Here is a 72,089-nt window from a genome sequence, read left to right as displayed (position 1 = left end):
CAAAACTCCCATGAAAAACCATTATGCCAGAGAAAGGACAAACAAGGAAAAGAGAAAATATACACAGAAGTGCAGCTATGAATGGCAAATGTTTAAAGAAGAATCACTACCAAGTGTGGAATTATGGAAGCATATCTGACTAGTCCCTTTAGGGTTCAGTAACTGCGATATTACCTCTGACTTGAGTGCAAAGGAATAACAAAACTTCTGTTTTCCCTTTTTAATATAATTTACTAACTATAAGCCTGTTTGTATCTCCATTCTGAATATTATCCACAAAATTCTATATAGAAGACAGCATGGCTTTTACATAATTTATCCCAGTGACAGAATCTTAGAAAAAAGACTTCCTGAAGTGTATTTAGGCTATATAATTGTTGACTGATCTTTCATTCTTATGGGCATCTACTTCTATGTCATATGGCAAGCTAGTCATGTTCATTTATTAAGCTAATGTTTATGGTGTGACAGTAAATTAGACACCTTATGTGACTGAAAAGAACAAAAGTATCACATATTTTGCATGTGAAGAGATGGGCAAATGTGTTTATTCTTCTAACTTCCAGCTAGAAGGAGAAAACTAGAGGAGAAAAAAAGGATGCAAATAACTCATCCTGCTGTTCTGTAATCACTTCTAATTAAGGGTGGACCTGCCTGCACAGTCACCCGTGTGGGACAGACTCTTGTCCTTCCCCTGCAGTGGGAGGAAGATACAGTGATAAGTCTTGGTTTTCTAGACACTGGCAAAAGTATGACAGCATACAGGATAGCTGATGAGCTACCAGCAAGCGAGCAGACTTGCTGACATTTGTGCCTGGGAATATTCAGGTCAGTTTTGATCAATCCAGCAGAAGTTGGTGGAACTATTCAAGAACTGCTTTCACTTGGAACCATGGTCAGGGACTGCAAATGATCCAGGAAACAAAACTGCTGCAACAAAGCCTTGTCTACTCCAAGAAATTATTCATACTGCTACCTCAGTATTGATTTTCTGTTTAACTCTCCACTCTCTAGGCAAGTAAGAAATAAACTAAAATTTAATTCACACACTTTCCACCAGAGTCCCTGCACTGGATCCCCTTCTGCTCATCTGAGATCGGCTCCTTCAGCTTTCATTTCAGCAGTTCCCACACCAATGCAAAGTGCAGAGTTTAACAGCCTGATTTAAATAGTCTTCTACCAAACACCCCATTTAAAATTAATGGAAATGAAATGGAAATATTTTTATATCCTAAGGGAGAGTACCCAGACAGATTGATAATCTGCAAGGCAAAACTGTACCTCAAAAATTATTACTGTGGCACACACACCCGAGACATAACACAGATTACTATGCACTGCTAACTTTGGTGGCCTACTTGGGTAAGCATATGTTCCTCATCTATTACAAAAGCACATATGCACACACACACATATGTACATAGAAAGAAGAAAATGTAGATATACATGTATGTATCTCTTGTTAGGACACACATGGCAAAAGAAAAAAAAATATATCTTGAGAAGAGATTGTACAAATCAAGTAACTGCTACAGACAGCTATAAGCTGTTGGTTTTTGTACCTTTAGCCCAAAAGAGTAACCTGTTACCAAATAGTTACAGGGTCAAACATTACCAGGCTGGAACTAAAACTAGGAGACAGAAAGTCACTGCTTAAAGTTGTAACAAACCCTGTGTCTTTCCGACACATGAAGGTAACGGGGATTAAGTTGCTGCCGTTTCAGAATTTTAAGCAACTGTGCCTGAAATAATTTGTTAGAGTAAGTTTTGTTTCACTTATAAAGAAAATAATTTCAGAGAGCCACTGTATCATTAAAGTTGCCTGTTTTCATCACTGTGTTGATCTGTATTCATTCATGCTCAAAGGCAGCAAAGCACTTAAACATATACATAATTTAAAACATGTCTCCAAGATGCCTAGTATCTTAATTCAAAATTAAAACTGGAAGTGGTTCAATTAATCAGTGTTTCCAACAAGAGACAGCTCCTTTCTTCCTCCCAACCTTTTAAGAAGGAAACAAGGCCACCCCTCTTACACTTCAGAAGGACATTAAAGTAAGTGACAATCAAATAAGAGGCAAAAAACAGCTTCAGTTAAAAAACCTGCCAAGCAAAGATAAAGTCACTTGGACTTAATGAAACAGCAGAAAGGAATCCCAAAGTCCATAAAGGAAGATTGATTTTGCAGAAAACAGTGATTATAAGTGAGTGTTGAGGCAAATAGTCCATGACACAAGATTATATAGAGCAATAAGAATTAGAGATTCTCTTTTAAATTTCAGGGATTATTTTAAGAGATCAGGAAACACCAGAGCTGTTATAAATCAGTGTTGCTAAAGTGTGAGATAAAGCATATCAGGAGAAATAACATGCAGGAATTGCTGAGTTCCTATAGCCATCTAGAAGACGAGCAGGTTGTTCACACTAGTCCAGTTTCCAGTGAAACTGGAATTATTAAAATTTCTTTTTAAAAATGTATTATCAAATATTTTCAAATTTTATCTCATAATTCATTGAAAGTTATCATGCCTAGTGCCTCCAGTGTCCAGTCCTGTTTTCCTCAATACAAGAGAGATGTGGACATACTAAAGAGAGCTCCATAAAAAGCCAAGATGATGGAGGTTGTGGAGCATCTCACATACGGGAAGACAATGGGAAAGTTGGGACCGCTCAAACAGGAGTGGAGAACACTCAAAGTGGGATCTCACTGATGCATTTAAATACCTGAAGGGAGGGTGCAAAGAAGAGAGAGCCAGGCCTTTTCCTGTGGTACCCAAAGACAGAAGCAGGGCCAATGGGCACAAAGTGAAACTCGGCAGGTTCCCTCTGAACAGCAGGAAAGAGTTTTCACTGTGAGGGTGACCAAGCCCTGTCACAGGTTTCTCTGAGAGGCTGTGGAGCCTCCATCCTTGGAGATACTCAAAAACCTAATCATGGTCCTGGGTAGCCTCCTGTAGACAAACCTGACTGATCTGGGGGTTGGACCAGATGATGTCCAGAGATCCCTTCCAACCTCAATTATTCTGTTATTTATATCATTAAATGAATGGTAGTGATTGAGTTTGACCTGAACTTGTCTGTATATACTGTAACCAAAGAGATTTTCATTCAGACTTCTGGATGCATTTGCCAAGTGACAAACCACTAGATTGAAAAAGCAGGCACTGAAAATTTCCAAGTCACAGACCAAGAAGTCTGAAATCACATTTTACCTGAAACCATTTTCTATTATGTTTTGCATCTTCTAGCTGTCGAAATTTTGTCAAACTTAATCTTCATCTCTATCTCTGTATATAGATAAAACCACTGTTCAGTAAAGGTATTGGATCAAAAGCAAAACTAAGATTTTGAACTTTCGTGTTGCTTTTCACAAACTCAAAGAAAGAAATCATGTATCTCTGCACCTTTCAAAATCAGACGCTCTTCCTCTGTGTTCATAAAAGGTTCTGTGTAACCTTCTCCTGTGGACAGGAATGTCTAGTCTTGCTGCCGGTTGAACTTGGTTACTCACATTCCTGGCCAGATTTACAGTTCCTAAATACTGGGGAAAATTGTAACACAGCTCCTACTTTCAACTTACAATTTAAGGAGTGTCTTCAACAATGTTATTTTTAGTAAATGATCAAAAATTAGATAGGCAAGCACAAAAATAATTCATGAAAAAATGACTCTAATATGTTTTTACATAATATATTTTAAAGCTTATCTTATTAAATTCAAAAAAAAAAAAAAAGAAAACAAAACAAAACCTCCAAATCTTTATTTTTAGGCACATTGTTAAAACAATAAGGGAATGTATGAGGGGTAATATTTTTTCCTGAGCTTATTCAGTTACAGAAACCATTTGGTTTCTGACAGTTTTTTTTAAAATTATTTTTAATCTCACAGTGCTTTACTGAACTATTACACTTTTTGTAAACGATCTTCAGGTCTCATCACTGATTTTAAAAATAATTGTAATTCAGATAAATGCCTAAGCCTAGTACTTCCCATTGGCATGAACCCAAGTCCTGCTTGTTCCAGGTATTAAAACTGAGATGGCAGAAAGGTTTCCCTCTCTGGGAACCTTTCCCTCTCTTGCTCACCCTCTCTGGGGGGAACAAGCAACACGGCTGCCCCAGATGGGCAGTGGTGGCACTGGGGACAGCGATGCATGTCCCATGCCTGGTGGTTACGGCTTCCCAGCAGGAGCTGTTCCCTGCCTCTGTAGGGAGCAGGTGTAGACGAAGCCCAGACCTCAGCATGTTTGGCTTCAAACATTCTGAGTATTGCCACAGGAAAGGTGTGACCAGAGGAGAGGGGACCCTCAGAGGTGGGCCAGCACTTCTCTGAGCCAAATTGTTGCTCTGTCTTGAGTCTTGTGCTCACTCCACCCTCCAACTCATCTCCTAGAGGAGGTCTGTGCAAAAAACCATGCAAAAATCCTTGTTTACATTAGAGGTGGGCACCAAGCTCTCACTCTCCTCTCTTTCTTATTGTCTCACAGCCCCAGCTCCTGACCATCCACATGACAAGACCAGCCACTGGGATCTAAGGAATGGAGATATTCTTTGCTTTCTTCCTTTGCTTTGCCCAGGCAAAGCACAGCTATCATATTCTGCTCTGTGAGCAGAGAATATTGATGCACTGTGGTGGCAGTGACAGACTCTCTGTCATCCAGTCCCTCTAGGACCCCTGAGGTTTCCCTCTGATCCCCTTAACACCATGGAACTCTACTTGGAAACACTTCCAAATTCATCATGGTGAAGAAAGGTGACAATACAGCAACAGCAGACACCTCATTGAATGCCTGGAGACCCATGGGAATGCTGGAGCTGGGGTCATTCTTTCTGTGCCCTATCTTCATTGTGTGGTGGGGACTTTTTCCGGGTGGGAACAAATGCAGCTTCTCCTGCGAGAACCCTCAGCAAGGTGTCAGTTTCTCAAATAAGCCTGGTGCCAACACATGCTGAAGGGAAAGTCATCCCACAGGCAGTGGGACAGGCCAAGCAGGACAGTCTACTCAGGATGCTGCACATCTGAAGGACACCATTGGTTTGGGGCCAATTGTTCTGACTTTATGAAATCACAGCTACCCTCCTGGTTCCAGGCACCAGCAGCACAATGTTCGCACGATGAATCCTTGTTTTCGCTGAACCTTTCGACCCCTCAGGTTGCAGGTCATCCAAACTGCCAGGCTAGAGACAGAGGGATCGCTGTCTCTCTGCAGGGGCTGAAGGACTGTGACCAAAAGGAACAGAACCGAGATGAACTTCTGTGTTTGCAGAGATCTCCAGACATCCCCTCCCATCCACCCTCCCCACTCACCACTGCAGATCTCATCCAGCTTCTCCACGCTTTGGAGGTGCCTTGCAGCCAGCCCTAGGCACAAAGCTCCATCAGCTCCTGCTCCTTAGCATGTTTCCAGCAGCCTGGCCCCTGGCCCTGCCTTCTCCCTTAACAGGGATGGCCCCCGGAACTATCAGCAGTCCAGGGGAGTGGAACTGAGCCAAGTGGCCCCCAAGCCCAGCTACAGTGGTGGCACAGGGAGGGCTGAGACCCTGCACACAGCAGGGACAGGGCAGTGCAGCAGCAGGAACAGGGGCCAGGCTGCCCAAAGGGGATGGCCAGGGGCTGGGGCTCACCGATGAACCTGACAGCCACCTCTCGCACAGTGGCCTGAGGGTCCTTGAGGTATGGCAGGCTCTGATGCAGGTACTCTTCAGCCCTGCTCTTGTCCTTCAGCAGCTGGAGAGAGGACAAGGGGTTGGGCATGTCACACAGCCCCCCAGTGGGCTGGGACAGTCCCTCCTGCCAGGACTCATCATTACCGAGAGCCCTCCCTCTCAATGGGTGCAGGGAAGGGAAGAGGAAGACCCCTTGGGGCTCTGTTCCTGAGGATAGGGACAAGGGTGCAGCTCCAGGCTGTGGGCTTGGGCTGCAGCAGGGCTGGTCGGGGCTTTGGGTGGAGGGCAACTCTCACCCAGCCTGCACCCTGAGGCTTGTCCTTACCAAGCACTTGCCAATCCTACGTGTCTGCTGCGTCTCCAGGAGGTGCTTGAGCTCCTTCCACTTGAGGAGCTTGGCAGCAGCAAGGAGAGCTTCCCCAGAGGCCTGCACAACAGCTAAAGCTGTGACATAGCACCGTGGCTGCCAAAGGAGACCTCTTGGCTTTGTTCCTGAGGTGATCCTGCCTTTAGGAAGCTGGGATATGCCCTCACCAAAGCATCTAGGGGTCGCTTGAGGACAGCTCTGAGGTACAGGGATGGAGGCTCAAAGCCCTGGCCTCTGACACATGCCAGGGACAGCAAAGAAATGTGTGGGGACACACCTATTCAGACTTTGGTGGCCGTGGGTTGCTGCCAAGCCCTGCTGGAGCAGGTAGGACAGGTGCTGGAAATGGCCATGCCAGCTTCTCCACCCCTGCTCACACCGGTTCTGCAGGCACCTTTCCCACAGGCTGTGCTGGAGGAGCACTGCTCACTGCCAGCAGCCCACCCCTGTCTGTGTCACTGCTCATCCTTGAAACTTGTACCTTGGCCACACCGGGGCTCTGGTCACTCATGCGAAAGAGGAGTGGGATCAGCACACTCCTTAAGTAGATGTTCCTCCTCTTCTTGCTCCCCACCACTGACTCCAGCTGGTCTCTGAAGATGCAGATGGAGAGCTCTCGCAGCTGGCTGCACTCCTGGTAGGAAAGAAGAAAGATAAGCTTTGGAAACAGCAGCTCCCTGCCCACTGTGATGGGGTGGCTGAGGTGAGGGGATATTGCTCTAGGGTCAGATTCCACAGTGGGGAGAAGTAGTGCTGGGCTGCAAGGCCCAGAAGCCACAAGAGCCCAGGGGAGCAGAGCCTGCTCTGAGTACTGCTCACACAGCTGGGCTGCAGGACTGCTCTCTCTGCCCAGTGCCTGGCTCAGGGTCCCACATCAGCCTTACCGAGTCAAAGAGGAGCAGGAGGTTTTCCATCAGCTGCCCAGTGATGGGGCTGCCCACATCCTCCTCTAACTTTTGCAATGTGGTGGTTTTGCCCATCACATTTTTAAAGAACATTAGGGTCTTTATCTTGAGGTCTGCACTGCCAACCTGCAGGACCCCCATCATATCTGGCAGGAGGACCTGCATTTCTCTTGCCTGTGTGAAAGACAGTTTAATTTTTGTGAGAAGATTCACACCTGCAAAACTCCTCAGGCAACCACCAAGCCCCACCATGGCAGATGGGGTGTCTGGAGCAGCCACCTCCCTGCCTGACACCCAGACCAGGCCAAGCCAAGCCAAGCCATCATGCTACCCACAGCCCCAGAGTTCCCAACACCACCCTGCTCACCATATCACAAGTTTCTGACAGCATGTGGAGGCGTCCCACCAGCAAGGAGGCTGTCACCAGTCTAGGATGCCTCTGATTGCTCTCAGTGTCAGGCTTGTCACCCAAATCCTTGGATGGAAACTGTCTGGAGGATGGCTGCAGGAGTAAGCACAGCAGTGAGATACACCAGCAGAGCCTGCAGGCTCGTGGCAGGGGATCAAGGCCTTTTCTGGTAACTCACAGCCAAGTCAGGGATGCAGGTGCCTTCTGCAGTAGAGCTGGGAATGTTGTTCATCCAGAGGAACCGAAGCAAGTCAACGAATACCATTAATATCTTCTCCTGGATCTGGGGCTTGTAGAAGATCTGACCCCACAGCTGCAGGGCTGTGCTGCAAGGCAGAGCACTCTGTCAGCAGGGCTGCCTTGGCCACAGCATGGCCTGGGCCAGCCCCACGGGGCTTGGCATGCCTGGGGGCCCTGCCCAGGCAGGCAGGAGGGGGCTGAGGTGGTGTTCCCCAGGAGCAGCATGCTGGCTCTGGGCTGGCTCAGTCAGCTTTGGCTGCTGCAAGCCCTGACAACACAACAGGGCTGGAAATCTTGGTGGGATGGAGAACCCCGCTCCTTGTAGGTGTCCTGCAGCATTCCTTTGGTCTGGAAGTCAGAGAGTCTCAAGGTCTCTCTCCCCACAGCAAGCAAGCCCTCTGGATTGTCAGGGCCAGTACCTGTCTCCTTGTGGAGCAATGTTCAACAGTGACGTGACTACCTCCTCAGGGTAGCTGTCAGCCATCTTCACAAGCAGGGAGTCGAAGCAGTGCCGAGTTGCTGGTTTCTGGATGTCTTGCAGGCTGACATAGATGCAGCTCACAATCTTTTGAACCTGGAGGGAACACAGGTGAAAGTGGTGTTGCCACTGAAGTGCAGCTACATCCTCAGCTGCCCTTTCCATCCCTCTCTGCTGCCTTAAGGTGGCTTCAGGTGCCTGAGACACCCGGGTTTGGGAGGGAGGGATGGAGAGGGGAGCAAGGCCTGACAGGGCTGAAGGGCAGGGCAATCCAGCCACAGGCCACTTACATCTATCAGCCAGAAGTCCGGGTCTCCCATGGCTACTTCCAGAATGTGTTCTGCCACCGTCTTGTCGAAGACAGTGGTTCCTGTCATTACCTCCATGGCCGCAAGGATGATGTGTGTCCTCTCAGAAGGTGTGAGGTACCTTTCAAAGGGCTATGCCAGGAAGGAAAGGAGCAAAGACAGGTCACACCAAACACCCTGATGATGCTGCTTAGCTGGGTAGAGTGAGCTATCACAGGGTGCTGACCCTACAGAGAACCAGGGTTAGCTGGTGGACAGGAGGGCTGGAGCTGCTGCTGGGACACCAGAGTGCCACTCTCAGATAGTCCCTGCTTGGGGGACAGCAAAAGCTTTCTCATCAGTGAGGCCACATCAGCCCCTGTGATTCTGGGTCCCTTTGCTCACGCAAGTGCCCTGCCCATGGCACAAACAGGAGTGCCAACAAAGGAGGACAAAGGAGGAGTTCATTACCTTGGTATTGCACAGGTTGACACAACGCAGCAAGGAAGTGGTGTCACCTTCTCCATGGAGCTGTGTGTTACCCTTTATCCTTGACCTGCCTAAGAGCGGAGCAGATGCAGAAGTCAGTAAGACAGAGCAGCTTTGCTGGAGGGTGTCATGCTGGGGCTCACAGACCAGCAGGGCTGAGGATGGTGAGAAGAGGGAGGAAGGAGAGCAGCAGAGAAAAGATCCTGGATGTGAAAAGAGCATTTGAGTTCAGTGGCAAGTGACTGCTAGATGATAGCATCCAGAGGGGCAGTGATGGTCAAGCAGAGAGGAGGCAGAGCTTTGAGGAGATGTGGATGGGAATGGGTGGAGGGGAATGGATGGAGGGGAATGCAGTCCACCACAATGTCCCTTATAATTTTGCTCACAGATGAATTCACTGAGGTAATGAAGAGTGCTCAAAACTGTTTTCTTTTCTCTGGAGGAAGTTTGTAAAAGTAGAAGACGTCCCAGCAGCTGTCCAAGGATTGAGATCTGGATGTCTTCATAGCAGACAGCGCAGTCCTTTCTAATAAAGATGTTCCAGTCCTGTGTGAGGGAGGCAGAAGAGCAGCAGGCTGACAGCAGGCAGTTGGTGCTGAAGCCCCGCACCCCAGAGTGTGTCCAAGGCTGGATCCCTGATGAGTCCAGGATTTACGGAGCGATCATCCCAGAGCAGTCAGCTAGGCAGCAGCCCCGGCAAGGGAGAGCAGCTCGGCCTGTCTGGAGGGTTCCGTGGCCTTACCTTCTGCGAGGAATAATGGCACAGGAAACGGCTCAGCCTTTGAATCCTCCCCAAGGCTCTTGAGCACACTTCCTGTATCTCAGAACTGGTGAAGTCCAGCAGCACCTGGGCAGAGAGAAGCTGCCGGTGAGCCCCGGAGCAAACACCTGCTTCAGCAGCAGGAGGGCAGCTCCAGCCCTGCGTGGGACTTGCATTATGCCTCAAGGCTTCCTCTGACCTGGAGCAAAGCCTATAGTAAGGCTCCTGCCCCTGGGCTCCCTTGCGAGTCTGGGACAAAGGCCCTGGGCCAACCACGTGGCCACGCAGGAAGACAGGTGCCACCCTCTGTGCTCCTGAAGGAGCCTGGTGACAGCCTCTGTTTCCCCATGGGAGGTGGGCACTGTCCTGCGAGGCAGTGGTCTGGGGGGAGCACTCAGCCATGAGTGGGCAACACCTCCCCTTCAGGGTGAGGAGCAGCCCTGGGACCCCCACCCTTTGCACATGCCATACCTGCAAGATGTTCTGCAGCTCCTCACTGATTTTGGATAGAGGAGAGCTGAGCACTATTGCCCTCAGCATGGAGTCCATGCTTCTCAGGGTCTGCAAGGAGGTCAGAGAGTGGAGGCAGTGATTCTTCACCTCATCTGAGACTGATCTTAGCTGTCAGTGTCAGGGAAGGATGCCCATGCTGCCCAGGAGACACCTAGGAGCTGGCAGTCTGCTGTGGACAGAGCAGCCTGCAGCACTGGACATGGCTGGGCCCTGAGAAGGGGATGGAAGGACTAGGGCAGGAAAGCAAAACTGACACCCTACCCTGCCTTGGACTCTGATCATGGGGCAGCACAGGGTGGCCAGGAAGCAGCCCAGAGAGACTGAGAGCTTCCACAGCTCACCCAGAACTTACAATCTTTAGGAGGAGTTTTTGATGTCTGTTTAAATGAGAGTGTGGAGGAAGCCAGAAGACAGTTCTGAAGCATGTCTCTAGGAGGCTTCTCTTTTTGTCTTCCAGCACCACTTCCACTGTCTTGCTGAAAGAGAAAGCCTAGCTGGACACTGGGAGCAGTGCCTTGAGGCCTTGTGCAGAGGGATGCTGTCCTCTGGGGAAGGGTCCTTGGGAGGGATGGGCAGGTACCTCAACATTTCAATGGTGAGCATGGCCACCTGCCGCAGCTCTGTGCTCAGCTGGTACCAGGGCTCATCTTCCAGCAGCACCTGCAGAGCACAACAGAGCTGCCACCCAGCAGCTGCCAGCACCCAGTGCCACCAAACCCTAGCTGTGCCCAAGTGCTGCTCTCACAGGGTGCCACTGCTGGGGGGCCTTGCCCTCTTCCCCTGAGCACTGCGTGTCCCCTCACCTGGATCCTCTCTACCAGGTTGTATCTGCGGCAGAAGTCAATCAGGCGCCGTGACGAGCCAAAGAACGCGGTGTTTATGCACAGTTCCATGATTTTGTAAAGAAAGGTGATCTTGCATCTCACATCCTGGTGGCCAGGTTTGTTTAATAGACAAACAGAGAGCATGAGAAGCAGAGACACATGGACAACAGGACTGGAGTTCTGAGGGAGAGCGCCATGTGGAAGCAGCAGCCCTGTCCAGCCAGGACAACTCCAGCAGCCGAGCTTCTGCCAGCAGATGCTGGAATAGTCACTGTCCAGCTGGCCACAGTTACCTGACCAAGGTTACTGGCAAGGATCTGGATGGACTCCACAACTTCCTCTTCCTCTCTGGACAGTTGTAGCCAGCTGGCATCTAAAAGAGGGGTAGAGCAGGAAGGGCTTCTGAAGGTCTGGCAACAGGAGAGAGCAGAGGGAGACCTGCTCTGGGCCCAGCCCCACACAAGTTCCCCTGGCATGGCCTTCCCACGCAGGCCCTGGCTGAAGGGTTTCCAGCAGAGGAGCTGCCATGCTGGAGCACGGCATAGTGGGGAAAGTGCCAGTGCCCCAGGCTGAGGAATGTGCTGGCTGGCAGATAGGAAAAATTCACCGTTCCACAGCATTGCTCCCTCCCACCAGGCAGCTGCCCCTCACTGCCCACACCACGAAGCAGGAGCTGGGGCCCCTCCTCGGGAGGGGCTGTGCTGGGGCCAGTGTGCTGGGGCAGCCCTGAGCAGCCCCAGCATTCAGGCATCACACCCACCCTCCAGGATCCTCGCTGCCAGCATGCCGGGGAAACACAATCCTGGCATTGTGCAGGATGTGCTGGCAGCCCCAGCCCTGCCCAGTCCAGCAGGACCCCTTCACTCACTCACTCACTCACTCACTCACTCACCTGTCTGCAGCGGATCCACCACAATCATCTGGCAGGGCTCTGCTGGAGAGCTGTTTTTCTGGGGAGCACCATCCTCCACCCAGGCCATCCTGAGCTGGGTAGGACGTGCCTCCTCCATTCTGCAGGAGAAAAAATGAAAAGTGAGAAAGGGACAAGTGAGAAGATTTGGGGAAAGATCTCAGCATGACAAGGACTGCTGAGACAGCAGGGAAAGTTGGGCTATGCTTGGAAGCTCCTCACCTTGAGCTCTGGAATCTCATCCTATCCCGTCATCCTGCTGGACACGGCAGCTGTACTGACCTAGATGTTCTCTAGGTGGGATGTCACAAAGGGCCCCCCTGTGACCCACACCTACCCCTAGCACTGTTGCAGTGTTGGTAGGCATGGAACCAGCCCTTAGCTAAGGGTGCTGGCAATGAAGAAAACCATGCTATGTATTTTTACATAATATATTTTCAAGTTCACCTTACTTTAAAAAAAACAAAAAACAATAAAACAAACAAAAAAAACCACCAAACAAAAACCCACAAAACTTTATTATTATATAGTTTAAAAAAATGAAAGACTGTATAGGGGTAACATTGGGGGTTTCTTCCTAAGCTTATTCAGTCACAAAAATCTTTGAGTCTCTGAGATTTGCTTTTTTTAAACTCACAGTAGTTCACTGAACTGTTACACTTCTTGTAAACAATACTCTGCTCTTACTATTAATTTTAAAAATAATTGCAATTTAAGTAAATGCCTAAGCCTAGTACTTCCCATTGGCATGCACTCAAGCCTCGCGTATTCCAGATATTACAGCTAAGGTGATAAAAGTATTTCCTTCTCTGAGATGAACATATTCTTATACTCTAGGTGATCATTTTAAGCTCCTCCTGAGGGCTGCAACTCCTGGTGCTAGAGGCATTTTTGTAAAAGAGCAAAATAATTACTCCCTAGGGGAAAAAGCTTTCTGCAAAAGCTGTGCAATGCAGCATTTTATTGCATCTGTATACCAAAAATACATGAAGGTGCTAAGTCTCCCTGAAGGGTAACTGCCCTTCTCTGCAAATTATTATGTTGCCTTGGCTTAATGTATCATCACAGGATCATTGGATAGTTCTGGTTGGAGAGATCATCTAGTCCCACTCACTCATCAAATGCAAGGCAACAGTATGAACTCAGAACTATGAAAATCCTGAAGAGTGCACAAAGACACTGTAGATCTGCCATAAGATGAAAAGGTTTGTCTTTCTGTGATTACAGAGGTCCTGAGGGTCTTTGGCTGTGCCTGTGACATGGATGATAGTGGGGGCCTGGACTCTAGTCTGCCTTGCTGTGAAGCCATTCCACAGCAAAAGAGAAGAGCTGTCTGGACACAGTTCAGTTACATGATATTAAATCAATTAACTTAGTTTCACAAAAGGCAAAAATAACTAGAGAGTACATCTATTTTTATTCTTTCCAGCTAGTTTATTGATATTTTCAGTAGGTTTTGCAGATCTAAAATATTGTATGAGTATTACTTTCTTTTATTTTACTCATTTACCTCTATATTTTTCCTTCTTTAGAAGTCTTACTCTATATTTAAAGCCCTCTTTGGTACATTTATTGCCCTTCCACTAATAGCCATAATTCCCCATCATGGCTATCATTAATGGAAAAAAAATAATTTCAAGAGGACTTCATAATGTTGCAGTGAGTACAAAGATGAAATACTTTTAAAATTCTCCTGTAGTTTTTTTCTAGACTTGTTCTTCCTGAGGAATACTTCATTGTCTTTGCCTTTCAGAAGGAAAGGGAGCCCTTTGAAGATGACATGGGAGATAGAGGACAGAGATGGGGCTGACCAGTTCAAGCTACTTCTTCATGGGGAGAGCAAGGCAATTAGTATCCACAATTACAGCTGAAGAAGGGTGTGGCAGTGAGAGACCCATCTTTGAGAACATGAGAAAGGCTTTGGATGGAACCTGGCATGAACTTGCAAGGGGCAGCCTGCTCACTGTATGTGTGTAGCCCCTGCCAGACCCTACAGAGCAAGGAGGGCAGACGGGGATGGTGCCCTGGCAAGGTAAGCCCAGAAGAATGCTGCTCCCTGGGTGATCATCAGGACCTTCCTGTGTATGTAGATCTCCACAGGATCTCGGCTGCTAAGAGTTAGCCTATGCATAATTTTGGTTATGTGCTGCAATATCAGGAATTTATTACTTCATCACTCTGGGGATTACTATGATAGAAACAGAGCTGTAGCTAGTGGTCTGAGAACAGTGTTTGTTTACTTCAGGTGCAAAGGATGTGCTCACTGTAACTAGCAGTGACTGGCTCAAAAGCCTTTAAAGCTTTCATTTATCAGAAAAGACTGATGAGTGTGTTCTCTCTTTTGCTTTGGTTCCTCCAAAATACAGAACAAGTCTCTGTTCCATACTCAAAATATCTCTGGAGACTGAAACTGGCAGTCATAGCATTTATCTTCCCTGTGTAGCCCCGACTTGCTACAAAAAGCCACCACTGAAACAACACACAGGGCTATCCAACCTGGGAAAAGCAACATAGGATTTTACACACAAAAAAAAAAAAAAAAAAGAAACTCACTTCCAGCTGAGATTACTTCAGACCATACCACACTCCAAACTAAATGCACAAGATATTTCCTTGATGTTTAATTTTTCCACAATTAGTTCTTATAATAAAAGAACCACCACACCAGAAATCCTCTCTATCCCATGCAGACAAATTTACAAACCTACTGAAGTCCTTCTCTCACAAACTGGGAATTAGTTTAGTCCTATATTTGGGAAATGCTCGCTATGCTAGTGAAGATGTCTATGTGGATAAGCAGTCAGACTGGTCCTAGAGAGGGTGTCTCTGTGGATAAGGAGACAGACTGGACCTAGAGTGTAGCTGTTCAGAAAGTTTAACACTTGTCTTCCTGTTCACTTGTCCTGTAGATTAATGTGCCACTTCCTGAACTTCTTGTAGATCATAACATGGCAGCAGTGGAAATCTGCTGTGAAGTTCCTGGAGTGGTAAGCTGACTGACAGCAAATAAGGCATCTTTGTGGTTTCTTTTCCCTGAGGTTTTAAACAAATTAATTTGCCTAGTTTTCACTGTTGCTTTTTCCTTTATGTCTTCCTTACAGGAAGATAGGCAGGCAACTTTCTTACTTTATCAATTTGTAAATATGGAAATTAGACATACACATATTTTTTACAACTTGGTACACACAGGGGAAGTGTATGTCAAGTAGTGCTTAAATGAACCAAGTTTAGCCCATCTGTTCTTTAATTGTTTGCTTTCCTTGTTGAATGTCCCTTTAGTACTAGAAAAGAATGGGAGGAAATGCTAATTTGGGATATATGGAAAATCCCCAAAGATTGGAGCAGTGCTTTTCAGAGGGCCAGGTCATGCCAGTTTGCTCGGTAAGAAGGGCAGGCATTTACATTATAAAGCAGAGCAAGCATCTAACAATACATGAAACATTAAGGGGTTGCAAGACGGTATTACTCATTTGCTTAAAAAATTGAGCTTGTTTGAAAATATTAAAGGACTAAGGTGGAAAACTGGTCCCACAGGAATCAGTAGTCTGTTCCCTGCTCTTTCTGTAGAGCCAGAACTTCATCCTAGATCTCCAGGAGGCAAAGCCTCTCTCTTTATAGCTGCAAATCAAAGTACTTCTAATTCCTCTTAATTTACCTAAGATTACAAAGAGGTGTGGTTACCCTAATTGGGATCGGTATTTCAATCCAAGTATAAATTTCAGCTCTAGAACCACTGCAAATTTAAATTTTCAGAATATAGGCTTTTCCTAGTCTCTGAATATTTTTCTTAACTCTTCATGGGCACATTAGTTTTTACCAAGAGTGATATAGACTAGGCTGGGAGAAGAAGTCATCAATATTAAAGACAGCAAAATGTTTGTATATTATATATTATTCTGCAATTCTACAATTGTAGAGAGGACAACCATGTAGTCACACCTAGGAATAGCAAATAATACTTATCTGTCAGATGTTTAAAAATGAAATAATTTTTTTATCCTCTAAATTTATGCCAGATATAAAAGAGAGTATCTTGCATTTGAACTGCATCTAACTTAAAGTGATAGGGCCCATTAATGTTTCTTAGACAGCCTCTCTCTGAAACATTAGAAGGTTACTATGGTTTACATATAGCTGCTTTCTTTTTCTGTTTATTTCCCTCCCCATCAACCTGCTTTTAGACCAGCCTAGTACTTGCACATACATAAAATCATAAGGCACATGGTATGTATGAGTTATTACAAAGTGCACTACCACTGGGCAACCACTGCTGTAGAACTACCTTTTACAGAAGCAATTTTTATCTTTTTTTCCCATCTTTCAGGTACCAGAATATCAGCTTGAAACTTATTTCATCTCATCAGTGATGTCCCTGCTCCAGAGTTACCAATCAGTACTCACTTTATAGCTCACAGCTTGTCTCAGGCCCAGCAGACTCTAGAAGATCCTCTGGCTACTCAGACATGTGGCAAATAAAGAGAATCCTTGAACAACACACAAAATTACAAAGCATATACCAGTTCCCATGTTCTTTTGTTCCCTTCATTAAATATTATCCTTTTTCTTTATCAGATACCAGGTACCAGGGACTAGGCAGACCAGTTAGCTGGTCTTCAACAGTTTTGGGTTTGTGTGGCTCCAAAAAAGAGAGATATTTTAACAGAGGTTTGAAAGTTTTTGCTTGTATTAAACAGTCCACATGAATAACTGTCTACGTGAAGAAAAAGGTAAAGTTTGTCCTCAAGGTGGGAAAGCCAATATTTTGCATTGCCTTGTATGTCAACTTTAATACTAAATATCAGTTATTTAATTAGTACATAACCATCTCACCCTTTCAAATGTCTTGTTCACTTGGAAATGAGTATTCTCAATAGTAACATTTCAATACAAGTAGACAATTATTGTACCTTTTGAAAATGTTAGTTTTAGGAAAAATTTCAGTCCAAACACCTCCTCTATGCAGCTGACAATCTCTTTTACCACCTTCCACTGATTTAATGCATTGAGACATATCACTGCTCATTAAGTATCTGTATCAGCCGCTGTATCTGGGACAGGTGGCTGGTGTGGCTTACAGTAGCAGCCAGTCCTAAATCCACACCATTCCTGAGCAGATACACGATTTCGAAGCCTCTTTTTTTGTGTGTTTTTGTTGTTGTTGTTGATTTGGGGTTTTGGCGGTGGGGGTGGGGGGGGGGGGGTTCTTAATGCATTGGTTTTCAGCTGCATCACATCTCTGTTCAGGCTGTATAAAAGTGGGATTAATGCAGGATTTATCCCAGTGCTGGTGCTCCCAAGAGGTGCCAACAGGCTCAACACATTCTAGACTCCACCACTGTAACAAAAACGCCTTTAAAAATTCCTATACCTGCTCACTCATGGAAACAGCTTTCCCAAAAATGAGTCTTCCTGGTTCCAGCAGGATTGATCATTCGAGCACTGAGAAGTCTGCAAAAACCAGGCTTAAGGAATGTTCAGTGATTTTCAGCAGGTTTACCTAAATGACTAGGGCTACCAAAACCTTCCTACTCCTAAGGTTGCTGTTTCTGCACTGATTACTTAGGAAGGACACAGAGCACATGGGCAATCTCACTGCATCAGCCAAAGGACAGGATTCAAATATACAGCTATATGATAGGCAGAAACACTGCAGCCTTGAGATTATTTTACTCATTACTCTAAAAATTAAGGGAATTATTACTATACAAGGTGATTAGTCCTGACTGTGGTCTTTGCAAAATATTTTCTAATGTTTGTTATTCAGAGGATCACAATCTTTCTGATAATCGTATACTCTGTGCCACATGAAGTTTCAGGCAACTCATTTAAAGCACCAATCCTTTAATTTTGCTTTAGTCAAGATTATGTAGGAGGTATGGGAGAGACTAAGAAAGTGAGCATATGATATTAAACAAGGTCATTTTGAGCTTGGGCCTACATCACTGATATCAATGATGCCAGAAATTTCTGTAAAGCAAACAATTTTTTTTTAGTCATTTTTAGGGATCCGCAACAAAAATATTTTTACCCTATTTTTCCTCCTTTTGGAAATAGCCAACATCCTTGCTGTGAAACAGCACCTTCTTCTTACTCCTGGAACCGCAGTACTCGGACTCCACTGCATGATAGCATGCAGAATATGCCTTTCCCTGAAAGGCTGTCAGGATCTTTTCTTGGGTAACCATGAACTGGAGAAACAAAAAACTGTTTGATACATTGTTCAGGTGGCTTGAAATCAAAGTTATACTCTTATTCCTGAAGATGTCTAACTTAAAGCATGCAAGTGGAACACTATGGGCAAACCTCCAGCTTTGAAGCAGTTCCTGTTTTGTGTTGGAAATTACTATCTAGTGGTATGAAACAAGATTATTGGAGAGGATTAAATTCACTTATATATACAAACAATAGCAAAAAGATCCTCCAAAAAACCAAGAAATATTGAGCAAGATGAGGAGCTTTATTTGGAGTGCTTTGTCATTTTCACAGTGATGAAGGGTACGTGGGACCTCAGGAGTGAATAGCAGTTCAGGGAAGTGAGTTAAGGTTTGCTTCAAAATGCTAAAGAAACCAGCTTTCAGGCAAAAAGGCTTATCCTGGCCAAGACTTCACTGTTTGCTCAGGGTCCCCCAGGGATCACAGCACTAGGAGATAAGAAAGGCTTTCTGGATCCCAAAGACAATAGAGTGTGGCTGGAACATTAAATCAGTTTCAGTACTCAAAATAACTGGGATGAAGAACAAATAGAAATAAAATGATAGCAGAAAGTAACATCTTCCAAAACTTTACCTTCCAACACTACGCAAGTGACTTTACTGCAAAAAGCCTTGCCAAAAATCTGATAGTGGCTAAAGAACTCCAGATGATTTCACAGACTATTATTTTTTACTATGATTACACCAAGACGCTTGCCGTGCAATCCAGTAATAGCCTTGGCCACTGCTTTCTAAGCTTCTCCCTTCCTGCTAGTCAGGGTTGCTGTAAAAATGAACTAAAAATAGATATTTTATTGTTCCTCCAGAACTAAAAAATAAATAGGAGTTTCATAATTCATTATAATTCTGGCTTTCAAACTCTCCTAAGATTCATCTTAACCACATAGTGAGCTTGTATCAAAGTCTATTGCCATTAAGTGCCCTTTTCTGGAAGCGAATGATCCCAGATGTTTTCAACTGCCTTGGCAGGAGGTAAGAGTGAGCAGGGCCAAGGAGGCTCCTCAAGAAGACTGGGTTTTATTGTATTACACAACACACACACACACACACACACAGCCTGCGTCTTCAGCCAAGAAGACTGGGTTTTATTGTGTTACACAACACACACACACACAGCCTGCGTCTTCAGTGGAACTTGGGTACCAGTTTTAGTCCCAGTGTGGTACCAATACACATGACAGTGCATCTCTCATGTGCCAACACAGTAAGCAGCAGCATTTTAAACTTTTTTTTACTTCTTCAAATACCATTTCCAGTTTGCTGCAAAACCCAGAAGGACATTAATGTCTGGAGGAAAGCTGGCAGATGGCAAGAAAATACCCTGGTACTGGGGCCTAACAGCACATTCTCAGGGAAGTACATAACTACAACCTTCCTGTGAATGATGTGGATATCTTGGATGTGGCAGGGACAAAGGGAAGCATCATTGCCCTGCTACAAGCAGAGTCCTACTTACCCCTGGAGGAGATGCACATGGCACTGTGCAACACTCAGAGCTCAACAAGGTGTGATGAGAATTGCTAACAGGTGTTTCCAAGGTTTCCAGCAGAAGGGGAAAGCCTTGTTTTTAGGAGCCACTTTTGTTTCCAGAAGTGGGGTGGAGGGAAGAAAGCTCTTCATATATATTTCTGGAGACCAGCTCACCAAAACTTTGAAAAAGTTCAAGATCCAAGTCTGAATTTTACTTATTTCAAATACTAAAATTAAAGGATGGTAAAGCAGGCAAATGTCAGAAAACCCACTCCAAAAATGACCTTTAGAAGAAGAATAAGCCAAGAGTGTTGTGCAAAGGGGAGTAGGGGGTAGGAAGGCAAACTTACAAACCTCTCAATAAGTATATATAAAAATAACTAGAGAAAATTAATGCACTGTTAATGTCAAGCAAATATGCAACTGACCTTTTATGCAGCTTCTGTGCACATTAGTGGAGAGCTCAAGACACTGCCTGCTATTTTATATCCTCTGGAACAGGTCTAATTTTTATGTCCTCTGGAACAGCTTAACAGAGAACTGAAAATAGTTCTTGCTTGACTTATCAATATAAGTAAAATGTCCACAGATGTAAATAGAGCCTGATTCAAACACCAATGGGAAATCTTTGCTGGCTGGAAACTTGAGAATGCTAATTCAGCAAGTAGCCTGTAATTGCTCTCATAGCACTTCCCACACGTACCTATAAGAAATCAAATGAGTTTTATATTACTGGCATTTGCCATCTCCTGAACTTGCTCCTCCAGATGCAGAGCTCTCAGCCATTCATCACTGCATCAACAAGTGGTGACGGTTTACTCTCATATTTAACAGTTGTGTCCACCAGGAAGCCTGACCTGTCTTGGCAGGTTATGTTTATATAATTATTTTTTATGTTTATATAATTAATTTTTTTAGTCTTTTAAAAGTGACTCCTGAAATATTAGCCATTCTTTAGCTTCCTCTGCCAATAGTTCTCATAATTGGTTGTGCCTCTTCACCCTTCCATCTTGAACTGAAGGGAAATACCCACTAATATGTGAGCAAGTCTCACCCTCTGCTCAAGAACACCAATAGTTCTTGAGTGTCCTCCCCATCCCTTGCCAGAAATGTCGTGTACCTTAATTACAACACAGTAATGAGCTTTCTGAGAGAAGTGCCCCAATGATACCCAATCCAGTTGTCATTAATTTTATCCTTTCTAAAGCTCATAATCACACAGCCCCAGTGTATGCAACACAAGCAACTTGGTCCCACTCAAAAATTCCTACATTTGCCAGCCTCAAGGCTTTGGAAAAATGAGCTTTGTCAAGGATATTTCCCATCTCCCAGTACTAGCTCCTCACCACCCACAAATTCTGAGATCACAGTGATTGCTCTGGGGTCCCAGATGGAAGGAATTTTCTCTTAATCACCACCTGCCACAGGTCATAGTTGTTCAAATTCTTTCTCTATACCTACCAGATGACCAGTCCTGTGATGTCATCTGCCAACTGGGCAATTTGGTGCAGACTCTGGACCTGAACACTAGGAACCACTCCAGAAGGTGTGGCAGTACCCAGACATCCATCCCAAGTGCTGGAATACAGGATGGCATCACAGGCAGACAAGGGTAAACAACACCTGATCCCACAAATTGCCAAATCAAGGGTTTGTAGGTACCTGGCTTTCCCATTAACTTGGCCTGCTATGTACATCCAACATGGGATAGTGCATCCCTTCAAAATGCCCACTTTGTCAAGTGGCTTTAGGAGAGCCTGCTCACCCTGCTTTTACAACCTGTTCAGTTTTTCCAGTAGAGGCAGCTTAGACATTCCAGCCCATGGGTCCATATATGAGCATACCAAGGCATTTTTCTGGAACGATCTGGATCACTCTGTTCACATAGGAGTCCTTTGCAGGCTGGATGTAAAGCTGTGGCACTTCTCCTGTGTTTTGAGGTGTCAAATTACAAGAGACCTATAAAATTTCTGAAAAAAAAATTTGCATTCCATCCCAAGATTCTCTTAATAGAACAATGTCATCTGCAAAGGCCAGTTATGTCAAATGTGTCTAACAATGCTGGGACTCATCCCCTTCCTCCTCCAACTTCCACAGCAGAGAGCCCACAGACAAGAATACATTGGGCAACATTAGATTATCATTTCTAATAGCAACCTGAAAGAAATGGAGGCTTTAAAATTTCCAGGCTATAGATAAGTGCATTCCGCCTACTCTCCTCCATACACACCCCTCAAGCAATTTTTCAGAAAAACTGACAATGCTAGATCAATTACAGCTATTTTGAAACATGTGCTAAATGCTGTGAACAGATTTACAGATGAAAAAAGAGGTAGAGAGGTTTAAAAATATTTCTGCTATTTCCTAAATGTAAACATTTATAGCAACATTTTAAATTTGAACTGAATTTAATAATAAAGTTTTAAAAATAAAACCATATGAAAAAGAAATGTTGGATTATGTTTTTAAACTCCTTAGCTCGGCCAAGAAATCAAGCACTATCCCAGTTCTACCCTTGGCTGCTTGTAAAAAACTTTCCAGTACTTTGCTTTCATAGGAGAAAAAAAAAAAGAACAACCACGTTACTCTTGGCCTAATTAAAAAATAAATAACTAAAAATCTGCAACATTTTAAAAGAGAAATCTAATCTGCCTAGGCTTAGTGGTGAGCCTGGCCCCAGAGGACCTAAGGGATTTTTTGGAATGAAAGAAACTGGGAATGCAGGTAGGAATCCAAAAGCCCCTAGGGTTAGTTCACAAAGAAGAGCTGTGGCCAGATGTGCTTCTCTTATTTTGTGTCCTGCAAAAGACAAAGGGTGTAAGAGGTAAAAGGGCAATTTGGGTAGAGGTCTCTCTGGCTTAGATGCCATGGTCTTGGAGGTAATGTTCACACTGAATGAGAGCCATTTATGGAATACTTTCATTTCTATTTGCCATCAATTCAACCATTAAATGAAATGTTTTAGGAGTGGGCAGCTTTATATACAGTATGGGGCTTATTTGTAATCAAATAACAGCACCCAGCAGCTTCCATGTATTTACTGTTGTAGCTGTGCTGCAATGCCAGTACTCATTTAACCTCTGCAAGGAACGGAGTTTGTCCCACAGTTCCCACCACGCAGGCAGATAATGGGATGTGTCCCTAGTCATTTCCCTTGGTGAGAGAAATGGCACAAGCATACCTGTTGAAGGAAAGGGAGAGAAAGATGCTTTGTGTCCCAGCAGCCTTTTCAGTGCCAGGGAGTCCTGCCACTCCCCCTTAAGCATCTGCCCTATGTGATTAAGTGATAATGACCCCAAAGCCCTAAATGGGGCACTTAGAGACACGGTTTGGTAGTGGACTTGACAGTGTTATGTTAACAGTCAAAGATCTTAGAGGTCTTTACTGTCCCCAGTCATTCTATGACTTCATGAGGAGGGTGCTGCACATACTGGAGAATCCAAGAGAAGGCATGCCCTTACCCAGTGCTTTGCTGTTCTATTTCCACTGTCCTCCTAATCCTCACTGGTATTTCTCATGTGTATGTGCTACACTTGGATCCTCCTCAAATTTTACACTAGTACAGTTTCACCAAGTCACTCCTGGTCAAAGCAGCAGGAATTGGTCTCATTTTTTTGGCCATGTAAAAGAAGGATTTTTGAGTGTAGCGTTATTCTGAGAGCATTACACAGCACATAAATTCTGCTCATCTCAGAATAGCTGAGGATCACAGAAACTGCAGCAAAATAAATTACTCTTCCAGATTTATATTATAAAAATGTATAAAAATTGGAACAACCTCAACCCAAAAACCGACCAAATCCCACCTTCTGCCTAAATACTTACAATGTGGTAGTAATTTAAACATTGTTATACTAAGTCATATTGCGGCTATTCTGTAAATCTCCCCACCTCTCTTCCATATTGATAGGGCTGGACTATTAATTAACCATGGCAGCGTACATTTCCAAATAGCCTAAGACAGACAAAACTATGTCTTGAACACTGCTGTGTTGTGCAAACCTCATGGTGCATTACACACTTTGGGCCCTAACCAGCAGTCATTTCCCAGCCTCAAAAGGAAGGACAGCAAATTCACATCAAGGCCATTAAATCAGTCAGTAAAACCCTCATGAATGAATTGCTATCCTGCTCAGAGCAAAGACCAATTCTCTAAAGAGTTGAGCCTGCAGTTAGCACACTGGGGACACATTTGCCATTGAACAGAGTGATAATCATCTACCCCGAGGCACAAGGAGGAAGCAAGAGGCAGCAAATTCACAGGAGTGGCTGGAAAGTACGAGGCTGCCAATGAGTACAGCCAGCTCAGCACTCCTCCTGAACAGGGAAGTGCTCACAGCTACAGGCTGAACCAACAGGTACACTCAGTCTTTTCAACAAGGAGTTACTGTCTCAGCAGCAGAGATCATCCAAAGTTGCCAGTCTTTCTTTTCAAAATGCATGAATGCAGTTCATTCCACCTTTGGTGCAGAACAGCTACAGATCTTATGAACATCCTGCCCCAAATGCACAGCAGCAGCCCCCAACTCATGCCCGTGCTCCTGCTACACCCCGCTACAACAAACCAAAGCTTTTCTACTCTTCAAGCCCCAGGCAAGGCTGTCCTAGCCCAGAAATGCTGAGCACTGCTGCAATCAGAGTCTCCACACTGCCCTGATGGGTGTGCTCACCTGTCATGCCTCTGCCAGCTGACCTCCAAACGGGAAAAAGAGATTCTTCCAAACTTCCTTCCTCAGCACCTTTTGATGGTGGAGGAAAACTCTCCTCTTATCTCTTTAGCATCCCACATTAGTAGTGCCCTGCCCCAGCTGTTGCTACTCTGGCTCAGCTGCTACTCGCACCCTGGGCACCTGGGCCTCACACACCTCTGGCCACATAAAGCCACCACTAATACCACACTGGCAGCTGCTGCTGGAATGTGTGCAAGGAGAAAGCGTTGTCACCAAATTCTCTAGTGACATCTGCGATTCTGTGGTATCATCTCCTCTTCTGGTCACTGTGAGAGGTCAAAATGTTGACTGAGCAGTAAGAAAGGTAGTATGCAAAGATGGAGCTTTAAACAATCTAACAGAGGTGCCAGGAATGCCGTGAATAAAACACCTAAGCCCAGTCTGCTGTGGAGCGTGCAGGATTTCTCAGCCCAAGCAAACTGCAGGGGTGTGTGCACCCAAGAGTGAACATTCCTTTAGTAATGACCAGCTTTACTCTTACTGTAGACCCTAGGAACCCACAGTCTTTTAAAGCTGTAGAATCAGTCTGGGATTCTACTAAGCAGCAGCAGCAGGTTTTGGTTTTTTTCATACAGAGCTGTTTCTCCCTAGCAGTAAGAAAGCCTTTCAGACATTGACTCTTCCTCTGTGGTACAGCTAATAAACTCAGCTGGAGAGAGAAATCTCCAAAGCTCTGAAGATTCTCTAGAAGACAGGATGCACTTTCTCACCAACTTTCTGTGGAGGTCTCCAACACTGACCTGTAAGAGTCCCAATAATTTCTTAGTCCAGTAACTGAATATATATATATATATATATATAAAACTTTATATATGGCAGAGATTTTATACACAGCCATCATCTTCAGGAAACACTGGAAATGCTTCTTAGACTAGAGTAAACTTCATCCAGAGAGAGCAGGGTCAGAACATGTGCTATTCCTTACTGCACAAAAGCATTCTACAAAAAAATTTAGGCAGCATAATTAACAGTGACTAACATTTATGACCATCATCTTCTTTCTATCTATAGGAACTAAAATTCATAGAGCAGCAGGGTTCCTACACAGTTCATGGCTAAAAGGAGGTATGTGCTTTGAACAACTTAAGGGAAGAAATTATTTCAGCTACTGGCAAATTATACTAAGTTTTGTCACTAAAGCACTGTATAAAAGCATAGCATGTCACTGAAGCAGTTGTATAAAACCATACTAAATTCTTGTAACTGATCAATCATTGTGCCTACCCAGAGGTATTTGCACTGTGTGTCACAGGGGAGAGGATAGGACAGCCTCCATGTATGCAAATTATTTTCTGTGCTGGCTGAAGTGGTTTCAAATCACTCTTGTGTCCTCTAATACTGTGGTCATTTAGTCCTCCTCCGGTTTCTCTGCTCAAATAAAAGGAGTCAGCAGAATGCCAGCAGCCTACATAAAACTGATGACAGCAAGGTATCATGCAAGCACTGATACACTACTGTGGTTTTCTCAAGCTAGGCTTTCAGGAGCCAACAGAAGAGGCAAAAGTATATTACAAGAGGCAATTGTTCAGGTTTTAAAGCATGTTCCTGTGCCACAGTTGGCCAGGAAGTTTTTTGTTCTGCTCACTGTCCAAAGTTGCATGGATGTGTAAGGGAGAATCTGACTCAGTCCCTTGTAGCTACAGAGAAAATGAACTGGATCACAAGCAGAAAAAACATGCTTCCTATTATCATCATCAACTCTATAAGGAAGTGTGCAAACAGGAATTCTGCTTCTGGGGCACAGTTTTCCTTACTGGTGCTACCTTCATTTTCCTACTGAAAAATAAGAATCAGAAGTCCTCATTCATAAAAGTGATGGCTCAGCATCACGAAACATAACGTGCCCGCACACTTTTTACAACAAAGCTAATGTCTACTTCTTTTAAAAATGGTTCTTTCTCTAACTTGCACTTCCAAGGTTGTCCACAGATAAAATTATTAAGTACACACCAAATACTTTAAAACTTCAGAAGTTTATTGTCCAGAATAGCTCACATGGTACAGTTAGATTCTTTTTTTCTTTGTTACAGAGAAATCAAGCAAAATAGTAGAAAATTGTATATGGGTTAACAGTAAAACAAAAGCCCAGCCTAATAATAGCCCTTTACATCCACCAAATTATACTTCAGAAAATGGCTAGCCAAACATAAAGTAGTAGAGCATCTGAAAGACAGTTTCATGTTTATGGTATTGATTCTAAGTATTAAGGGCATTTTCTGTCCATATTGTTAATATCTTTTTTTTCATAATAGCAAATTGAAAAAGGTCTATGTGGATAAAAAGTTAACTACTGCAAGACTTTCAAACCTCAGTTACCACCTTATAGGCTGATAGTAATGCAAAACAGGAGAAGGCACATGACACAGTATTTAAAATATACAGAGACCTATTAAAATCCTAACACTAAGAGGAAATGGGAACCGAAACGCGAAATTCACAAACAGTACTTTTGCATTCCCTAATCTATATTCTATAAGTTTGCATTCAAACATTTTACAGCTTTTTCAGAAGAAAAGTGTAACACACCCAGAAAAGACTTAAAGGCTTTGCTTTGAGTTACTTTGTTGTTTGGTTTATTTTCTTTTAGTAAATGGAATATAGGATAATCTAAACTATAATAAAATGCAGACACATTCCCTCACTTGTTATTAGCGCCCAATAGACCCACTGCTGAAGGCTGAGTATGAGTAAGAATACGAAGAGCTTGCTGAGGCATCAAAGCTTCCTCTCCTAGACCCACTGCGTGAGCCTGAACGCGAGCCAGAGCGAGAGCCAGATCGAGAGCCAGGTGCCGAGGAGACATTGTAGGGACTGGATATGCCTTTAGAGGAAACAGAGGCTGCTTCCAACAGTTTAAGCCCGGTGATGTCTTCCACCATTGACCGGTTCATTGCATCTTTGTAGGATATTTTCAGCTTGGTCTTGGGGCAGGTCAGAATTTTGGGATAGCTGTTGGTGTCTTGTAATTTCTGGGCAGCGCGACCATCAATCAATCCATTCCTAATGGCTTCTTCAGTAGTTATTCTTCCACGCACTTCTGGGTCCACGAGACCTCCAGTGAGGTACTGGAATTCGAGGAACCGCTGCCCAGCCTCATAAGGCAGCCATTTCTCCTTCACTGCTTCAGCTGCTGACATCCTCTTGCGTCCACCCTTTATGCCTTCAAACCCTATGAAGGCCTTCTGGGCTGGTTTCAGACGTGTGGCCATATCCTGATCGATGATGCCTTGGCTAGTGGCTTCCTGGAGGGAAAGCCTCTGGCCAGTGGTAGGGCATATTATGCCGCCGGTGCAGGCCTGGGCTTCAAGTAAGCGCTGCCCAGTGATGCTATCCACAATGCCCCGCTGTATAGCTTCCGAAATGGAGATTTTCTCCAAGTTTTCTGTGTCAAATATGGCTGCAATAGGACTGCACTCATCTGGGGTCTCTGAGAAAGAACCGCTCCTGATCACTGAAGAAGAACTCCTAACACTCAGCACGGTGGGAGACCGAGTCACCGACTCGTGCCGGAACACCTCGTCAGTGCCATTACGGCAGGAAATCATGTCTGCAAACTGGGTCAGGCTCAAGCTGCCAGAACGGTACTGGTCAAAAAACTTCCTCTCCACCAGGCCTTTATCAATGGCGTCTTGGATGTCGTACTGGCTACCTGTTTTTCTGTCCACAAGGACTACCCTACTGCTGCCATCCGATCCTGTGATAGTTATTTCTTCCCACTCACACTCCTGTTCAGCTAGTTCTGTGTAGGTGTCATAATCTATGAGGCCTTTGCTGTACGCCTCCTGAACGGACATCTCCCGGTTTGTTTCTGGATCTACAATGACCACCCTGCGCTTTCTAAGGGTGTTCTTCTGTGAGGTGTGCACCACCTTCTTCTTCTCTCTCAGGGGCAGAAGGCAGAGCCCTGTTGCATCATCCTTTATGCATCTTTCTTTCAGCTGCAGGTAGGTCAGGTTTTCCTCTGTGTTGGGATCAAAGAACCCTTTGGTGTCATCACTTGGATCACTAAGGATCTGGTTGAGCTCCTCATTGAAGTAGCCACGCTTGTAGGCCGTCTCTACCGGCAAGCGGTAGCTCTCTTTGGGGTCGATGATCCCCCCAGTAGCGATCTGCGCCTCCAGCAGACGAATGCCATGGCCTCTCTCTATGAGCTCTTTGTTCATTGCTTGGAACAGAGAAATGATGTTTCCAGTTTCTGGGTCTTTGTACCCAGTGACAGCTCTTTCAGCAGAGAGAAGTTTCTCTTTAAATTCAATTCCAACAAGCCCTCTTTTGTAAGCTTCCTCAACAGGCAGCCTCACGTTGCTGACAGGATCCACTATGAACCCTGTGGCTGCCTGGGCTTCTAGGAGTTCAAGGGCTGTCCCCGGCCTAACCAAACCTATTTTCATAGCCTGGTAAATGCCAAGTTTCTCCTTAGTAGCCTCATTGTAGATACCAGCAATGCAGCTAGATCCTTGAAGGAAATCAATAATTCTCTCACTCACTTCTTCCACTGTAATTGCACCTCTTTCCAAGTCATTCCTTGTTGATTCCTTAATGATTCCAGCCTCAAGCAGTGCATCTGCTGAGACAGGCTGCCTGATCCCTTGGAATGACATACTCCTCTTCTGCACTGGAAGGAGGAGCAGACCAGTGTGTGGTTCAATCCTGCATTTTTCCTTCAGCTGCATGTAAGTGACTGCCTTTTTGGTGGTGGGATCAATGAAGTTCTTTGTACTGCCTTGGCAGTTGTTTAGCATCCTGTACAGGTCTTTGTCAATCAACCCACGAGATAAAGCTATCTCTTTGGGTAGGAAAACACTGTTAACAGGATCAACTATCCCTCCTACAGCCAGCTGGGCTTCAAGCAGACGAATTCCAGTTTCTCTGTCAACCAAGTTTTTCTTGATGGCTTCAGATACTGGCACAGTTTTGCCTGAGAAAGGATCCTTAAATCCTGTAATAGCCTTTTCTGCTGTATAGATCTGCTCTCTATCATCGAAGTCAATCAGATCTCTGGCGATAGCACTGTCCACTGTCAGTATCTCATTTCGGTGTGGGTCTATCACACCTCCTGTTGCTGCCTGGGCTTCTAGGAGCAGGACTGCGTTTTCTGCTGTGAGCAGCTGGTTCCGTTTGGCCTCAACAAAGGAGTACTTCTGTCTGGGCGAAAGGGACACCCCTGCAATAGCACCTGCCCCTTTGAGATAGGGTTCAATGTCAGCCGCGACCTCTTCCACCGACCTCTGCCCCTTCAGCAGTTTATCCAGTGTGAGTTTGTCTATCAGCTGGCACTCATACAGCTGCATGGCTGTGATCTTCTTCCGCAGCCCACTGAACACCAGCTTGGAGGCATCGATACAGAAGTCTTCCTCGGTCTGCGTAGATCTGTGAGCCCCATATGGGCGCTGCTTGAGTTTCTCAATCTCTCTTTGCAGCCTGAGACGCTCCGACTCCAACTCTGACTGGTTTTTGACAGCAGTCTCTTCCAGTCTGCACCGGTATCTCTCCTCAATCCGTTTGATTTCCATCTGCAGCCTTTCAATCTCACTCCTCAGGCTGTTCTTCTCCCTCTCGCTCTTCTCCCTCTCACACTGGATCTTCCTTATGGATTCCTCTGTTCGGGAGTGCTGGCTCTTCCACTGATTGAGGTCATTCAGAATTTGTTGCTTCTCACTTTCCAGGCGTTGCTTCAAACGTGATTCTGACTCCAGGGTAACTTTCAAACGGTTCAGCTCCTCTTCTAATCTCTGCAGTCTGGCTTTGTCTTGCTCCAAAGCACTCATTTTTATCAGCAGGGTTTCTCTTTCTTGCATAATCTGACTACATTGACTTTTGGATTCTTGAATCCTACTGGATGCCTAAAATTGTGGAGGAGAAATAAACCAAGAAAGGATGGTTAGAGTTTGTGCTGGTCAGAGTTATGCCCTCTGCCTACAATGCTCTCCAGCCTGTCATTTAACCTGCAGCAAACTCCCACTGGAAAACATTCTAGCCACAGCAGCACCTTGCCCAAGATTACAGATACACATAAACCAGAGAAGGCACATTTTCCCTTCACTTACAGTGTCTTCAGGACTGCCAGAGACTCATTCTCTTACCCACAGCCTCGACCTTCCGCTGATTTAGTTCTCTGTAACTTTGTGATACTTCTCACAGTACACTGACAAATACGCAGAGCATTTGAGACTCATAAATAGCCTGACGCTCAGCAGATGTCCTGGCAGTCCTACTAATCCAGGGGAATTTGCATCAGCTAAGGACTGGTCATACATGGATAAAAAGGAAACATACGACTCAATTTTTGCTTTCCTGTTAGCTTCACATCACTCCAAACAATTTTACCTGTGTTGCCTTCCATTTTAATTCATGCAGTGTCTTCATATATGTGCTCATAAGCACAAACACCCACAAGCATGCATGTTTGTATGCATATTAAACTGAATACAAGTTTATCTACTTGTAATACATGCATATATATGTGTACATATATATATATATGCATAGGTGTTATATAATCCTAAATGTTAGTATTTTTTTAATATCAGTACTAGGATTTTTAGAATAAAGGAAAGAAAAACTGAATAAAGAATATGAGAAAAGAAATATAAGGGACAAGTCTAGGGAAAAATACATTTTCACAAGTGCTCACTTGTATATATTTAAAGAGTAGCTCTTTGTACAAGAAAGCAGGCAGAAGAAAAAAAATATTAAAAAATGTTTCCTTTAACTTGTTTATGTTGTCACCTGAAGTTTAAGAAGTAAGGGCCAATAGTAAAATTTGCAAATGCCCTTAGTGACTCAGGAACATAAATCACCAAAACAAACCATGAAAGATAGGCTTCTAGTACCTTAGGCACAGCTGACAACATGACTCTTAATCCTCACTTGGAGTCAACATCTTACCCAGCTAATCAGCACCTCGACAGCTTGTTGCTTCTGGGGCTTTTAGCCAGTTTAGTTTGTGACAGCACTCAGGTCAGCCTCAAAGGACGGCTTTAACCCATCCTGGCTGAAACAGCCTGGGAAGCACACAGCCAGCAGGGAACTGTTAAAACACAGTGGTACTCCACATGCTCCCATTTTTCCATAGGATGGTTAGCTGGACACTGGCACACAGATTTCTTCTGGGACAAGGCCTGAGAACAAAGCTCTCCTAGGTGATGAGAGCTTATGGCTCCCTAGAACAGTTCCCAGGGAGTAAAGACGTTAAGGAAGTGGCCAATCCTGCCATTTTTCTTTAAAACTTAACCATGAGGAAGGGTCATAAAGGGGATGTTAGTCACAAGTACAGTGACTTCAAACAGCAAAGAGTGAATTAATTTGTTCAAATCGACACTGCAATTAATTATATATTTGAGAAACAATAAAGCTGGGATCAAAATATGTGTGAATACCTCTAGAGCTTGCTTTTGGAATTTTTCAATTTCCTGTCTCAATTTTTCCCTTTCTTTCTGTAAATCACTAAGCAACCCCTGAAGTTCCAGGGTTTGCTTGCTGCTCATCTGAAGCTGATTCTTTAGTTCAGCAATGGTGGTATTTTTCTCATCAACTTCATTTCTGACCATTCTGAGGTCATCGTATTCCAATCTAACATTTCGCAGCTCCTCCTCCAGTAACAAGTGCTCCTTGGTAAGGTTCTCCGTGAGAGACTGAAGCCTTTCGATCTCTATTTTGCACTCATTCAAGGCTTTGCTTTTTTCCTCAGAGGTTTTCTGTAAGTGCTCATATCGTAGGTGAGCCTGTTTTAATTGCTCCTGTTCTTGGACCAACTGACGACGTAAAGTCTCAATATCAGATGTGTATTTTCTTAACTCCTCCATGTATCTTTGCTTCTCTCTCACATGACCATCTAATACTTCTCTTTGGTGTCTAAGGTCATCTTCATTCCTCTTCTTCACAATAGATACTTCCTCTATCTGCTGTGTGAGATTAGTTATTTTGACCGACTGGTCTCTCAGAGATCTCCTCATGCCTTCTATTTCCTCCTCCAGTTTTTTCCTCCTGGATGTTTCCTCCATTAAATTTTTGTTCTGTCTGCAAAGCTCCTCCTCCAGCTTATGTTTCTGGATCTGCAAGTCTTTTACAGTGCTCTGGAACTTTGCACTTTCTTGATCCCTGCCTTTTTTCTCTTGTGAAACTCTTTCATACTCAATTTTCAGTCTGGCCAGTTCCTGCTCTTGGATCCTCAGCTTGTTAATTGTCTCAGTTGCACTCGTGTTCGCTTTCTGCAGGTCAAACTGGACTCTTTTCAATTGACTGTTCTCATCCTCCACTTCTTTCCTCTGACTTGTTTCTACATCCAACAACTTTCTCAGCCTTTCAATCTCTTTGTTTCTTTCCTTAATGGTTTTAGAAGCATCATCAAGTGACTGTTTGTACCGCATGCTTTCATCAGAGTGTCTCTGAATAACTTGTTTTAACTCAATCTCCAGCTGCTGTTTCTTCTGAGAAAGCTCTGAGCCAGCTGCCTTCTGCTGCTGAGCATTCTCTTCTATTTTCCGTAGATTATCCGTTGTCTGACTTATCGTATTCTTCAGTCTCCTAATTTCCTCACACAAATTCCTATTTTCTCTCATGGCATTATCAAGCTGTGTTCTATAATTATTTGTCTCCTCTTCCTTTTGCATGGTGACCTGGTGAATTGTGTTCTTTGTGATATTAATCTCAGTTTCATATTTGTTCTTTAAACTAATAATTTCCTCATCATAACTGTTTCTTACCTTAGCCAATTCATTTTCAAGTTCCCATCGGCTTTTAGCCTCTTCCTGAAGCTGAAGCTTTAGCCTTTCCAGCTCCTTAGTTTTATCCTGAATAGTTGAGGCAGCCTCCTCAAGAGCCTGCTTGTATCTTGAGTTGTCTTCCCCACGAAGCTGAATGATCTGTTTCAGCTCCAGCTCTAACTGATGCTTCTGCTGTGACACCTCAGAGCTGCAAGCCTTCTGCTGGAGAGCATCTTCCTCTGCCCTCCGCCGCTGGTCTGTTGTCTGCAGAATGGCATCATTCAGCCTCACGATCTCATCCTTAAGGTCTCTGTTCTCTCTTGTCAGTCTGTCAACCTGGGCTCTGAGGCCTTTTGCATCATCATCTTTTTGTGCAGCTATCTGCTGGATTGTTGTCTTCTTAATATTAATTTCTGTTTCATACTTGTTCTTTAAATTACTCATCTCCTCGCTAAACTGGTTTCTTACCTTAGCCAGCTCATTTTCATACTCCCTCTTCCGTGTGCCTTCGTCCTGAAGAAGAACCCTTAATCTTTCTATCTCGTACTCCTTCTCCTTGATGACCTTCTCAGACTCTAACTTCTGCCAACCAAGGCTGTCTTTCTCATTTTGCCTTGTTTTTTGCAGTTGGTCATAGTCATTCTTCTGCTGCTCATATCTATCCTCCAGCAACTTCCTTTTCCTTTTCTCATCTTCAGTCTCATAAGTCAGCCTGGTTATTCTGTCATTTAGATCCTTTATCTGGGCATAGCATTTGTCTAGGTTTTGCTTAGCAGAGTTTCCATCCATTTCAGCTTGTCTTTTCATTTCTTCCAAGCTCATCAGCTTTGCCTTGAGCTGAGAAATGTCCATCTGGTACTTCTGCAGATTTTGCTCCAGGAATTTATGTTTGTTGCTTGTCTCTGAATTTGAATCCCTAGCAAGTCTGAGTTCCTCTTCCAGGAGTTCAATTTTGGTGTTTTTCATCTGCAACATGATAGCAGAAAAACAAACAAAAAAACCTTCCATAAATATTTTGACAACTGTTTCAAATCATCACATGCAATAAAATATACATTGTAACACTGACAACTTAAAAATTAATTTTTTCGCTGCTTCAGTGAGATCTAAACCCCCTTTTTATTTAATGTCATCAAGACAAATTCTGCAATCTATTTATTCAGAATCAAACCTTATTCAGGAATCAGCATATAATGACTTTCAGAGGGGAAAAGATGATTTATAGGGGGAGGGAGGTGTGCTACTGATAGGAAAATGTGGTGTAGCAGAAGTTCACCAGCTAAGTATGGAACAGTCACCTTAAGAACCTCCCCAGTTTTCACAAAGGTGAAAAATCACATTCCGTACATGCAACTTCTTTAATGGGCCTCTCTGTTTCAGTGAACTGCATCAAATCAGAAGTTGCTTCTTTCGAAACACTTTAGAATATGGTCTAAAATGAGGTGCCCTCAACCATGAGGAGCAAGTTTTCAGCACTGAGGTATCTGTGCTGTCACTGAGGTCAAGGCTGGGAAGGGAAGGATCGCTCATGTGCCTTGATGAGCACCTCCTTATTTACCAAGGAGACCAGTTCTCTACCTCACTTCACACACCACCTTGGAGGTCCCTTTGTAAAATGCTACTCTTTCACAAAAGATGCATTACTCTGCTGATATGCCTCCTTTGTAGGACACCTCTGAGTTCTGGATACAGTTTTGTGAGCTATTTTATACTGTACCTTCTGCCTCTGATCAGTGATAAAAATGAAATAACAGAAAATAAAAGAATACCTTTAGATCCTCCATGCTCTTTAACATTTCACTCAAGAATCTGTAATAATCTCCTGATCTTGTTAGAAGCTCTATATAGCGGGACTGAGCCTCATTAGCCTTGAAAAGAAACAGAATTGTTAGCAGCTTGTACTAGAGTTAGTCATGAACATACCTATGTCCGGACCATTTAAAGAATTCCAATCTACTTGAGCAAACACATCACTCGACAAAGTAAAAAGCAGATTCTACTCCTCACAAATTCACACGACATTCTGAGGACCTCAAAAGTGCGAATTCTTCCTTAAGAAAAATCCACACTTTTTTGATTTTTCAGCATTGTCTGCCCCCCATTGCTGATGTGATATTAAATTCAAGACTTCATCCCCTGGTTCATCATGCTCTTCCTGTCTTACAGTCACAAGTAACCCAAGATAAATTTTTAACAGCAGTTAATTCCCAGGCTGAAAGTACCTAAACCACTTGGGGCACTAATCTACCTTTCTCACAGTATGTATGCAGTGGACACTGAATAGGAATGAGATAAATTCCTGAGGGTTAATCTAACGTCTGAACAAGCCCAGGTCTGATTTTACAGCACAATGACTATTCTGCACTAATTCCTTGTGCTTACGTGCTTAGCGCACATTACCAGTGACAGTGCTAAGTATTAGAATACAGCTGGGTATGACTCACAAGGGCTCACAGACAAACAAATGCATTCAGAAGATGGAAAGGGAGGAAAGAAAGGTACCTCTTGTAGAATTAGGACTGCAGGAGACTGAACCACACTCTTCTTGATAGGTATGTTGAGCAATGTTTCTAATCCCGAACTGTAGGAAGCAACTTGTAGTTCATAATCCTGAAAAACAAGACAAAAGCAAGACCCATTTAGAAACTGCCAAAGAATTATCTGTGAATTATTTCAGAAAATGCAGGTTCTTGGGGTTTTTTGGTTTTGTTTCCTTAATGAAAAGCTACATTTTCCCCTTGTTTATATTTCTGACCATGTAGACATGATCCTCTGAAAAATTTTACAAAAAAAAAGAAGACAACCGTTTCTGAAAGTTGAGGGCTACATGGAGGTAAGAAAGATTCAGTTTTATGGGAGTAACTGGTCTAAGTACTGTTATCCACCAAAACTTCATCAGAAATAACAGTCTCTGCATCTCTTTTGTATCACATATGCCATGTCACATATACAGCAAAATCTTTGTCACAGAGAGTAAGACTGAGCTGGAGAAAGCATGGATAAAAATGCAAGGACCATAAAACCATTCCCTCTGTATGTTATTGGTTTTCATGACTATTGCACACCATTCCTCCTGCTAATTTGCATTTGTCTTGCCTCCTAGATCAGATCCTAATCAGACCTAATTTGTTAAGCACCAATCTGTTCTTGACTTGCTTATGCTTTTTAACACGTGAACTGGAAAGTTTGGTCTGCCTAGAAGGAGGCTTTGATTCACCTGAAGAGAAGCTCTCACTGGTATCTGCTGCATGATCCCACAGTCCTCAGGTGGCAAGTACATAAATTGCTTTCATTGTGTTTTGTACTCAGACGTACTTCACCCCAGCAATTTCTGTACACACGCATCAGGGAGCTGACTTTTCACCCGTCAGCAGAGCAGAGACAATGGGATGTGCCTGACCATGAAAAACCACACCCCACAAAAATGCTGAGATCCAAGTACCTTAATTGCAGCTGAGCACTGATCTGCATGCTTGAGAAGCTCCTCGACTTTGTCTCGCTTCCCACAGATTTCACTGTGCAAGTTCTGCCAAGAGAAAAGTGAGCCATGAAACACCCCTGCAAGATTTACCAGTATTTCCTCCTGTACATGCTGCCTCCATCAGAAAGCACCTGAAGCAGGAGCCCCTGAGGCTGAGACCTGAAATAACCTGTACCTGGGCAGTTTTTACAACAGTAAGCTCTTTGGGCATGAGAAGGTTTTTCTCAGAGAGAACACTCAGCAACTGAAAAACCCCCAGAGCTGGGAAGGCAGAGATCCTTGACTTTAGCATAGATGTATTTACTTGATTTTTATTTTTGTGCTGTAATTTGTCCCATAAGTTGCACCATCTTACAGTCGCTTGAATTAATTCAAAGCTGATGTGTAAAAGTGTCAGTGAATGTGTAGGAGCCAAACACAGTCTTGTTCATAATCTGTTGTAGTGCTGACAGAAAGTAATGAGGACAATAATATTTCCTCCCTCCTGCCTTCTACATATGTGGGGTTTTTTGGTAGCTTGCTTATAATTCAAAACAGGCCACTGTATTGCAGACTGCGTCGATACCAATATTTTCAGTATAGCAAAATAATTTAAAATCCAGATAGCTGAAGACAACTCATTCAGGTGCTGCATACCTTCTGATCATGTAGGTATCTCATGATAGTGTTGGAATCACACAGCTTCATGGACTCAATAGCATCTTGCCGGCGCTTGGCATCACAGATCCACTTGCTAAGAGCCTGGTAGAGATCTCGGTAGGTTTTCAGCTGTTTGATCTGCCTTTCCAAATCCCATGACCTAGGTTAAAAAAAGGGAAAAACCTGTCAAAATGGAAAGTGCATTCTCTTTCTCTCTCTTTACACAGTTTTCAGAAATAAGACACAAATAAACTTACATAAAACTATGGGAAGCTCTGAAAAGGAGATTCTGAACAAAAATTTTAAATAAATGAGAATTGTACTGGTTGTTAGTCACCCAACATGGGGTTTTAATACCTCACTTTTGAGTAACTCTGTAATATACAGATGTTGGGCCTTCCTGTCAAAGTGAGGAATAAATAAAACTTGCAGTGATAAAAATCAAGTGCTGACTTCAGCACTCTTGTTCTCAGTTTTCACTGAAGAACCAGCAACCAGTTAGACTACATTTTGTCCTCAGATAAAAAACAAAATAAAACAAACTAAAACAAGCCATACCCCAACCTCCATCTCTCCCCCTCAAACAATCAGAATATGTTTCTGTTAACAATTTAGATTCAAGGTTCCATTTTGTTACTTAATTCTTAGTGTTACTTTTTTAACCCTCAAGTACAGCGTGTTGAGGAATAAGCATGGTTGCTTTTTTGAGGGGGAAAATGCTGACTGGAAGTACTTAATCCAAGAACGTTAGCAAGAATTAAAAAAAAATATTAACAACTCTTTAGCGCACAGCTTAGACATTTGCAAGGCTAACTACATTTTTCTGCTTGGTCTTACACAATTCCTTTTGAAGTATGTTCAACCTATTCACAATAGCTCGAGTCTTATTGCCCTGAAGTCACCATTTGTCCCTTGGGAGCAAAGATTAGTGCACATCAGGTCTTCTAGAATTCACTGCTAAGTTGATCTTGGTAGCAACAGCAATAAGGAAAACGCTCTGAAAACATGAACAAACCTGTTGTCTATCTGCTTATCAGCCCTCTGCCAGCGGTCTATTAGCTGGGTAACCTTGTCACAGTACTTTCCAATGTCCATGTCATACAGGGTGTATGACTGGCAAGACTGTGAGTGAATCTGAAGTGTTCTCTGCAGCTCATTTTCCAAGGTATTCAGTAATGACTTCTTCATATTTAGGTCTGCTTTCATTTTCTGGAGAAAAAACCAAAATGTTGTCATTTAATTTATTCTTGAGAAGAATCTGATACTTAACCAATTTAACAGCTTGCGCAGTATGTTGGGATCTAAAGATGCTGTTTTTAACTCAGTAAGGTATGTATAGTGATGTCAGCTGAACTTAAAACATTTAAAGTGAAACACCTATTTTGGTAAACAGCTCAGCTTAAATATGTGTTTAAAGTTAGACTAAATAATTTGCTAAACCAAAGCTCTCTGCTATTATATTCTGAAGCCAACATTTCAGTTTCTCAGAACTCTGCAAAGCAGTAACCAGAGCAGAACAAGAGCCTTGCTTGTTCCTAGAAAAAACTGACCAGAAAATTTCACTGAAGTATAAAAGATTCCTGCACTTGCAACAGCTGTGGCATCAACCCTCAGGAGTGGCATATCCAGTATTTAAACACCTAAAAATCTGCACAGGTTTTTTGTTTGTTTGTTTGTTTTGTTTTCCTATTTACATTTTTATAAACATCTACCATGGAGATGTTTCTTCACACACACACACTCGTTTAGGTACACTACCTGCATACTGTGGGCGTCACCAAATGGAATATATAGCACAGGCAGTGGTCTGCCTTGTAGCCCCCAGTCACAGGAATGGCTACAGCCTTCAGTGATATGCTCAAGCTTTTTTCAAGCTTTTTTTTGGTACCACAGAGAGGTGGGTTTTTTTTTGGTGTAGCTCAAATTTACACCAGCTAAGAACAACCCCCAGCTGCATGGAAGGTCTCTGCAACCCATTTCTGTACACTGTTATCTGTGTTTATCACTAGTGAATGTAGATTTGAAGGCAGTATCTCCCTTCTTGCATATAGGCTATTAATTGCCTTGTTGTCCTCTAGGTGTAACAAGTAAATTTAAGTGTTACTGAGTGTCCCGGTTTTGCTACAGAGTCTATGTCAAATCTTACAGTGAAAAGTATTCAGCCTGTACAAGGGGAAAAGGGAAATAACTGCTTTGCTGAGCACAAAGTTGTCTTGCAGATCCAGTCTTTTATCCATCTTTATCTGCTGGTCCTTTTGTGCACTGAACGCATTTGGGAGAACAAGAACTCTTTCATTATTTTCTGTTCTTACCTTTAGTAGGGAAAAGGTGGTGCAAATGGAGCACAACCCATTTACCTTTTTGTCATGTCAAATGAGAGCTACAGAAACCTTCTATGCAGCTGCCCTTGCTGTGGGGGCAGCAACAACCAGGGGGTGGAAGAAGTAATAACCTGTATGTTATTTTCAATAATTTCATAGAATAACAGTTTCCTATGTTGGAAATGACCCACAAGGATCATTGAATCCAACTCCTGGCCTTGCACAGGACACCCCAAGAGTCACACTACATGCCAGAGAGTGTTGTCCAAACCCTTCTTTAACCCTGTCAGGCTTGGTGCTGTGATCACTTCCCTGGGGAGCCTGTTCCAGTGTCCAGCCCACTTCTGGATGAAGAACCTTTTCCTGATATCCATCCTAAACTTCCCCTGACACAGCTCCTTCCTGTTCCCTTGGGTCCTGCCACTGGTCACCACAGAGAAGAGATCAATGCCTGCCTCTCCTCTTCCCATTGTGAAGAAGCTGTGGACTGCAATGAGGTCTCCCCTTAGTCTTCTCTTTTCCAGGCTGAACAGACCAAGTGAACTCAGCTGCTCCTCAAAGACCTTCACCATTCTCACAGCCCTCCTTTGGAAGCTATCTAATAACTTTATGTTTTTTATCTTGTGGCACCCAAAACTGAGTACAGGACTCAAGGGGAGGGAGCACCAGTGCAGTCAGAGAAGGATAATCCCCTCTCTTAACCATCCAACAAGAATAGGCCTGATTTACAAAATATTGTATGTTTATACATAAAAAACCCCAGGATCAGCATTTCTATCTCCTATGGTTTTGGAAGGGTTCCCCCACCTCAACAGATCAGTGCTGGCAACTACGAATTTTGTTTTGGTGTGTCCTTGGGTTTGGCCCCTCACCTTCAAACAAGCCCGATAAGCCTCCACTTTATCAAGATCCAAAGGAACAGTCTCCTCTTCAGACAGCCTCACTTCAAAAACTCTGATCACATCCTCTGTTTGCAGAATAACCTGGAGCAGACACCTCAGTGCATTCAAGCTAAAGTAAATGATACAAGACAAATCCATTATGGACTAAGGAAAGAACAGTGATATTTTTAATTAATTGCAGATGATTGGCTAAAGAAAATAGGTAATACACGAAATTTCTGTGATACCCATGTTTCTCACTTTCTTTTTTTAAAGTGTTCCAGAAAAGAGAAGAAATTCACCTAAGTGTCTGTTTCTATCAACATGTACACAATTTGCAGAGAAGAAGGTGTAATTTTACACTACTGACAACAAAAGGCAGCTTTCTGGACTATGAATTATGGGAGAAAGTGAGTATTTATTGCAATAGTCTCCATTTACTTACCTGTCTAAGTAGCCAGCAGAAACACCATTAATATTTTCCAGTTTTTGAAAGAGGGCATTTATCTCTGATTGCAAGTACACATACTTCTCACAGCCTCTGAAGTTAGGCAGCAAGTCCTTATGCTTATTGAGGGTTTCAGCCATTATTTGAGAGTCGTTCTGCACACCCTAAGGAAAAAGAAAATGCCTGGTTTACACATTTTTGGTTGGCTGAATGATCATTCTATTCTATATTCATGTGGAATTGGTCTCCTTATCCAAACAGTCTGCTCTTACGTAACCAGCTTGACTGAGGACTGAAGAAGTGGCTGAGCTTGCTTTCTTCAAGGCAAGCACTACTGAACAGTATCTTTTTTGTCCACAATAGGTCATATGTCTTTTTGAGCATCTACACTCCAAAACTCAGCTCTGAAGTGCCAAGGTCCTTCTGCTCTTGAGACCTTTGCAACCCCATTGCCCCATGGGGATTCCTTACATGCTGAACCTGTTATCTTTTTGTACCCATCTTCCCTCCATGGTCTCCCACAAATCTAAAGAGGGATAGTAAGCCTCGTGTATCCAGTCTGTATCCCACAGACAGCACCTTACAGGTAGGTGGTTATGTGAAGTCCTTGGTAAAGGATTTTAGTGGTGCTTTACTCTGGATGAGGCTTAACATGCACTCACAGCGACCTGACACCAGTCTTTCTGTATTCCTTGCCTGGCAAAATTTGTTTTCTAAAATTCAAGAGTCAACTTTTTCTACTTGGAAAGTAAATTCTAATCCAAGTCATTATGGTTATTCTGCACAGGATTTGTGTCTTTCCCAGCTGATCATAAACAAATTCCAAGTCATTATGGTTAGCCTCCAACTGAGATTATTCTGCACAGGATTTGTGTCTTTCCCAGCTGATCATAAACAAAACTGCAGCACAGAGTCACACAGAGCTTGAGATACTCAAAGACAAACATCCATGGTTACCTCTAAGTCCTTTATTCTGACTGAAAAGTCGTGCATAGCCCCTTGATCCACTCCAAGAGGAGCTCTTTGAACCATCTGAATCTCAGAAGCTTCAATCTGACGCCGAAGTTTCTGAAGCTCCATCAGCAGCCAGGCCTCCTGCTTCTCATACTCTCGGTTTCTCTCATTAATGATTATGGTGTTTGAGGAACCCACGGGACAGCTCTCAGTTGGGACCACTGAAATGGTAAAATGAATTGGGTAAGCATCAGCTGCCAGAGAACTGAGCAGGAAGATGCAGGAAGCCAAGGCAGTGCCCAAGTGATCCAAGCACTGAGTTGACCTGTAGAACTCAGAACAGGTGGAAGATCTGGGCCCTCAGGCAGCTGTTTCAGGGAATGAAATCTCTCCTTCACAAAAATATAAACTTCCTTCCTAAAACGCAGCAGTGAGATTTTGCTTCCTAACAAAAGAAAATGTATCAGATGGACTAAATTCCTCTCATTCCCCCAGCAGTTTTTAGAGCTTTAGAGCACTAACTATGAGTTTTAGAGCATACTCCCAGATTACCATCAAAGGAAGGAAGAAAATCTTCCACTGTGCATGGCCAGTTTTGTTAGGCTGGGAGACAGCAGAACAATTCTTGAACATATTCCTATTCATATGTTGAAGACAACATTTTCATATAAAAAGAATGCACCACCCACCACCTCTGGCACAAAGAAAACCCAGCAATCCAAACTCTACAAAAGCCAGGACGACAACAAACCTGTTTGTGGCTGTCTTGGTTGATTAGGCAGCTGTATGATCAAGGTTTGGTAGTGCTTCTGAGCATCAGTGAACTGAGTCTGGATCTTTCGTTTGTCTTCATCACCAAACATCTCTGAGCCTTGGCTGTTTCTGAGGAATTCTTGATAATGGATCTCCAGGTCAGTTATTATTTTTTGGTAATCTTCCTTACGCATTGTTTTCAGCTGAAATAAGGAAGAAAAGAATTTTGAAATAAAAGGGAGAAAAAGCAATTGGGGAAGTTTTATGACTAGTTAATCACTAAAGAACATAATATAATAAACCCATAAAAAACCCAAAGTAATCACACTTTAGAATAAATCCTAACTAGGCTGCCTCTAAAAGTATGGTGCTAATAGTACCATCTGAGTTAACCAATCCTTGTTACCATCATTTCACATCTTAACAGCAGTGTGAAATTCTACCTCTTACCCTGTTTATCCATGCCCCTGTACAGTGGGAGCTAATACAACAAGTATGTAATAAATTCCGTTAGCAAACCTACCTGCTTATCCGTTTGAGTAGGAAAGTATTTTGTTTCTCCTTTAATAAAATTACAACTTCCATATGTGCAAGTTTTTGTGCAAGCTAGCAAAAGGAAGGCCTGTGGTTTTGTAGAACATACATCTGCACAGAATACTGCAGAGTCTGCTGGGGACAGCAGACATCAGGTCATGGATGTCTCTGGTCTGCAGTCAAGGCCAGCTGGTGTCTTACCTTGGCAATAGTCATGGCTCTGATTTTCTCAATGTCAATCATGCAGTAATGCCAGGACACCAGGCTCTTCATGTTGATATACAGCTGGTTCCACAAAGCTAAAATAGCTTCATAGTATTGCTCAATTCTGGCATGAAGGAAAAAAAAAAAAAAAAAAAAAAAAAAAGCATGATCAAAATGCATCTGTCCTTGTAGCACAGCTACAAAACATCCCAAGAAACATCCACCAGATGTGGAGTGTGCTAAGGCTCATTCTTGAAAAGGCTCTACTTGAAAAAATCTTGGAAATTAATTTATACATGACTCTCATTAGTACAGATGAGAAAAACTGTGTAGACATTAACTTTTAAACACTTCTAGGCCCCAACCTAGATCCCAGCAAGTTTCACTGAAGTGAGCTTCCTCAAGTCAAGGGTCTAGTCCTTAACCCCCACCTTTAGGGGCAAGGGCAGTGCACTCTGATCAAGGCACAGAACATATTCTTTGACTGGTTGCTATTTTGAGTGAACTCTAACCCCAGTGGTAAGCATCCACACTCAGGCAGCAACTCACTTGGTAGCAAGATCCACTGCCAATGGATTGGGGGGTGGGATGATAAGGCTGACAGATGGCACCAGCATATCGACTCCTCCAGGGCCGGTCACCAGCCACTTGCTGCGCTCATTGTTGTCCTTCAGGATACACTCATCTCCTTTGCGCACCGTTTTCTGTAAGGGATGAAGAGCAGTGGCTTTCCTTAGTTAAATAATGTGGGGCTTCCAGGAGGGACAGACAAGGGAGATGCACCTAGATCACAGGAGCAGGAGTGCTTCCCAGCTGCCAGGTCTGGGTGTGCATCTCAGCTTCATACTGGGGCAATAGATCAGTACAGATCAACCCCTCCTTCCTGATTCTGGTTTACATGTGAAGAAAACCCAAAAAAGCCCAAGAGTGAGCCAGGGAACCCCAGTCTGCTAGATCATCAGACCTGGGGCTTGCCATGACAAAGACTGAATGTGGACACATGGCCTAGTAAGCTACACAACCATGCATGGCTTTCAGCCAGTAAGCTGAAGGCATGAGGACATTTACTGCTGCATCCATATTTGCAAAGGGACTGGGAGTGAGCATGGCAGAGCCAGATTCACCAGCTCCAACTGCCAGCAAATCCTGACACCAGGCAGCCACAGGTGTAGCCATGGTGCAGGAAAAAGCACATAAGCAGAAAGCACATCTAAATTTTTTGTTAAGGAAAAAAAAAACCAGAAATAAACCCAAGCAGACTCAGTACTAAGGAGGAAGAAAAAACATAATTCATTTCATAGCCCATTCAGAAAAGAAATGGGAATACCAATGAATAACTGCATATTCCTCACTTTTGTTAGATGAATTGTTCACCTAAGGATCCACAGGGGCACTGGAAAGGTGAGCAGTCACAAAAAAAAAGTTGTGGATGCATAGAGGCATCTGTACAACAATTTCAACCGTATTAGCAATAAGACTTTTACGTTCTAATTTGAACTATGAGTATTGATGCTATTTAATAGATTAATAATAGTAATTTTGACTAGATTTATTAACCAATAAGAACCTACTTGTTTATTCATAGTGGCAAGAAAGGCAGAGCTTCTTCTGTCAAAGAAATTCAAGCTGACCAAAAGCAGATAAAGGGCTTACACCTATCAGCTCAATGGTCAGCTTACTAAGTAATTTGCAATGTTCTAGTTTACACAATGTTCATTCTCAGGTAAAAAGGGATACAATACCAGATCCTGTTTGTAGTCACACAGAGCCTTGAGGATAATGGGCTTGTTACTTCGATAGTCTGGGTTACGTGGCTTCAGCTGCACAATCTTCCTGGATTTATTCACCAAACTCTGCACTTGCCTCTTGTATTCAAGAATTCTCTCTCGTTCATTCTGCAAAGATTAATTATATGTTACAAATTTATTCTAAAAAGAAAAGGCATCTAGTTCCCGCTGTTTTATTAAGAGAGGGATACATCTGGAGCTTATCGTAGGCAAAACTTACTTTAGCTCAAATGGGATGAGTTCTTGGCCTACAATGTAAAACTGCAGTTTTAAAAAGAGCTGAGAAACATCGAAGTATCTCTGCAGCTCTGGCAAGATGCAAAGTTTGCAAAATTTGCATAGCAGGTTTTTCATACAGAACTTCAATGTGGTTAAAGCAGTGTTTAAGAAACACAAACATAAACTGAAAGAATCTAACAAAATTAATGCTAACAAAACAACTGAACAACTACACTTTCAAACCTGACTTCATCAATTGGCCTTTTACACCATTGACCATTTTTTCTCCAATTTGGGAGTGTAGTGCTTAACTCGTGATAAGAAAACAGCTAAAAAAGCTGACTTCCATCCTTTCAAAGAGGCTACAGTGATAGAATGACATGATGAATCATTTATCAAGTGCATTTATCCTTTGAGGCAAAATCTATTCTACCATCTAAGAATAAAAGTATTCCTTTTTTTTTTTCCATTGTTAGCATGTCAGAAACTTGGGGATTTTTTGGACTCATTCCAGACTTAAAAATATAATGGTCTCACGTTCATACAGTACTGTATTTAAACACTGCAGTGCACTTGAGTTTACATGTGGTATCTGAAGAGGGCAGCTGGTTTCCCAGAAAAGCCGAACATAACCTGTCAGGCGAGTGTGACAATACCTCCAGCTCTTTGATCTGCTCCAGCAAAGTCTGCAGTGACATGCTCTTATCACAGATGAACTTCTTTCTGATAGAGTCTTGTAAGTTTTTCAGGTAGCACTCTGTGGCTTGGGCCTCTTCAAAGAACTACGGGAGAAAAATTGTGAATTTGGCTGTGTGTAGCTCTTAAAAACATCTGCTAAAATCTGATGGACTCCTTTAATGAGAAATCCCAGTTCACCTCTGGCACAATGGTAACACTTATAACATGGCAATAGCGTGCTATGCACAATAAATACCTCTTTGATGGGATTCACAGTTTTTAAAAGTAGTGTGAATTCTCCACGTCACTACTCACCTGGAAGTAAGCTGCATTCTCCTTCAGATGGACATCAATACATTTGGTGATCTGAAGAATCCAGCTCCACTGAGTTTGCAATGTATCCATGTAGGCCTAAGAAAAACAGTAATATACAAAAGTCAGGCCACTACACTGATCTCTCTCCCATACCTAGACTCAAGCAAAATTATCTACACTCCACACAAATGCAAATGAAAAATCTGCGAAAACAAATTCACGGACACCGGAACGATGTAATTCATGCAAGTGGTTTCACAACTTCTAAGCATCCACCTAACTGAAATGAGTTAAATACCTGCTTGTGAGACACAAAGAGAAATCTGTTCATGACCTGAATTTGTTTCATCAACATAAAGCCCCAGGTGCATTAACAAAAAGGGGTGAAATGTGCAAGCAGTAGTGCAGATAAAGTATTTCAGCTGCAAAAGGCCATGTTCTCATTCTTTCAGGGAACACCTCCAAACATAATATTTTGTTGGTTGTTTTTAAATTCAAAACACTCAAGCAGCCATGTATATTCTTTAAAAAATGACACAGAACTTTCACTTCACTGCTGGAGCTTAAAAGAATCTTTCCTTTAAGAGAGAAACTGACTACAGGAGAAATAGGATTTTACACAATATGATAACAGTTAACCAAGTAAACACACTGAAATGCAGAAATGATTATTTTTTTTTTCCTTTTAGCTTCTTCAGTTGCAGAGTTCTTATGCACTCTTGAAACTGCAACAACTAGAGCATCTCCTAATAAAATGTCCAAATTGTTGCAGCCTTTTTAATTAAAAAGTAGGTGTACACCAAGCTGTGAAAGCAGAAGTGCCTTGGCTAAGCCATAGAAAGGCACTACGAATTTCAGCTGCAGAAAGTATTTGCACCTGGATTAAACATAAACCCTCAGCAAAGGGTGTGGCTTTTTTCAAAACATGCCTACTAAGACAGCAGGACAGTAATGACATTCCTTCCTGTCATAAATTCTGCTGCACTGTAGTCAGCACAATCGAGATACAGCAATTTCAACACGTTCAGATAATGCCCTAAGCTTAGAACTCATTTTTACTTGCATCTATCACCATGCAGTTGTTAATGGCCATATTTGTACAGGAAGGTAGTAATATTTGTTAGAGCACCCCATAAAGATGGGTAAAATGGACATGATTTTGGGCAGGCAAACCCTTCTTGAGCCCAAATGCAGCACTTTGTATGTGAGCCTTCACCGAGAACTCATCCCATATAGCAACTAAAGGAGCAACTGAAATCACATGAAGTCTAACTCACCTCGATTTTGTCCGAAGCAGGATGCTGATTGAGCACTAGCTGGTCACTTTCTTGCTTTAGCTTGTTGAGTTCTTTTTCTTTAACCTCCAGTTCACTCATACGTTTCTAAATAACCAAAACACAGCATTAAACTAACTCCAAAGGTACACTGCACAGGCAGAACAGTGTTTTCATTTGCTTAAAATTGCCCAGATAGTTGTGATAATATAAAATTATTCCCTCTAACACTATAAAGTGTTTCAACTAGGTGTACTGAAGTTAATTATGAAGACAGTAGAATCAAAGAAGGTGCAATCATCTCAATTCTAGTCTCTAGGCTTGCTGTTTCAGAGAGCAAAGCACATTAAGTTCTGCCTTTCTTAAGAATGATGAAAGCAAAAACAACTACATCTTGCAACATTAAGAACAACTGAACTAAAAAAAAGGCACTTCTATAATAGTGTGAACTTTCATTCCTTTTTCAATTTGGTGATCAGCACCAATACTGGTTAAACAAACTCACATGCTCCATTTCCCTACACACCCACAGACGACAAGGAGCAGGGCAAACTACATCTGACCGTGCACGCAATGTGCTGCTGGCAAAACCATTAGAGGAAGAGAGCACAGCTCTCCTTCCTGCTGACAGATAACCAGGGCCAAATACAGGGACCTCTGACCCCTGCATAGTCCCAGCAGGGAGAATTAAAACTGCTGGATTCAAGTCCCTTAGTTTGGCATGCCAGCACAATGACTGTGTGCACAAGCTGTAGGTGATCACTGCTCTGTAGTGGACTGTACCAAGAAGGCCACATTCCAAGGTCGAAATAAACTATGACAACTCCCTGAATAGGAGGAAAATCCTCCAAAAAATGTCCTGTCCTGACTCAAAAGGTTATTACATAGTACTTTATTGAAAATTGTTGATAAAAAACCCCAGGAACTTCATGAAGAAACACCCTGTGATGAGCCTTTCCCAAGAGAGGCTGTTTCTCCCTGACTATTCCAAGAGAGGGCTGATGGAAAGCACAGGGAGGTTGAGCTATCTTACAGAGAAGGACTCTTGCTTCCTGGCAATATCAGTGTTCCTGTCACTCCAGTCATAGAGGAGCTCCTCTTCCTCACAGTCATTGATCCACATGATCTCTCTGCTGGTGGCCTGGATGAGGTTCTGGAACTGGCGAAGCTGATCCATTCTCTCAAAGGAATATTTCTGCAAGGAAGTAGAGAAGTGAGAAGCCATAAACATATAAATGCCTGAGCTGGGTGGAGAAAGGGAAGCTAAGAGCACAGCATGGCTTTTGCCTTTTTTGTTTGGTTTGGTTTTGGTCTTTTTTTTTTGTTTGGGTTTTGGTTTTTTTTTTGGTTGGTTGGTTTTTGGGTTTTTTTAAGTAAAATAGACAACCATCATGTCTGTAAAACCTGTTGGCAATGGACAGCAGATGTGCCTGGGTTTATTGAACCATGAAGCCTGTTAGCAATGGACAGTGCACAATGTGTCAGGATTTATAGAATAGGAACCTGATGTCAGCACCTTCTCAAAGTTATTTCTAGCACACGTTAACAGACATGTAGGAAGACAAGCAAAAAGGCATTGGGGGAAGCACAAGAAATGCCTGAACATTTAACATCCTTTTACTTGCATTTGCTGCTCATAGTACATCCTTGATGTTATAGCAGCATCTTTTGCACAGTCGACACTGCGAAGGAAAAATTCTTTGTCTTCACATCCCAATAAACATCCTGTTACTTGAAATCAGGTTGCCAGGAATCAGATTCTGATCCCAAATGTTAAATAAACCATTTGCACAAGATTCTCACTGTGTTTTACATGAAGATCCACAGCAGGGAAGATGCACAGCCCTACACAGAATTTGGTTGGTTCTAGTCCCACCTTTGAGTAACTTTTAAAGTTTCATATACAGCCTAATTTCATCACTACATTTTACTCCCATTAAGGAGGTAAAGGTCTACTCTTTGCCTGCTTAGTGACCAACTCCCTTCACCAGGTGCAAACTAGAAACTTCCTTGTGAGAATATACAGCAGGCAATGGATTAATCTCAAGTCCATGACTCAAAACGAATCTTTCAGAAACTACAAAGCACTTTCAGTTTACTGCTGAACAGAATTATTTTAATGTGTATCTGTCACTCTGTCAAAACCTGAAGTGTCCCCTGACAATCATACAGGTGTTAATAAAGCAAATAGGGTCTCAGAAATGACCACATCCCTTGCTTACCAGCAGGCCTTCATATTCTTCCTCCAGCTGATGAACTGCAGCCTTCTCCCGCTGGAACAGAGACAGCAAACACTTAGTGAGCATTTTACAAGTTGCCTATTTGCTGGTATTTCCTTTACAGAGTCAATATCATAATAATTGCTGGTGGTAACATGCAAATGCCTGCAAGAGACATCTGTCAATAGCAGATTTGCTCCACTGGATGACTCAGGAAGTACAAAACCAAGGCTTAGACAAACTTGCTACTCTCATGGATGCTCAGTATATAACCAAGCCTGCACATAACCTGTTACACCAAAACAACACTCGAAACTGGATTTCTTTCTGCACCAAACTCCTGCACCAGCTAGTCCTAGAGCAAGCTTTGGAGATTGTGAACTAGTATAAATTACGATGTGAGCAAACAGCTCCAGTCTTTATCCCCATTCCTATGGCTGGGAACCTGCCCAGCCTTGGAACTGGTATTCCACAAGGAAGACTTATCATCTTTCCTATTTGAAGCAGAAGGGAAAAGGGAGCAAAATCCTTTCCACTCTTCAGCTTGGTTGAGAGATCAGGGCTCCAAAACAGACTACCTTTTCTTTAGATTGAACTCTCTCCTGCCAAATCACAGAAAAGATGAATGGAAATTAAATAAGCCTCCTCTATCCTATACCTAACTGCTGGGCTGATAGGAGAGGAAGTTAACACTGCATTTTCAGTCACTTCTTTATTCCAATCACAAAATTCAGAGGGCAACAGAAGTCTCAGAGGAAAAAAAAAAAAGAAAAATAATATCAACACAAAAGAAAAGCTTTAATCTTACTCCAGAATTCAGGCATTTGTCACAGAATAAACCTGATGAATCAAGGCTGCATCTGAGCACCCACCTTATTCTTTCACTTTCTTGTTTAATATACTGAGAAAGCAAGTGAGAATAATCACTCTTAGACACCTGTCTCACAAATAATATGGCAATATTTATTTGCCAGCCTTGGTGCACAACAACAAAAAGCTAAATAGCTACTAAATTTTTATTTTAAAATTCTGAGGAATTATCGAGGAATTAAGAGTTGGAAGTGGTTCTTATCATGACACCAGTGCTTTCTGAAGAGTGGATGAACTTTCCAACATTCCTTTTTTGTAGTGAAACACCAGTAAGCCAATGCTATATACCTAGACTAAGCACAGTGTAAGGGAGGACAGCAATTACCAGATCTGTTTTGACTTTGTCCAGGTGCCAACGATAGTCTCCAATGGCATTGTGGGTTCTCCTGTGCTCACAAATTTGTTGCTCAATGGATGCTGCCTCAAACCCCCACTTCACTTGCTCCATTTCAACCTAGGAACAAGAAACAGGATTGGTACTTTCATTTCCAACATTACTGACTAAATTGGAGCATAAAGGAATTGAACTGAAGAAAACAGACTACATGGTAGAGAGTAAAACTGAAATAAAGAGAAGTTCAGGACAGGGGGTTACAGTTTCTTTAAATTGCCATCAATTAAACTGGCTCCCAAAGCAGAAGAAACAAAATAGGAAAAATATTTCAGCTGTTTAAAGTTACACTAGATGAAGCACACTCAGTAGTGTATTTTCATTTGTTGTCTTTGGACCAGACTGTTATTTTGTGTTCTACAGTAAAGTTACATTCTTTTCACTCTGAAAACAAACCATGACTTTATCAAACAATGCTATTCATGCAATTCATGTGAAAATGCCCAATTGAGTTCTACAGGCCAGTATACCAGATTTCCATTTTAATTTTGCTCATGTAAACTTTGACAACTTCAGTTAAACGCAGTCACACTAAAAAAACTCCACAAAAGATAAACTGAAATTATTAGAAAATGTGTTGTTTGTCTTGCATTTTGGTAACATTTATTGTAGGATGCCAAGAGAAAATGTCTAGAAACAGCCTTGAAAAACAGTAATGCACCTGCTATTTACTAACCCAAAAACTGACTGCATTCCTTGTTTCATTTTTTTTTTAATATTAAAAGTAACCTAACTTTAAATCCAGCTCCTTAAACTCCAAATCCTCTTGTATGCTGCAAAGACACACTACAGCTCTAATTGAATGCCTGTCTATGCACATGCCCAGTAAAGAAAGAGGTATCCTAATCTTGGGTTGGAACTGAATTTGGTAATCACCAGCCTGGAGTCAAATCTCTATGAGTCAACAGATGACAATAAAGCCAGAACTCAAGTGTAGGGTTCAAAGGCAATGCTGAAAATGATCCAAGAAACAAAACCATTTTTCATTCAGCCATTTGAAAGTTAGAGGACTTTGACCCTTCTTGTTATATTTAAACAGTCCAAAGAGACTGTAGCAACAGTGGCAGTCGTGGCTGGCTGCCATATGCTAACAAAGGCTGTCTGGATTTCACTGCAGTTTTCCCAGCTCTGCACTGGAAACTTGACTAACCCTCCCTACCATCTGATTCTCCTACCAGCAAACCATGCAGACAAATACCAGAAAAACAGCAAAAAACGTCAGCTGCTCAGAACTTTTTCCCACATCTCACCACATTACTCAGGGAAACATTATCCTAGTCTCAATGTGAGCAAGTAATGGGACACAGCAAGGCACGACAGAAAGAAGCAGCATTGTGGCAAGTTAAAAATAAATTTTCCCACTGAGGTAAGTGCTTACTGGCCCCACCTCAGCTTTGCTGTAGGGATGAAGGGGAAGAGAGAGAGAGCGCCTTTACTTTCACAGGAGGTTTAGTGTGGGAACACAGCTATAAAGCAGTTGCTTATGCTCCCTGTGTTTAGCAAGGAGTGTCTGAGCAGGGCATCACGTGGTGTCTTTGGGAGGTGAAGCCTGTTCACCATCTTTCATTGCTGGAAGCATGCCCAGAGTCTGTCCAACATCACTCCTCAAGCCATGGCAGGTCTGACAATCTGCCTCCTCTCCCACAGCATGTGAAGAGCAACGATGTCGGCTGTGGCTGTCCAGGCACAATGCTTATATGCATTACCACTCAAGGAGTGCATCTCCACTTCCCCTTCCTCTTCTAAAACATGCCACACAGAAAGACTGGACTGTAAAATGCTACAACTCTACAGAGCTCTGCTCTCCTCATTTGGTTTGCATAGGAGCCACCTGGCAAATGCCATACGCAGATAATAATGACAGAATCGCAAAGCAACAACCTAATAGAGATAAAAATAATGCAATTTCCATTTACAAGAAGTGTGTAAAGTGTCACTTCAGCCAGCTTGTTCCATCCTCCCTACGTGTCTCTCAGAAAGGGCTGTCCAACCACAAACACACAACTTACACTTCAACACACAACTTTCACCTCAGCAGCACAAAAAACAGTGTGTGTTTTCCATTCCAGGTTACATCAGTAACAGCTGTGAATTGGCAAATTTGTTCTCAGAATGCAACAAACAGTAGCTTCAGCACTTCTGTGTGCATTTTAGCACTGATTTCTGAAAGCCTAGTCCCGTGGCAATCAGCCCTACCTCTCTGTGATAAAGACAGACTAGAGGGGGAGAGCAACTCTAAATCACTGGGCAATGGTTCAATCTGTGAAAATGGTCCTGTCTGTGTAAAGGGCTGAAATAAATTTGAATCAAAGGAAATCTGTGCAAGAAAGGAAGGAGGGAAATATCGAGCATAATAATCTCAAACACAAATATGCCAATGCTTTTGTGATGTGAACACCTGTGTTTCATTTAGCTTTCAAATCTAACTTCCATACCTTTTCCTCTGCAAAAGAAGACTCCAATCCATGTTTGGATTTCAGTGAGAATTCACTGTATGTATAATACTGGGAGGGTAATAAAAGGAACTTGGAATAACATGCGAGCATTGACATGTACCTTTACTTTTCTACTGGCACCCAAAACATTACTACATGTGAGGTGACATTCATAAACAGCACCAAATTTTAGCGTTGTCCCTGGGTTTTGCACAGATTTACCTTCTGCTGCCTCATCCAGCTTAAGCATTCACTTGTGACACGTTTTGTGTACTCATCCCAGCCTGAGCCACTCTGAGAGGAGAAGCAGCCACCACCTTTGGAGCTGGCCCTCCTGGCGCGGGGAACGCTGATGGCTTTGTACAGGGCACGCATTTGCTCCTGCAGCTGAAGCAGCCTGAAAGGGAAGGAAACACTTAGTGCCAGCAAGCAAAACACCCAGAAAACACACAAACAATGTAATTTATCTCTCCTACTGGATCACCAACTACTTAAAACAAAGTGTTGAAAGCAAAGACCTTGGAAAAAATATAGATTAAGATTTCACGGAGACAACTAAGGCATCAATTTCTATCAGAAATATATTACTGCAAGACCCTTCTCCATGTTAGTGTGACCAAACAGATTTAGTTCCACCTTATTGATTTCTATTACATCCTGCAACACCAGGGAAGGTGAGCACTTGAGGTACCACAAACTTTTATCAGTCACATTCCTGACCCCAACCCTTCCCTGACAATACCTTTTCTGATACATGTCACAGGGCTGGCCCATCTGCCTCATCTCTCTGATCAGTCCATCCAGGATGTCCATTTGGTCATTTGCCTGTGCAAAACACTCTTCCAGATCCCTGTTCCCTCTAAGTGGGACGCCATCTCCATATTTTAATTCCTAATGAAAAAAAAAAGATGGCAGATAAACTTAAATATTCATCACCTAAGCTTCTTTTGGTTGTCTTAAAAAAGGTGTTGTGAGGACTGGGAGTTTTTTTTGGGAAGCATGATAAGTTTCAACTGCCAGGTCTCCGACTGCCAGTTTTAACTGGCAGAAGGCTGATGATCCACAGTCACTGGAAAGTGCTTATTAAAATAAAACATGGAAGAAGATTATTAAAATGTAGTTATCAAAATAAATTTTCCATAAAGAGCAGCACATCTTGATGTTTACTTCAGTGGAGCCAAGGCTTCACATGGTGTGCTAACTTCTTAACACATTGTGCTTTTGTGTTCAGAAGATGAGAAGGAAACACCCCCCTAGCAGGAGATGGCGGCTATTACTCCTGATTTTCCACAAGGTTCCCTGATGTTCTAAAACTTCCCTCTCCTGCAAAAACACAAGCAGGACCATCTGCCTCGGTCCAGCTCCATGCCCCATCACATTTGCATCCCACCTTATCACCCACAGTCTAGGCAAATTCTCCATGCGCTGTCTCAGTGCAGCTGGACCAGCATGGCCATGGTGTTTCAACCAGGAAGACATGGCTCTTTGACCTCATTGCACACTGACACAGCCATGCTGAGCAAAACATAATGCAGCTGTGACCTGATTTTTCCAAATAAAATATTATGGACCTCATCGCTCTGTCCCTTAGAAAGAAAGAAACAAAGCAGGCAATGCATGTTGTGGCACCAAGCTGGAACTAAACATCTCTTTCTTTCAAGTTCACTGGAATAATATTAATCCTGAACAAAAGGCAGTATTTACTCTGGCATTGATTTTTATATAAACATGCTCACACGTCCTGTATCTCTGAAAAGGAAATGAACTCCTAACCACAGAGTTCATGTCTGAAAGAATTTTCTGTCCACAGAGGGTCCAAAAGTGCGCATTAAATCACATCTACTGCCAGGACTGTTAAAGTGTTTCACATCTCAGTGGCCTCAGCAGCAGGATGCACTCACCACCCTGCACCTCCTCTGCTTCTGCAGGAACAGAGAACACCCCATGTTTGCAGGACTGAATTTAGCATCAGTAAGTAACCTGCCCCCATGCACTCAGGGTTTGTACCACAGTAACATACTGCAGAGATTATGTGTATGTATTTGAGCTGAAACAGCCAGGAAAACTTTAGTCTAGTTTCATTTACTTCTTCAGGAATCATCTGGAAAAATAAAATAAAGGTAATGAAGGTATTTTCTAAGGTGGCTCGGGTTCATTATGGCCCTGAAAATGATGACAATGTCCTACAGGACACACTAAGAGAGTGTAAGTAGTCATTAGTAACAGGTGTGAGCACTGACAGTGGTCCTGATCTAAAACTGAAAAATCAGATGCAGTAGAATCTGTCTGAGGGTGAGTTTATTTTGTTGTTTTTTGTTTTTTTTAAATCAAGAAGACCCCTTTCATTAATGAGATGCATTTCAATAAGTTTTACTGAACACTGTACAGAGGGAAGGAGGAGACCTAAGAAGGAAGTATGTCATTCCACTCCCAGTTGCCTCACAAACAGCTGATAGGGGAGAAAGGATATGAAGAAGAAGAGCCTGTGAGTCCAGATAACAACACAGAATATGTATGTAATATTCATAATCACTTTGGATAAGGAGAACAAGAAGCACTCACGGGCTGTACTATGAGCTCAGCTCGCGTCAGGCAATCCGAACAGTTTTGCAAAAGCTCCTGGATAGTGTTCTGGCGTCTGGACATGGTACAGGTCCCATTCTGGCTGTTGTGAGGGAGGAGAAGAAAAAGATTAAGTAAATACAGAGCAACTGTGCATTTTGAAAAAATACAAGAAACACAAATTCAGAACAGTTAAGAGAAGTTACATGGAATAATCCACCTCATCTAGGTTCACAGAGACATACACACTTCAACTGCACTGGGAAATTTTAATGACAATTCCACGATGGCAGAGCCACTTTATAGTCCTGCAACAGCAGGCATGGACTGACTTTGCCACAGGACAGAGTAGAACGTGGAAACTGGCATGCTATAAAGGAGGAAGTTTTTCTTCCAGCACAGGTATTTGCTGCTTTGATAGACAAAACTTTGGCAGCATTACAGCAAGAATGAATTATTCACAATCTTTGTTAAAGTCAATACATTAGAGCATAGCCTTTGTGTGATGTAATTGTTCATGTTATCACACCAGCCATCAAATGTCAGGGCACACAAGGAAAGCAGGATCCGCAGCTAGGCAAGCACAGAAGCACACAAGTCCACACAAGTGTAAGAAGGGCCCTTTTATCAGCAGAAATGCACAAAGCTAGTGCAGTGTCTTAGGAATGAATTGCAAGATACATAAGCTACTACAAAAATACATGTAGAGCCTGGAGTCAGAGGACGCGCTTTCTTACAAATACATTAAGTGTGAGTTTGGAGTCTCCAAGTAAAAAACTCTAGTGGGGGAAAAACAAGTCAGGTAACGGGGTCTTTATTGTTGTCTTGCACATAATCTACTGCATCCATACTGCCAGAATGTTGCTTTTACAGCATTTAAGATTCAGCCATCAAAGTGAGCAACTGTAGTTGAATGGGGGTTAGGTGTTTCAAGTGGGAAACCATTCCTTGGTGATGGGATCAGACACCCCAAGCAAGTCCAGGCGGCTCCTAAACCCAAACACTTGCCAGTGAAACTAAAACTAATCTAACAGACAGTAAGAGCTAAGGTTGCCTAGTTTTCTAACTCCTGTGCTCACAGTAGGTAACCCTTTCCATTACAAATCACTAAACATTCCTTACAACACTCCTTACAACACTAATGCCAACAAGCATACCAGTGTGAACCTGTCCAACTCAGAGCCAGCAAGCAATCTGGATTCAATGGAAATCTTTCCACTGACTTGAACAGACTCTGACCATCCTTCACAAAAGGAATTGTGACAATGAAAAAGCAGAACTGTCCTTGGCAAAATCACTGGAGTGGTGAGAAGCATTCAATATTTTTAAGAGCTCTTCTGCAGCATGTGCTTTTGATGCACTGCCATTCTCCTATCAGCTCATCTGGAACAAATAGAAAAGGTTTGAGCAACTTCTCAGCAGCTTCCCCCATACCAGGGAAGAGACCCTCAGAGGTGCAGAGACAAAACTGCAGAGTCACTGGGTGACATAAAACAAGCTGTACACACCAGCCCCCAGCTTGTACTGTGACCCCTTGGCTACACAAACGCTGCACCCCTCTGTGCTATGCACCCCTGTGTGTCTTGGAAACAGCTTAAAGAAAACAATTATGGAAAATAACATACAGCTCTGATTTTGTGCCAGGCTTTGTGTCAGCTTCCTTTTCTAAATCATTCCTTCTCCTTAGGCACCACTGCTGTGTTTAGATATAGAAATATCTGACTGCATCTGAAATTTACATTTAATTACACCCACAATTATTCTCATGAATGAAACATAATAAAGAAGAGAGAGGAACCTTCCAAGCAATTTTCTCTTTTTAGAACACTGGAAGTGTATTTTTTCTTGAATCACTTTTTCCATCATGTTCTGGCAGCTACAAATGCTGGATATCCATTAAAGCCAAATTAAGTATAGATGAAGTATAAAAGGTGACCAGATTTATACTGTAACCAGTCAGTCTATCTCCACTGGCTTCAGAGTAACTTCACTGAACTCAAAGACATTACTCCACCATGACAAGAGGTCTAAACAATAGCTATTATAGTTAGCATGGTAAGAAATTGTGACAAAAAGCTATTTTAAATCAAACTATTAAATTAAAATATAAAGAAGTAGAAATACAATAATTTTGTGTTCATTCGAATGATGTTTGAATGCCACATCCGTAATTATTGCCCAAATAATTTAAAATATTGAAAACCTGAAGATGGCTAAATATAGATGCACAAAATGTTTCAAAAGCAGAAGTAGAGGCCTTGAAATGAGAGGCTTAAGTATGCCCTATCTAGGTCTTCAAATAGAGTAACAACAAGTTACTTGTTTACAGTTCACAGGGACCTTCACAAGAAGAAAGCAGCACATATTTAAGGCTTCCCAATCCAGCAGATAAAGTTATAACCAAAATACTGGAAGCTGGAGCAATACAAATTGAAAACAGAAAAGAGCACACTATTTTATTACCATTTTATTTGTTGTTAAAAACCTAACCAGTTTTGCCAGTGAAAAAACAGAGATTAATCCTATGATAATGATAAAAAGGTCATGGCCTGTTAGAGGCACTGGCTTTCAAATCTGTTAGAAGACCAAACAGAGCTACATGGGCTTATTGGGGCACACTCAGAAGCAGCAGATGCCAGCATAGGAACTGATGTTCAATGGCAATTCTCCACCAAGCCAACAGAAATCAAGAACTTCAAATCTGAAGGGGATTTAGCTGTACAAACATGCCCAGGAGCATAAAGCAATCTCTGAACTTTAAAAATAAAAATACTTGGTGAGACATACACTGATATTGATACATCAGATGGCACTAGCACAGCCTCACAGGGATACATCTTCAACACTTTTCTCCCTGTGACAGGAAGGCACTCCATGAGCAGTTTCAAAGTCCCTCAGTGTAATTTACCTCTTAATGAAGCCAACAGGCCTTTAATGGGGATGAGCAGATCAAAGCAGAAACTCCAATTTGGAGTAATAAGACAACCAAACTTGAGGCAGTAGGAAACAGCCAGCCAAAGTAAAACCATACCCAACACAGAAAATACTGGACCAAAGAAACTGAGGCAAGCCCTGAACATGCTGGACAGGCAAGAACAAAGCTGAATTTTTAAAGTAAAAACATGTAACCTACATGTTACATAAAAATATATTTATGTCCCTTAGAAAAATGTAGGATACCAACAATCCTCAGAGAACACAGATTAAGTGGGTTACTTTACATGGTATTTTGTCAGTGTCTCTGTTGTTTTGTCTGATTTTGTTTACATGAAACTGAACGAGTTTAGAGTAATGTTTGGTCATTGTAACACCTGCTGCTGCTATGACAATTTGATTTAACTCTGGCAGCATCTAAACCTCGCACCTATGAATAGGATCCTGTTGTATCCAACACTGTAGGCACACCATGCAGTGAAAATATGAGCAGATTTTTCATTTGTTTTACTGCACCCCTGGAAATGCAGCATATGTTATCAGCCATTCCAGCAGAACTGGCAAGAACTGCAGGCTGGTCTTTTAGTAGGACACATAACAAAAGAGTGCAGGATCTATTACAAATAAATATATACATTTGCAATAACCTGACTCTGCTTTGGTTTTGTAAACCCTGCAGAACAGTGCTGAGGGAAACAGACTGGACTGCTTCTGACCTTAACTACGTATTTGTCCCTACAACTCATTTTAGACCGTGGCACTTATTTGGAAGGCAGCTCATGAATTTCAAAAAGGTCCTATTAAGCAGAGTTCTTCATTAAAATAACTTAATTTTAATAGTCATTAACTGTTAAAGGAACAAAGGAAAACAAAAGGGGGCAGCGTCTTTGTTTTAAAATTATGAAAACACTTCAAAACACAGATGAATTGCTTTTACTTGGTATGTTGAAATGTAGGCCTGCTGCTCTCCACTGTCAGGAGAGCCCTAGGAAAGGCATAGCATCTCCCTGTTGTCATCCTGTACAGGAGCCACCCTTTTCAGTGCATGTCAAGGCAGAACACATTGCTCCCTTGGTATTATACCCTCCTGCTCTCCCTGAGAAATGAGAGGACAGTCCAACCCCTGCTGCCCCTGGGATTTGGGCAGGATAGCAGCCCAGGCAACACCTCCCAGCTGGGATGTACCCCAACAGAGCTAAATCCAGCCATTACTGTTGAATCCCCAGTGTCTGAACTAGGATTTGTGTTTAACTGATGAGCAGTACCCAAGATCCTTACAAGACCCCCAGCTCTACTGAAATAAGAAAGAACTACTCCTGCTTTTCCTTTAAAAGGGACTGAGAAACATGTTCAAGGCCATACAATGAGTTATGGGTGTAGAGACAGACATGTCAGCAGTGCCCACCTCCCCAGAACACAGCAGGGCTGGGTACTGCTGGCACCGATTTATTCAAGCAGTCAAAAAGTTATCCCAAGGGATGTGTTTTGAATACATCAAATACCTTCTCTAAACACTCAGCTTGCACCCTCATAGGCTCACTGCAGATCTCATGGGGCAAGGAAGCCAGCTACCTTCTGCTTTCTCATTTGCCTCCTGCTGCTGCAAGACTGGCACACCCCAGCACAAACACCTCCACCGTGGGGGCTGCTCCGGTGCCTGCCTTTGCTACTGCACATCCAGAGGCTGATGGGCTATCCAGAGTGTGATCAGCGTCCAGAGAAGCAGGGCAAAGGAGACACAGAAACACATCCAGCAAATCTGAGGAGCCTTCCCACAGCTTCACACTCCCTAAGTTTTGGGAGGTTGCACAAAGAGGTTGCTCTTGTCCCGAAGATACTATTTAAAACTAGTTAGAATACTCCTTGTTAAATTTTTCAAGCTCTCCACAGAACTTCCAGCCTTCTAAAAACTCAAAGCTTTTTGATTTTTTTTATTCATCCAAAAAATGGAGGAAGCCTTAAAAGTATTTTAGCAGATCCAGAATATTGAACAATTCCCATAACTCAACAAGAGCAAAAAAACTGCGCTTCTTTTTCTTCACACTTCCCATCCCCCTGCACAAAAACTTGTTTGAACAAGCAAAAGATTCATAAAGGGATTACCTGGCATGCCCAGGGTAGGCAAGTCAGAAGAAAAACCTGACCTGGAATCTGCATTCCCAGCACAGAGCCTGCACATACCACCGCCCATCTGCCACCACCTGCCAGCTGGGTGTGTGTATGCTGGAAAACGCAACGGCATAAAGGTGGTGAATCACGACATCCACAAGAAAATAAGCAGGAGTTGAAGTGCTATAGTCCAGCTTTCCCCCTCCTGCCTCAAAGGAGGTGAATACAAACTGTCAAATCATCAAGAGTTCTCCCCATATGTCTCTGCTCTAACTAGGACCAGTTTTGGCACACCACAGCCTCACCAAACTAGTCCCATCTGCCAAGTATGCACATAGACTAGGGTTTCCATAATGGCTGGAAACCTCAAAAGACCTCTGCATCTGGTACAATCAGGCTCTAAATACCATTAAAAAAGGGGAAAAATCTAGTAGTCACTAGTGAGTTATTGAATTGTTAGGACTCCAGAGGCTTAGTGCCTTCACAGCATGCAGGGTTTCACAAGGGATCGTGCCACACCTGTTCACAGAAAGTCCTCGTGCTTTTCCCCACTGGTATGAATCACCAGGAGGGACAGAACCGTTCCCAAAGGCCGTACCTGCCCGATGCAGCAGGCTGCTCACACGCTGCCTCTCCCACCTCCGCCTCCGGGAGAGGGAGGTGCCAAGCGCCGGCTCTAGCCCGGACCATGGAAATACAGCCCTGCTGGAGAGCAGCCTCTCGAAAGGCAGCAGACCCCCTTCTCCTGACAAGAGGCTCTCACACCTGCACGTCCCTAAGGAACAGAGACCCGGGAAAGGCTCAGCCTGAGTCTCTTCCCACGGCGTGGCACCACTTCCCTGCCCGCCGGAGCTCTGCCGGCAGGGCAGGTATTCCGCAGCAAGTCACGCACATTCCTCCCTCCCTCGCCGTCTGAGCAGCTCGAAGGGCAAGTTACCACGCCAGCTCTACCCCTCAGCTTAGCCAGGGCTCTACAGGTCCTTGCGAGACTGATGGGAAAGGCAAAAGTGTGGCTTTGAGTCGCTTTTCTCCACGTTTACTTTGTTTCTTGGTTCTTCAAAGTAGTGTCAGGGCAGGGCAGGTAATTTTCTAACTCCTTTTCTAACTTGAAGCACAGAAGTTATATTAATCCTTAAGCAGAATTGTGTAAATTAATTTATGTTCATGTCACTCAGTGACCATGAATCCTAGGCTATTTTTCCCCTAATCTCAGCAATGGCAAAGAAAACTGCACAACGTTGCATTTTTTTCTTTTCTCTCACGGTTTATCAGATTTTCTATCTCCATAGCAAAGGCATTGATAAACATTTGACTGATGAATTGGCAGTTTAGCAGCGTGTGAGTCACTGTCAAGCTGAGTATCTGTACTCCGGGCCAAGCTCATCCTGAGTTCCCAAGCCAGAAGAAACAGGGAATGTTGTAAAAGCACCTTGCTGAGCCCTAAGGGTAGGGAGCGTCTCATATTGCTCTGTGAGTAATGTAATACTCAGCACAGACTTGTTTGGCAGAATACGCCCCAAAACTTACAAGACTAGACCCTAACTTGAATCCTGCCGCATTTAAAAATTAGGGTAGAGTGATCTTCCCCATGGAAAAAAGAAGCCTTCGTTTTCTGAGTTCAGTAGGTGCCACTAAACTTTGGCAATGAATATGTCAGGCTAAATGTAGTTAATAAAACCAGTTCCATAGATGATGGCCCTGGTCCCAATAGCACAACATGCAGAGAGCATTTAGTGGCTTTTTTGCACACAAACACGTACAAAATCTGGCAAAACTGCTTTTTTCATTAACTGACAATAAATCACTTGTTTTGAGACACATTTTAACATGCATCACCACTGCTTAAAAATAAACCTATGCAACTCAGTAAGGTGGCAAACACACATATTCTGTTGCAAAAAAATATTTAAAGTATTTGGTATGGTCAGATTTTTGCACATAAAACCATATGTAAATGCTTTTTTTCTTTTTTTATTTTTTTCTTTTTTTGGTCATCTCAATAATAACTGTCTTTAGTTCCACTCAGAAATCTCAGAATAAAGTGAACAGGAACTTTCATTGCAACCTCCTTGCCAGACATACCTTCCCAGAAAGGAGATATGAATATTGTGTTAAAAAAAGCAAATGAAAGAATGTTGATATAAGCTTGTTAACCTCTCGATCAGGTCTGTCCTTTCCACTCTTGCTGCACCACCACTGAATGCTACAGAAAGAAGAGACCAACAAACTACAGACTGGCTTAAAATATGTAACTGTAGCCAAAGAATGCTAAATCAAAGGAAATCATTTCTCCTCTAGTGAAAGTTGGGAGTGATATGGAAATCACCCTGCTGAATCCAAATAGAGTTGCACCAGTGAAAAGTGAGGGAAAAGAGAACAGCCGGGAAGTAACACGCGCTACCATTCGTTTTTCATGGCTGTCTCTTGTAAGCAGTAAAGGTATTTGCAATGAAGCAGGACTAGCAAAATAAATCCTCACACAGGCAGTGCAGCAATGGCATTTTGGAGTTCTAGTGTGTGCACTCGTCAGTGCTACAGTACTGAATTGTTCTTATTATACAGCAATAAATAGACATTATCATACGACTGTATTGGTAACTGGATGTGTTCTAGCTGCAACTCATTGTAACTAACTTACCTATGCACACAACAAACCAAAAGTCAAAGAACTAAAGCTAAGAACTGGCAAAGTAATAAACAAAAAATCTGTAGAATGCAAGTTTTTCATTCATTCAGTGGTCCTCTAGCAACTGGTCTGACTTTCCTAAGCTGAGCACTCTGTGCTCTCTAGGATAACCCTAACTCTCTATGGCCACTTATAGATCTGCTAGGTATAAGAAAGCCTGCCTTTTCTCATGTACTGTTTATTTACTATGTATGTTTAATGCCCACCCTTTTGCAATCTAATTATGTACTATCCATAAAATTAGGGCTTAAGTTCTAATACAACATACATGACAGGGCTTCTGCATCAATTTCTGAGTCACTGGCATCCATAATGAGACCAACAGACTTAATACAGCCACTCCACACACACAGACAGGTCATCACCAGCTGTGCTTTGTGATGGTGCTGTACCATACATCAGCACTTCTTCCTTCAGTGACTCTGACTGCTGCCTGCTTTTCAGTCCTGTGAACTCCCAGACAAGGAGATAAATGGAGAAGTCTTCATGATTACTGCACTCGGCAGAAAGCCTTTGTCAGACTTGATGTGCACAGATTGCTGGTACAGCTGCATCCAAGAGAACAGGCATTCCCCAAGCCAGGATTCACAGCTGGCACCCTGCCTACAAGATCTTGACTGTGCTCACAGCACCAGGGCAAGCAAAAGGTTAAAAAGGTAAGAGGAGAGGAAAGACCAATGTTCTTGTCATGTATCTCTGTCCCCCTGCCAGCAAATGTCAGGGATGGTTCTATAAAAGATCATGACTTAAACTCCAAAGCCTCACACAAGCTAGAAACAAACTCAAAAATTAGCAACAGGACATTTCCCACTACTTAAAATGGTTTTACAGCCCTAGTTATGCAACTAGTTGGGGAAGGCAGAGCCTGGGTGTATGGGGTATAAAGCAATTCACTTCAGTTCAGCTTGTTTTGCGTCACTGAGCAAAGCAGGGGTTTATCAGCACAGAACTGTTGGGTCAATAGAGCCAGCACCGACCCATTCACAGCCCTCAGTGCAAACGGGAGACATTGGTTTTAGTCCTGCTGCTCTCTTCAAGGAGAGTCACCACTAAAAGTGTTTTGGTTTTTTATAAAGTAAGTTCTTCGCTTGCATTTAAAAGCCTTTTAGAAGTTAAGACGCCTCAGGGAGGAACAGCAAAAGGAAACTTGCAAACTCGCGCACCTAGGGAATCCCACCGCGAGCGGGCTCACGGCGGCAGTCCGAAGGCGGCCCCGAGGGAGCGGGGCCGGGGGCCGGCTGGACCCGCACCTACCCGTATCCGTCGGAGGCGTAGTCCCCCCCGTAGGTCTTCTGGTAGTAGTAGGTCTTGTGGGTGTGCGTGTGGGTGGTGCCGCCGCCGCCGCCGCCGCCGCCCCCCACATGGGAGCTCATCTCGTAGCGCAGGTCGGTGCCCGACTCTGCCCGCGCCATGCGGCCCAGCGTGTTGATGCGCGGGTGGGAGCCGCCGTTGATGCTCATGGCAGCGGGGGAGCCGCCCGGGGCGACGCGGGGCGAGGGGCAAAGCGACGGGGACACTGGGCCGGACCCGACGGCAGGAAAAGCATTCACGGCCGGCAGCGCCCGCCGCGGTGCCGCCGCTCCCTCGCAGTCCGCCGAGGGCCGGGCAAGGGCCGGGAGCCGGCGGTCGGGGCGGCCCGCAGGTGAGGCAGGGCAGGAGCGCCGGGCGGGCGGCGAGGGCTGCTGGCGGCGGCGGCGGCAAGAGCAGAAGTCCCGTCCCGTCCCCTCCCCGCCGGCAGAGGAAAGGCGAGGCCACACCTTTCCGTGGTGGTTTTAAGCGGCGCTCCTGGGCGTGGAGCCGCGCCTCGCCTGCGTCCTGCGCGCCTCCTCGGCGGCCGGCCCGGGTTCCTGCGCGGCCCCGGCCCCCGCCCCGCCGCGGTGTCGCTCCCCGGCGGCCGCCCGGGCAGCGCACTGCCTCTGGCCCTGTCGCACCGGTGTCTCCAGCACCTTTCCCGGTGTGCTGCCCTCAGGAGTCGCCAGCGGAGGTTGGAGTCCGCTGGAAACTCCCTCCCGACCTGTGCCAGCCCTGGGATGCCCGTGTCTGCGGGCTGGCGCTTGCCCTGGAGTTGCGGCCCAAGCCGCGGAGCATGGAGCGGCTCGTCCGAGGGCTGGGAACGCTGCGGGGAGGAGGGACGGGGCCAGGCTGCCCTCGATGCCAAACACCTTGGTGCCTCTCCGGAAAGAACCCGGCACCTGAGCAAGGCAGCGCTGGGTAAATCGGCACCATTCCGTCGAGGATGTGTCTGTTCCACTGGCAGCTGCCCTCTGCCCTGCACATCACACACAACACAGGGTGTTGATACACGTCAGGAAAATGACCTGCGTGTTTCATCAACTCCAAAATACACAGGGTCCCACGTTTAGGAGGGCTTTGGGCACTCCAAGCCCAGTGCATTTCTGAAACAGGGCTGAAACTTGTGCCCCAGTGCATGAAATGTTGGACTAGTGCCATGCGCTGACTGCATTTGTGCATGAAAAAGAAGATATGCAGAAACAGGCATTTAAACTTGTCTTTTCCCCTCAGATTGTCTTGATTCCTCCCTTCTGGTGCTGTGAAAGTTGTGTTTAACTTTCAAATAGGCTGTATCTTAGGAGACAAAGTAATTTTAACACATCCATGGTGTACAGGGTGCTGGCAAAGGCATTTTACTGTCGGATGCCCAGAGGGGCCTTTGTTGCCAGCCAGTGACCATCGGATTAGTCTCAAGTGTCTAGTGAGCACCAATTCTTAGCTAATTTCAGTGGCACTGCCTCAGCTGGTCTGGCCACTTGTCCATGGTGTTGGAAAACAAAGATGGCCAGCCTTTCAGAAGCAGCAGTCACTCGTGAATAACCGTGCCAGGCTTTTCTGAAATAATCCTGAGGCTTTCATCCTGATGTGTAGTACATGAGCCAGCTGTATCAGCCACCTGATGCTCTGCCACAGCATGCCTGCTGGAAGTTTTTTAAATTTGTGTGGGATTACCAGCAGGCCACACCATGCATAAATTCTTGGGCCTGTTTTTGTCTTTTCTGCACTCCCCATTTTCCTAGTATTCTAAATCCAAGAGATAGGTCATAGGACAGTAAGAAAGAACTAGATAAACGTATCAAAGGATAAGACTTCCTAAACTATTCAAGAGAAAACCAAAATAGTGCAATTTTCCCGAGCACCACTGAAGCTGCCAGGACTCTGTGGGCACAGGTCACATGAGAACCTGCCCTGCTGCTGGAGGTGATGGGCAAAGTGTGGCATAGAGGAGCCATAAGAGCTCCTCCAAGCAAACGTGGGGTTGCTCGGTCCTGAAGGACATCCTGATGGCACCGCCCGGAGCTGTAAAGAGTGGTACGAAGAGGCAGAATGCAAGGTGGCTTATTATATGTGAAGTCATGCAGTGACTTTTATATTGTAATATATATGCTGCATTATATGTAACGTGAATCATTACATATGAGCGAATATATATATGTATACAGATATACATATATATTTGTGTATATATGTGGATTTGGGATGCTGTTTTGAATACAGATTACATCTGCACGATTGGATGGTTTGACATTACATTTCAAAGCTGTAAGGGAGCAGAATACAGAACGAGGATGAGTAAGAAAAACAAATATAGAGGCTTAATGCTGTAAAGAAGGATGGAAAAAAGTAGAAAGCAGATGTAGAATAGGCAGGAAATGCAGAATAAGGGAAACTTGAACTTTGTGCTTTGATACTCCAATCCAAACTTTTTGAAACGTAAATACAGATTTCTGAATTGGTACCACCAATATACATAAAAGTCAAATTTTTGCATGGTGGTGTATCAAGCCAGGTATTAATATTCAGACATACAAACATGAAGCTTTTTTTTTCCCAGCAAGTCCCTTTGAAAGCTGTCTATTCATATTTATGCATATTTAGAGATCCAAAAGTATTACACTGATTTGAGGTTCTTGCTGAATTTTAGCACCACCTCCAATGAGCCCCACCCTTCAGCTTGGACTGGTGTGCCAGCTCAGTGAGACACACCATTATCTGTGATGGAGACAGCGTGTGCGTGATACACCCAGAGGCCTGGATGAGTCACTGCTACCTGGACATGCAGAAAAATCCTTAAATACATAAATAATGACTGGGTTCTGGTGGTCCTACTTGCACAATTAGCCCCACTGAAATGAGAACGAGAGGATAAGTCTGAGATGATACTGTGAGCAGCACAGTTCTCCTATCTTAGATGTTTTAATAGATAGAGAAATTGAATACATAAATACAAATAATTAAAGTTGCTGAAGTAGTCAATGCTTCTTGGGTGCTTACCCTAGCTGGACTCTGTTATCTTGAAGCAGGATCAAGTCACATAGATATTGCTTGAGATGCATGAAAATATCAGTGTAATAGCTGGATGATCCCACTTAAATCTTGCTCCACTATTCCTGGAAAGGCCCAGTCCTGACGTACCTAAGGCCACTTCCCAGGTTCCTTTACTTTTTTTGGTATCAAAGAGTTTTTGAGTGCAAATGGCCAGTAAACTACAAACTGCAGTCTCGTGGTGTCCCTCCCCATGGCAGTGGGATTTGAAGTAGCTGACCTTTAGAGCCCTTTCCCACTCAAACCAAACCACGATTGCATGATTTTTCTCCCAAGGAAAACTACATGCAGGAGTGGATAAATGCAGTAATTTGGAGTTTATAGTTCATCTCCTTTAGCAGAGTTCTGTCTCCTAAGGTAAGGATCTATTAAAATTGCGTAGATCTTAGGAGCCCCTCTTTAAGCAAGTTAGCCTAAAGGAGATATAATATTCCCTACAGGCACCTGAACCCACGCTAGAGCTGGGGTCCCTGCTGCAGTCCTGTTTCCTAATGTGCCTCCCTTAGAAATGCAGGCACCATGAGGATATTAGGAGACAGCAGTTCCAAAGAGGCAAAATGTCAGCAGCTGATGACTGCTTCAGTAAGCAGAGGGAATATCCTTTATACATAATTTTTGTACTAGGCATATCTGTTTAGTTTTAATAAAAGGCTCCTTTCCAACTCCAAATGGTGGACCCCTAAGTCTGTTTTAGGCTTAGGCTGCTGGATAGTGGGTCTTCACTCAGGACACTACCTGAACTGAACTTAACACGCTGTGTTGGTCCCTGTCTATACCAGGGAAACTTCTGTAATTCATTTAAGATCTGAATTCCCAGGGGCACACTGAAATTCCCCTCAATGGCTTGTTAATTCATTGCTGTTGGCAGTAGTTGCCAGCCCCTCCTATTTCACGTGGCCTCTTCTGAGCTTATTTAACGGAATCCTCTCTTTAATGTCTTCCTTGCCTGCACAGAAACCAAATAAATTTAAAGTAGCTGAAACACATTGATAACCAGTGACACCTGACATTGAATGTACAAATCTGAATTTGACTTGGTAACTGATTTCCATTATGGTAGCTTGCAAAAAAACCAGCTCTGGCCTTCCAAACACATCAAATCATCCAGGTAAACCAGTACATGACTCTTGTGTTCCTAACTCCTACAGTTTTGGGCAGTAAGGACAAGTTTGCACGTGCAAGCCACTAATCTGGCTATGTGGCTTTGTAAGATGCTTGACATGCACCACCCCTGCTGTGCAGGAGCTGCCTGGGAAGAGGCAGCTTGGGCTGAGTGGCAGCATTCACAAAGTCCATGTTTGTGATGATGTGAAATGTCCTGGACATTCCCACTTCCTCCCTTTGCTCGGGCAGAATCCTCCTCAGAAAACTCACAGTTAATACTCCAGAGTCTGAGCTGTTCTATGCACGTGAAGAGAGGCTGGTGCCACTAGGAAGCAACAGCAGGCATAGTCCAAAATGTGATTAGTAACAAACTGAGAGGGCTCAGACAACTTATTCAGCTGTATCCCTGTCATGGGGAAGATATATCTTAAATGCACTCAGATAGTGTCTAATTATGGGCAGATTTACAGGGTCCTGCAGCAAAATGCACTTTAAAATGTAGATGTATGCCCCAGTGAATGTTTGGAGAGTTTTTGGAGGGCAGGGTGCAATTAAAACAAGGTGCTCACTGTGAGCCTGTGTCCAGTCAAGTCCAGGACTGCCTCCCGAGAGCTGTCATTTCCAGGTTCCTGAACAGCCACTGTGCTCCTTTCAGACAATCCCTGGAATATTAACACCTCAGTCTCTGGCGGGGTTAAAAAAAAAAAAAAAAGCCTTTGAATTCATCAAGAGGAATGAAGCTTAGGACTGCACAATTCCTTCTATACCATGCAAAAGTAGAGGGTGTGGTAATGGATGTGTCAGCCTTGTCAAACCTGACTGACTACTCAGACAAAAAGTTTCAGGATGCCTCCCTCTTCAGCTTCAGGTAGAGGAGACCAGCATGGGACATTGTTTTCCCAGCATGGTCCTACCATGACCCACAGAGCATGCACGCAGTATTTCTACACAGCTCCTCATTTCATGTTGCTGCAAGTGGAGCATTCAAACAGTGACTGTACAAGGTAAAATATTTAATGTAACATTATTATTGTTCCTTTAAAGTCTCACTTCACCATTCTGTTTCTTTCACCAACACCTGGTGATGTTTGCTAGAGCTCGAGAAGTTAACATATCTCAAGATACTTAAAAGTGCTGAGAGCAATAGAAAGCTATTTCTAACTAATTATTCTTTAGTAGCTGGACAAAAATCTTGGATCAAGACACATCCCATGCATGCAAAATGCATTCATTTATGAATAATTTTAATAAAATATGAACTTTTGTCAAGGGTCATCTATCCCTCATAATTGGTGTTAGATACCAGAGAGCTGTTCAATCACACAGCACAAGGTGATAAGTAGGACAGCAGAAGCTCTCAAGGGATCTTTACACTTGCTTCACACTGGGGCTGCTCTAATTAACACCCAGGTGTCTTCAAGCCCAAGGGGATAAGGAGCACCATGATTTTATTGACACCCATCCCTTTCTTCTGCTTGTGCATTCTTTGAAATGAAAGTGAAGGATCAAATGGGAGCCTCTACAGTTGCCCTGTAGACACCCAGGGTTCCCCCTCATTAGAGCAAATCTTCTATCAGCAAGGTTGCACATCGTAACAGATGTTTGTCATCCCAGCATCTCAAATAACTGGGTTATGGCACTGTCCTGAGGCACTGATAGCCTTATTAAAATGTTACCACCATAATTTAAAATACCTTGTAAGAGGGAATACCAGATCAGAGCAGTTATAAAGGTTCCAAGCATCTTTACCAACTTAATGGAGAAGAGAAGGGTAAAACTTTATAAAAAGATTTTCATGCACATCTCCCCTATGCTGAGCTTTTATGTTATATACAAGACTGTGGAGGATAATGGAGAATTGGATCTAATATATGTAAAGGAATGCAAATTAACTACTTTGCACTAGTTTTTGCAAGCAGACCTGTCATTTCATGTTGAATTTGTGGGTCATACCACAACTACTTTGATAACAACCAGGGAAAGTAAAGATTCAGTTCTTTACTGTGCCAGAAGCTCTGCTTCTCACAGCTGAGGAGTGGAGGTGTCATCCTTAAAGGAATATTTTGTTCTCCGAAGCCCTGAGGCTATGGAAGGCAATTTATCTTCTGGTAGAATTGGAAACCTCTTTACCAAGATACCTTCTATACAAATTCCAGATGTTATCACAGTGTTGTGTGCTCCAGCTGTGCATGCTTGTACACCCAGCCAGCAAGAGCTCACCACACCAAAGGGACCTTGCGCTACTTGGCAAAGGCAGCTTTAAAAATTGATGGGTGCGAAAAAGCCTTTTCAAATAAATAACTTCTGAAATTGACTTCAGAAAGTTTCCTAAGAGTCCTTTTTATTCTCATCATTCAACAGGGGATTTTGTTACTATCAAGTTTGCAATACAAGTGGGAAAATAAAAGAAAAAGGGGCAGCCTTGTCTCTCACACGCCCCCCACCCCTTAACACTCTAATGACAAATTTAGAAGGAGAAGTTGGAAGTCAGCCTCTCTCCTCCCTCTAGCTGAGTCATGTTGATCAAAAAGGGAAGCTCTTTTATTCCAGCTGTATTTTCCTCCATTATAAAAGCACAACCATTGCTAGAACTCATTTAAACCTTGAGCAGTTCTCATCAGAAGGACCAGAATACAGCAAGGCAGTCACTGGGGACCATGAAACATCTGCGATTTCCACAGCTTTCAAGATGTGGTGATGTAAATATGGAAGTGTTCTCCAGTCTAGACTGAATTCCAGTGCTACCTAAGTTTCTCTCAGACTTGCAGTATTCTCCTCCTTCTCCTCCTCCTCACTTACTGCTGTAGTTCTGCTGCTCAGCATTCAGGAACTGCTGTGCTTTGCTTCCTTCCCCCAAACACATACACGAACCTTGTAGTTCAAACAGCAGAATCAATTGCATTTAGTTTTCTGCCTTCTCATTCTCTGCTCCATGTAATTATAAAACTCTGATAAAGAGACCAGAGAATTAAAGTCCTAATATGATGA

At 43.4% G+C, this 72,089-nt stretch overlaps 1 protein-coding gene across 3 annotated transcripts; it reads right to left on the bottom strand.

Moving 5' to 3' along the window:
• Positions 1-26,214: 26,214 nt before the first annotated feature.
• Positions 26,215-65,344, bottom strand: LOC121357819 (desmoplakin). 3 transcript variants are annotated; one of them, XM_041475461.1, is made up of 24 exons: positions 64,914-65,344; positions 55,931-56,033; positions 54,111-54,259; positions 53,591-53,765; positions 50,868-50,996; positions 49,676-49,726; positions 48,487-48,648; positions 47,457-47,561; positions 46,180-46,275; positions 45,843-45,968; positions 44,923-45,075; positions 43,730-43,884; positions 43,178-43,304; positions 42,441-42,645; positions 41,693-41,910; positions 40,733-40,899; positions 40,279-40,417; positions 38,101-38,294; positions 37,083-37,245; positions 36,408-36,491; positions 35,468-35,575; positions 34,735-34,833; positions 31,640-33,931; positions 26,215-30,103 (listed from the first exon to the last, which is right to left on the bottom strand). In XM_041475461.1, the coding sequence occupies exons 1-24, from the start codon at positions 65,117-65,119 to the stop codon at positions 26,909-26,911; spliced, it is 8,601 nt and encodes a 2,866-aa protein (XP_041331395.1). In that variant the 5' UTR covers positions 65,120-65,344; the 3' UTR covers positions 26,215-26,908. The 3 variants fall into 3 exon arrangements, with proteins under 3 accessions (XP_041331395.1, XP_041331397.1, XP_041331396.1); XM_041475463.1 differs by having other exon boundaries at positions 33,434-33,931; XM_041475462.1 differs by having other exon boundaries at positions 32,966-33,931; positions 64,914-65,119.
• Between the last annotated feature and the right edge of the window lie 6,745 nt (positions 65,345-72,089).

The sequence above is a fragment of the Pyrgilauda ruficollis genome, unplaced genomic scaffold (genome assembly GCF_017590135.1).
Source record: "Pyrgilauda ruficollis isolate IOZ18807 unplaced genomic scaffold, ASM1759013v1 scaffold35, whole genome shotgun sequence".
Classification (NCBI taxonomy): Eukaryota; Metazoa; Chordata; class Aves; order Passeriformes; family Passeridae; genus Pyrgilauda; species Pyrgilauda ruficollis.
Note: the sequence above shows the minus strand (reverse complement) of the source record. Positions and strands in the feature narration are given on the sequence as shown.

Coding starts and splice junctions, on each gene's coding strand:
- LOC121357819 (XM_041475461.1), bottom strand. CDS start 65,119: ATGAGCATCAACGGCGGCTCCCACCCGCGCATCAACACGCTGGGCCGC. Junction 49,727..50,867: donor ACAAAGTCAAAACAGATCTG/GTAATTGCTGTC, acceptor TCTCTGTTCCAG/CGGGAGAAGGCTGCAGTTCA. Junction 41,911..42,440: donor ACCAAGACAGCCACAAACAG/GTTTGTTGTCGT, acceptor TTACCATTTCAG/TGGTCCCAACTGAGAGCTGT.